The sequence below is a fragment of the Panicum virgatum genome, chromosome 1N, assembly GCF_016808335.1.
Source record: "Panicum virgatum strain AP13 chromosome 1N, P.virgatum_v5, whole genome shotgun sequence".
NCBI classification, from domain to species: domain Eukaryota; kingdom Viridiplantae; phylum Streptophyta; class Magnoliopsida; order Poales; family Poaceae; genus Panicum; species Panicum virgatum.
In genome coordinates, this window is record NC_053145.1 from 25,729,924 (window position 1) to 25,802,012 (window position 72,089).

Below are 72,089 nucleotides of genomic sequence, written 5' to 3' on the forward strand. Positions count from 1 at the left end.
CCCGATCGATGGCCCCGTCGTTGCGCCTCATGTCGGCGCGGATCTCGTTGCGGCGGAGTCGTTGGGCCTTCTCCTCGTCGGTCTCATTTTCACGAGTGTCGGAGTCGTCGGAGATGATGAAGATCCGGCGATATTCTGTCGCCGAGGAGCGGCTGGGCGGGAGGGTGAACAAGGTGTTTTGGAAGCCAACTTCCTCTTCCGAGGTTGGGTTAGATCGGATCTGACCGAGGGTAGTCGGGTCGGGTAGTCGCACTCGGATCTGATCCGAGTACGCTGCAGTGGCGTTGCGGGGTCCGAGGGGGATCCGATCCGGGTCGTCGCGGTGTCGAAGCGTGTCCTCGCCGAGCCTGATTCACTCGGCAATGGATCTGCCGACTCGATCTATCTGAGAGATAAGATCGTCAGCAGACCTAGGTGGGCGACGAGTCATCCTGGAAGGAGTGACCGTTGCGTAGTCCGCCTTGGGTTCGGGAACCCTAGGCGAAGCAGATCTCGGAGTGACTAGATCGGATCTGGTCCTGGTAGGAGCGCTACCGAGTTCATGGAGAACACGGTCAGGGTCGTCTCGATGGTGAAGCGCGAATTCGCCAAGTTGAATGCACTCGGCGATGGATCTACTAACGCGATCTATCTGGAAGATCAGATCGTCAGCAGACTCATCAGGGCGACGGGTCACCCTGGTTGGCGTGGTCGCCACGTCGAAGCTCTCGGATTCGGGAATCCGAGAGGTGACAGGTGCTTGGGGGGTTAGATCGGATCTAACCCCAGCGAAGACGTTGCCTCCGGCGGCGGGGTAGCCGGAAGCGGGGTTCCTGGGAACCGTGACCTCCGGGAAGCTTCCGAAGGTGAAGGAGAAGCCGACTGTCGCCTCCATCTGGGCGGTGACGCTGGCGGAGAAGACGACGCCAGTGTTGGCTGCCATTTAACTCGACATATGAGCCCTGAGTCCCCTACCTGACGCGCCAACTGTCGGATTGTTATTCCTGCCAGTCTACCAGGTGTGTACCCGACGGTAGAATTTCAAGATGGGGATCTCAGGACCAAGAGCTCGATGGTAACACAAAGACGCATGGACTTAAACAGATTCGGGCGGCAATGAGCGTAATACCCTACGTTCTGTGTTCGGAGTTGTATTAGGGTTTGTGGAATACTGCAAAAAGTGGAGTGTCTATGGGTCAGCCTACGTCTCCTTTATATAGACCAGGAGGCGTAGGAGTACGACGGATGATATACTCAAGTTGTTTTACAAAGAAGTAGGCCGGTTAAGATCCCTAGATATCCGAGCCTCTAGTTGGAGCCTCTCGTCCTAATCATCTAGAGATCCTCTCTGCGCACAGCCGAGTCCTGCGCGCCGAGTAGTTGTAGCCGAGTCACCGAGCAGGGTAGTCTCCCGAGTTCGGAGACCCCACTCGGCAGGGAGGTATATATATCTACCTCCGTCAGTTACTCTCCATATTGCACCCTCAACACACTCTCATCTTGGCAGCACCGAAAAACATACACTGGAGCTGTTCTTAGAGACTAGTGACTAGGAGCACGGGTACTAAATACAAAGCGCTCGACTAAATACGAAGACGAGCGCTTTGTATTTAGTCCCAGTGCTCCCGTGGCATTCACCCCTAGCAGACTAAACTTGTGGCAGTTGCAATACTATGTATCGCAATTAAAGCAGCGAAAACAAACATGGTTCCCGATTTAAAAGGAACAGTTTACATGTTCATTACAGACAAATCTAATAAACACCACAAACCGGATACGATAAACAAACTGCGTCTTGCATACAGAACGATTGTCAAATTCGTAACAGGTCATGTCTACTCGCTGACAGATCCTGTATATGTAGAGCAAAGTTCTACATTAAGCTCTAATTCAACATGATGTACATCATCATCTTCACTCTTATGTTTCTTTCATTCACTCAAATCATTAGCGCCCGGGCTAGGTTGTGCTGCTGGTCTCTGGACTGGCTCGTCATCTTCAGATTCTGACCATGCTCGTCTCTTACGTTCTATTGCAGATTGAGGATGTCCCTGCAGCAGAAAACAGTGCGTAAGGCAATTGGCAGCTGATTATGAACCTAAACAGCAAAAGCTAAATCTAACAGATAACTTTAAATAAGCAGAAATGGAAATGTAAATTTTCCAATGGAATGCTTATCAATATTAGATGTATCAGCCGACAAAAAACACATGAACAGGGAAAAAAGTAAATAGAAAAATAATGAACACAAATTGTTTACAAGAAACAACACAACCCTAACCATGTCATCTTCAGCATCAGAATCTTCAAGACCAGCAGCAGCAAGAAGGTGATCTGGGGCTCTCTCTGAATTGTCACCATCATTATCCCTCGACAGGTTCGCATAGTCATCTTCTGCTTCTGGCTCATCTCTGTATTCATCTTCTTCATCTTCCCCATACTGCGTCTTTGTCTTCTGATCCTTTCTCCTCTTGTTACCCTTCCTCCTCTTTTCACTTCCCCCCTCTTCGTCTTCATTCTTTGATCTATCTTTTCTCTTGCCTGGGGTGTGGCTGGATGTTTTCCATTGTTCCTGACAAAACAAATATATGTATATATATAATATCAGAACATACCTTCACATAGCAAATATTTTTGCAGCATTCCACCATATGGGAAAGAATCCTGACGAAGTGCATGAAAAATAAACAATGCCTAGTTGGCAACCAACAAATCATTATAGATAATTTTAGTAGTGTGCAATCCCAAACATCATGATTCACAAAATGTCACCTTAAGGGCATCAGTAGTGTGGGAAATAGAGGGGGTCTTAAGCCCTTAGAGGCGACCTCATACATAACAGCACCAGGTCTTAAGGAGGCCCTAGGTCAAAAAGGTTAGAACCTGACCATAAGCTTGAGGCCCGATCTCAAGAAATAAAAAAGTCACAGAAAGCAGAGGACGACCAATTCGGAGCGGTGGCGGCGGAGACTCTCGGAGAAAGGACGAGCGGATGGAGTTGAGAGGATTTTTTTTAATTAAACATGAGTCCCACCTTAGAGGTAACGTGAGATCTTAAACATAAGGCAGGGAGACCTTATCACCAGTGGGTTCCACCTTAAGGTCCACCCCACCCTTATACACTATGGATGCCCTAAACCATGAGCTAGGCTTTAGATTCCCTAGTAATATTTATAATATGAATGCCTTCTTATATTTCATTAATGGCTTTAGACCAGCAGCATCAAGAAAGTGACATTCTACACCAACAGCAACAAAACCTGTAGTACCAAGCAGGGTGAATATATAATTTCAATGTGGTTCGTGAAACCACTATAACAAAAGGTGACATAATTCATACTTCAATGTTCCATATAATGATTTTTTTCATATATGTGTGCCACTATGAAGTAGTTTATTTCTTATATGGTTTCCAGTGGCCTATATTAAATAGAATTGTAAATGCATGATAAGGTGCAAGAATTAATGAGATAGAGTATTGATTTTTGACATAAGCATTTTTATCAGCTCCCTCTATTTTATGCATAACTGTAAAATACCTTCACACGCTCGAAGTATTCCTCCTGTTCCTTTATTTGCTTTAGCTCGTCCTCTTCCCTCCTCCTTTCTAACTGTTAAAAAGAGATCTAAATACTTCAATAAAAAATAATAACATTGAAGAAAAAACAGCTAGAATTCAAGAAAGAGAGACCTGGAATTTCCTCTGTTCTTCTGCCATTCGGCAAGCTTCCTCTGCCAAAGCAATCTGACGGGCAACTTCCATTTTTTGTTTATTTTGCTGCTCGGCTTGCTCAGCTGCATCACGGTGAACCTTAGCAGCATCAAGCAAATGTTTGCAGTACTCAACATGAGTTTCTATTTTCCTCTCATCAAAACCATGGGAATGGTATGTGGATGCAACAGACAACAGACTGAACACTCTAATGGCATTCTGAAGTTCAGTGACTGTGGCACGAACCTAAAAATAAAAAAATGTATAAAGAGAATTATTGAATACCTCTGATGAATGGACATTTAATATATAATATGAAGTTCACAAAATAAATTATATGTCAAGAGCTGTCATCAAAAGAAATGACAAATTTGATGAAAAAATTACATTATCAGGGTTTTTTATTTCATACGTTAGAGCTGTATATAGAATACCCATATCTATGCTAATCCAATCTATGTTTACATATAAATAAGGCTGAAAGCATGGATACTGATTTTCGATGCCCTGTGCCAATATTATAGCATATAAAACTAATGCCTGGAAAGATAACTTCATCACAGTAAGGCCCTGTTTGAATGCAAGATTCTATTGGAGTTTTGCAAGAGGAAAAAATACTATTGTTTATAAAATACTTTGGTTTTGGAAAATTATGGTGTTTGGAAGCAACAAATCTTATACTTCTAAAAACTATGGCATTGCTAAACTGTAGTCTGTTTAGACTTTTAGAAACTCCAGCACACGGCTCTTTTTTCTAAACATGGTTTTGCTTGTTTTTGGTTTCTAAAACTACCGTTTGTTAATACCTTGCTTCTAGGAACTACAAGATCCAAACAGGCCCTAACAGTTTTAGGCTTTATTGCCAGTATTCTATATATAATAATCAGATACAAGGTAAAAAGAGAATCGTACTGACCTCCTCAACTGTTCGTTTTGTCTTTTGCAGAGTAGATGCTGAGAATTTCTGCATTGACACTCCTACATTAAACCGTAACAAATAATTTGATGGAGCCAAATGTATAGCTCTCAGCAAAGTTTTCCTGCAGTCTTGCCATTGCTCAGCCTCGTAGTGTGTCCGGGCAAGGTATAAAAGGATAGTTGCATCTGTGTTGTAAAAGAACTTCCGCAGGCAATTTTGGTACTACAAGGAAGAATTGGCAACATGGCCTCAGAATTTGTATGTGCATGCATGAATTAGTAACTTTGTCAGCTCATGTATGTGGGTGGGAGGGAGGGAGCTTAACCATTTTAACTGCTTGTTGAAAATGGCCTTGAGCAAAATATACATGAGCCAGATTGATCCATACATCAGGCATGTGTACAAATATACTTCCAGATGCGGTTTCATGTACCTAACTCACTTCAAATTGCTGAATTAATTACTTAAAGTTTGTATACAGAAACAACATAGAACCATGATGAACTTTATATCCTTCCTGACCTGTGTAAACAACTCCTTGGCAACATCCCATTTGGCTTTTTCAGCATATAAGATTCCAATACCATTAGCAGCAAACATATTACTACAGTGCTGCTTTAGTACTTGCTGGCAAACGTACAACTTAATTAGAACGGATCCATTAAGGGCAAGATAAACTAGGGGAACTTTGCACAAAGCACCCTATTCAAAGTATGAAATAAAATGTACAGTACACTACATATGTATACAGCTAGAAGATAGATTTAGATCCCCAAAGTGAGCAAAATTAGCACTTAAGTGACCTCTGCTATAAAGAGTATTATGGTGTAGTTCTAAGCAATCCGCATCAAGACAGCCAAATGCTGAGCAAATTCGGCTTCTTGTTCTTATTATTTAAGTAGTGCGCTGGATGTAAAAAAGCTTTTTAAGGGACCGGTGTTGTACAGTTTTCTTTCTTCTACTTTGACGAAATGATCGCAGGAGAAAAAAATAAAGATAGCCAAATTGCACCATTCTATTTGATATAACAGGCTCTTTTTATCCTTCTTCAAAGAACAGTAAAATGTGCAGACATAATGTTGTGCCCAGTATCAGTGCAGCACCTAAACTAAACTTCCTGTCTTTCGACATGATAAATTCCGATAAGAAATTAAACAGTGATCCAAAGCAATATTATGCAATGTAGAAGGTGTCTCATTCCAAGTAAGAGAGTTAATTCTCTCTCTTTACAAAATGAAAAATAACAAAGGGAGCTATTGATGCAACTTTGAATAAGGATAAAAAAAAAAGAACACCAAAAGGTAGTACCTAATTGCTACTTTGACCAGTTGAAGCAAAGGAAGTTACAAAAGTTTAATTTCGATTAATCCAACAATTTCCCAAAAGAAATATGTAAATTTCCAGCAAGCAACAAAGTCTGAGGACAGTTTCCACTATTTGAGATAAGAAATTCCTTTTCTCAAGTTCAAATTGAGTTGCAGGCTAGAAATATCAAATACCATATGTGGTGACTGGAGTTGCAAATAGATGCTAACACAAGAAAATTTGGCAGAAAAATACGGCACACTTCTAAACAAATTAGGTATAAGCTGTAGACGTACAAGCTGTATTACAGCAAGCCCCAGATTATTCAATGGAATATTGAATAGTTACAAAAGCAGATGAACTTATTGCTTCTTCTGTTGGGTTCTGTTTTTCCATAGAACACCAAGTGCACTGATGAAAGTAAGTGCTAGCTCCAAATAAAAGTCAAAGTTAAATGACCACCCAACACATACCCATATTAAATCAACTTCTCATTTTTTTTAAAAAGCATTTAATAAGGGGTAGTGAGTGGAAATATTGCAATAACTACACTGTTGATATCCTCAATGTACAAACATTTGAAATGTTTTCTCCCGAGGTCATGGACAAATATAGAACAGTTGAAATATATTTCTAGTAGTCCCAACAAAGTTTTTTTGCAACCTTATTTCATCTAGTATACGCAAGAACAAAATAGATGTGGCACATGAATCAAGCATTTAAATGCAAGAAAAATCTGAGAGGCTATAATGTAAGTTTCATAATAGGGAAGGTGAGTCATCCATTTTAACTGGTACAAATAACACATTGCTAAGGAAAGTGAAAATAGCATACACTCTGATAGAGTTCCATGGCTTTCTCCCTATGAGTAGCCTCAAATTTTGGAGCCTTTTTCTCAGGGCGATTAGCAGCAAAGTAATTCCAGTTCCCCTTCAATAAAATTAGAAACTATTCATCAAAAGAAGAATACATATGTAGAATTGATAAGTTGAAATAGAAAAAGTATGCATGATAAACAATATGGATATGAACTGTCAAAAAGAAACATGCAAATGGTACGTGAAATTGTCTGTTGTTGTAAGCACAGCAGCTAATTCATGAGCCATTAAGGGAGTTCACATTTTCAGTTCCACCTCAAATTATTTTGAAGTGAGCAGAAGCACCACCGAAATGACAGATGCGGATTGGTGCCAGCTGATTAGTTTTGGCGAAAGAGGCAAAAATAGCCTTCAGCTATTGTCTGTGAAGCTCGGTTGAAACTACAGTCACTAAAACTAGCACCGATTCTGATGCACCAGTTTTATTTAGATATAGTTTGAAAAACCCTGACAGAAATGAACAATCTTCGCAAAGTTCAAAGCCCACTGCTGTAACCTGTTTTATAGTGTCAACAAATTTCCTTCAAGTGAAATCAGCTCACATACCAATTGAAGCAAAGAGTAGGCATCTCCCTTGGTTGCCTCCTTAGCATTACGGAAATGCTCCTTTGCAGTAAGCCAGGTTTCATCACTCTGGAGCTCAAGACTTCCAAGCATAGACAACGCATTCGGGTTCTTCTCATCTATCTTTAAAGCATCACCAATCTAAAAAAAATATTAATAGTTTTCACAACTGAACAAAAAAAAAGGAAAAACAGAAGCATTTATCATACCAGTTCAATGCTCAGTTGGACATTGCTTCTTTGTTTCGCAATGGCCGCTAGCCTCAGATAGGCATCTATGTAGTCAGGGTACTGTTATTGAAAAAAAAAAGGAAATTATAGCATAACACAGAAGATGCAAGAGATAATTTTCATTTCTGCACAGGAACTCCAGCAAATATAAAGATAATGCACAAGAAATATATTTTAGTACTTAATTAGGAAGCCAGTGCAATTACAACTTCCATTCACAAGTAGACAACACCTTGTGAAGAAACACAGTAACAAATGTTGTTAGTTTCACATTTTTTTTCTCGGATATGGAGGAGAGCTGCGTATCTTTGTATTAAGAAGAAGAATAATGGTCCAATTACAATAAACCACACCTCACCTTGGACCAAAATGAGGGTGGAGTCGGCAAAACACTAAAGGAACTGTTACAGAAAAATAAGAACCGAGGGATAAGACCACCACCAAAACACTAAGGACACTACTGTCCTACACTGCCTAGACCCCAGGGCTGCAAGCCCTTTTGCCCCTGCAAACTGCCAAAGTTGTGCTTCGTCCTGAAAAGCCTGCAGAGCGCCTTGGACGATAGGAGCAGATCCATAAAAAATGCATCCATTTTGGTGCTTCCATAAGATCCATGCTCCATGTATAACTAGGAAGTTGAAACCCTGTTTATGTTGTTTTGGTACCCTCTTCCAGGATCTCTTCCACCAATCAGCGAAAGAAGTCCATCTCCGGTTAGGGACCAGAAAGCCGAGGTTCAAAGGCTGCAGAATTTGAAACCAAAATTGCCGAGCAAAGACACATGTGGTGAGGATGTGCTGTATTGTCTCATCCTCCTGGTCACAGAGGGTACACTGATCAGGATGAGGAGGACCCCCTCTTCTCCAGGCGGTCGGCCGTCCAACAGCAATTCTTCCCCGGAGCCCAAGGCTTCCAGAGACGTTTCCAAGGTTCAAAAGTGAAGGAACCAATGAAGAAGGCATGATAGTCAGACTTTGTGTAGAACATGCCTGACGGATCAAGTTTCCAATGGTGCAGGTCCTCCGCTGGGTACTCAATAACACCATGCCAGCCCAGAGTTCCTTGTATATCGGAAACCGGAGAGCTGCAGTCACTGTTCTTGTCTTACGGAGTCTGTTGGTGACACATTTAAGAACATTTTTGGTCACAGCTTAGTTTCACATTTCAGCGGTAAACTTTTTTCCACACTACCTTTTTTACTTATGCAATCTCGTGTTTTAACTTCGATGCCTAAACATTTGTCCTTCTGATATTAGCTGTCAGTGAACATATTGTATCCAAGCACCATGCTTTTGTGAACGGGAGAGGTGCTAATATTTGAAAACAGAAACATCTATGTAAGCTCATGGCAGGGGCGGAGCTGCCCTTTAGCATTGGTGTTAAGAGTATATTAGGGATATCTCTATATTAGGTAGATTAGAATTGTATCCATATCCTACCATATCTGTAGGAGAGCCTCCTTGCCCTCCAAGTCATGTACCCCTATATATTCAGCCCCAAGACTCAGGCTAATACAATCATCCATTATACACCAATTCTATTATTCTACATGGTATCACAAGTTTAGGGTTTTTCTGCTCCTAGGCTAAACCTTCCGCAGCCCCTCGCCGCGCCTCTATTCCAAGCGCGCCGCCGGTTGTCCTCCATGCCACGCTTCCTGCGCACCCGGGGCAGCGCCCTCCTCGATCTCCGCGGCAGATCTCTCTGACCCGTCGTCGTCCAGCGTCAAGCAGCAATAGATCGGGTCGTACCTCATCACCCGCCATGGAAGCCATCGACGGCAACTTTGTTCCGCGCTGTCGTGGTGGCAGCCACGGCGCCCGTTCCCTACCCCGTGCTGTCGTGGTGGCACAGCAGGGGCCTCTGTGCGGTGCGTCCACCTCATTGTCAGTGGGTTGCATGGCGGCGCCCCCGCTCCACCCTCCCCTCCATCGCCTCCTTGGCTGGATCCGCCGCCGGCTTAGGTCCATCCGATGGGCTCATCTTCCCCGGCGGTGCGGCTATGTCCCGCCCCTTTGCGTGGCTCCTTCCCGGGGGGATCTGCCGCCCCACGCCACCAGCTGGGCCACGCCCCTCTTCTCCGGCTCCTGTCACAGGTGAATCGGGTTTGGCCTTGTGCGCTGCACTGGGCGGCCCCGCCCTCCCTCCGCGCGGCTCCTTCCTGTCTGGATCCAGGAGCCGCTACCACTACGCTCTGCGCCTCTGAATCGACCACCCGACGCCTCTATAAAGTCTCTCTCTGTCGCACAATGCTAGCGTGACGTGCAGAGAGGAAACAAGATAAGATGGGTGTGGTGTCTTCGCTACGCACACTCAGGGTTCTACACGAGATGCTGCTGCCTATCTTCTCTTTTGCCCGATAAAAGATCGGGATTGCGTCGCCCACCGCCCATCGACCTCACGCCTCTACCTTGACGTCGGCGTCGACTTCACCGGCTTCTTCCACGTCTATGATTGTGCGGCATGGCAACATGGACGGCGCCCTAGGGGACACTGTCTGAATCGCCATCCTCGCCGTTTCGTCCGCACATCGACCCTTGCCGGCTCGTCTTCGTCTTCACCGATTGGGACGCCTTCACTGACTTCGCCCACCATCGTCTCGCCTCACGCTACTCGATCTAATCAACCGACGTGCGTGATCCACCCAGCTCCCGTGACATCCGTCTTTGTCGAGCACGCCCGTTCACCTAGTACAGAGGGCAGCCGCTGCGTCGCCTCCTTGGGCAGCAGTGCCGCCACCTGTGGTCTACTTCGTCGTTGCATCCTCACCGCCGCCGACCACGTACACGACCTCGTTGCCAACTACGTGTCGCTGACTTCATCAAGCTGATCGAGTTCTTCGCCGACTTCTACGACTGCCGCCGCCGCGACCACTATGGCAAGTTAGCTGGCCTTTGGGCTAGTGCTCGGCTGCTCTATCACTACGCTTCGTCTAGCATGACCTCATCACCACCACCATTGTCTCTACTTTGCCTACTTCGTCTATTCCGACAAACGCGGGCTGCTTCGGCTTCTTCTCCCTCACCGTTTTGTGCCGCAACTGTCGTCGAGACCTCTACTGGTCCCCTACATTCTGCGACTTGGTTGTGCGCTCTCCCTTGTACGTCCGGTATTGGCAACACCGACGCGTGCCTTCATCCCCGACGCGCTACTGGTCTGGCAAACCCGGTACTCGCCTCGACCTTGGCGGTTTGACGGTGTCACCCTCTTCGTCCTCGACGCATCACCGTCTTCGTCTACGGCACCTTCGCACCGCCACTGTTTGGCGCCCCCTTGCGCGCCAGCGGCTTTATGTGCGGCTACCTCTGCATAGGCTACCTCGACAGCTACGTCGACCACGGCTACCCTACACACAGCATCATCGACCATGGCTACACGTCCTCAACTTAGCTACCTCGACATCGGCACAAAGGGCTATCATCTGCTTGAGCAACCTTGTGGATTTCCATTCCAGCCACAGCATCTACGGCGCACTGACTGTTTTGATTGCGGGGGATGTCATTTACCGACTTCTCTCCAGTCTCACCATCTGCGACGCTCATGCTGTGACTGCAGGGGGATGTTAGAGTATATTAGTTATATCTGAATATTAGGTAGATTAGGATTGTATCCGTATCCTACCATATCTGTAGGAGAGGCTCCTTGCCCTCCAAGTCATGTACCCCTATATATTCAGCCCCAAGGCTCAAGCTGATGCAATCATCCATTATACACCAATTCTATTATTCTACAATTGGGGTCGTCATACCCCGACGAATTTCAGCAAATCCTATAGAAAACTACTGTACACTGTGGTAGCTGACCCGTTGTCCAAGAGTGCAAACCCTGGTGAAATTTTCAGCTGGCTTCACCCCTGGCTCATGGGCATCAACAGACTAGTTTTGACATGAAAGTATTCTTTTATCCTTCATATGGAAAATTATTAATGCTGGTATATCATGCATAAAATGTTGAATGAGTCGAAACTGCACTGCAAAGTTTTTATTGACTGATAATACTACCCATCATGAACATTCAGAAGGGACAGGAGCAGGAGTACCTTGAAAATAATCAAATGGTAAAAGAGGCTTGCTCTGACAGAATCATGAAGTTCTTCCAGTAATATTGCATAATTAAACAGTGTGGTGACCTTATTAGGATGTAATTCAAGAGGCACACCTTCCTTTTCAAGTTGGTGAAAGAAGCTCTGATCCTTATACTGAATGCTCCCGTTGACCATAGAGCTACTTACTTTCCCATCGATAATTGAAACCCAAAGACCATTACCTAGTGCTTCCATAAAACTTTGTTCAGCCATCTGAAAGTGCAATTAAGAAGGGTAGTGACAAGTACCAATGATAGTTAATAATATTCGAATGTGCAGTATAAGCAAACCTCAAACTCTCCCTTCTCCAGATGAAGAAGTCCAATTCCATTGAGCAACTCAACGGGTACATCCTCCCCTGCCTTCTTGAGGAGATTACGGGCCTGTGAACTACTAAGTAAGATTTCATATACCAAGAATGAAGCAGAACAGGGTGCGCAGTGGACCCAAAAACAAGGTCAAGCAGGGGGCACAATTCATCAGCGCTAAGAACATATAAAGTAAAAAAGATGCGACAAATTATTAGCCATGACTAGAAGCAGAGTATAACCTGGTAAACTTAGATAAACACCAGCCCATGTAACTACTATGCCCATGGCACATCATGCTGAATTGCTGACGCACCTCAAACATTGTGGATAATCATGATGATGGAGAGAATAATTATGTGTATTCCTCCAAACCCTAGAGGGTGGGTAATATAGGTCCTATACATGGGCCTCTAGATGGGCCACTATACATGGGCTCACAATATACACTGACACCCCCTCGCAGTCTGAACTACCGGCGCAGCGGTGTTCAAGACTAGAGAATAAGAAAGCCAACAACACCCCCTCGCAGTCTGAACTTCCGGCGCAGCGGTGTTCAAGACTGTAGAACAAGAAAGAACAGGGCAAATACCCCCTCGCAGCCACAACTAGCCACCGGCTACGTTGAGGCTGAAGCGAAACTCCATAAAGATCGAGGAGGGAAGGCCCTTGGTGAAAATGTCGGCAAACTGGGAGGTGGTCGGTACATGAAAAACCTGAACATCGCCGACGGCGACCCTGTCGCGCACGAAGTGCAAGTCGATCTCCACATGCTTCGTCCGCTGATACTGGACGGGGTTAGTGGAGAGATACACGGCGCTGACGTTGTCGCAGTAGACGAGCGTGCTCTTGGCGAGCAGGGCGAGCGGGCTGTAGAGCTCCGCCAAGAGCTGTCGAAGCCAGGACGCCTCCGCCACGCCGTTAGCGACAGCCTGGTACTCCACTTCAGCACTGGAGCGGGAGACAACCGGCTGCCACTTGGACGACCAGAAGACAAGGTTGCCGCCCAGGAAGACAGCGTAGCCGGAGATGGAGCGGCGAGTGTCCGGGCAGCCAGCCCAGTCGGCGTCGGTGTAGACGACCAGCTCCGAGGTGGGAGAGCGGTGAAGATCCAAGCCGAAGCCAACCGTGCCACAGACGTAGCGGAGGAGGCGCTTTAGCGCCGCAAGGTGAGCCTCCCGGGGATCATGCATATGAAGACAGACCTGCTGAACGGCATATGTGAGATCCGACCGGGTGAAGGTGAGGTACTGCAGTGCACCGGCAAGGCTCCGGTAGGCAGTAGGATCAGCCACGGGAGCACCCCCAGATCAGCAGACAGCTTCGCCTGAGTGTCGACAGGTGTGGAGCAAGGCTTGCAGTCAATCATCCCAGTCCACTCCAGAATGTCGAGAGCATACTGTCGCTGGTGAAGGAACAGGCCAGACGGGCGAGTCTCAACAGTAACGCCCAGGAAGTGGTGGAGCTGACCAAGATCCTTCATAGCAAACTCCTGCTGCAGAGAGGAGATGATGCACTCGAGCAACTGCTAACTGGAGGCGGTGAGCACAATATCATCAACATAGAGCAGCAGGTAGGCAGTCTCATCCCCACGGCGGTAGATGAACAGAGAGGTGTCGGCCTTGGCCTCGGTGAGGCCCAAAGTCAGCAAGAACGTGGTGAACCGAGAGTACCAAGCCCGAGGAGCCTGCTTCAGACCATAGAGAGACTTGTTGAGCCGGCAGACCATATCCAGACGACTCGAGTCCACAAATCCCGCTGGCTGACTGCAGTACACCGTCTCTGACAGAGTGCCATAGAGAAAGGCATTCTTCACATCCAGCTGGTGCACCAGCCAAGAGCGAGAGAGTGCGAGCGAGAGGACAGTGCGCACCGTAGCCGGCTTCACCACCGGACTGAAGGTCTCATCATAATCAACACCAGGCCGCTGGGTGAAACCCCGGAGAACCCAGCGAGCCTTGTAGCGATCCAGGGTGCCATCAGCCCGACGCTTATGCGTCCAGATTCACTTCCCGATCACCACGTTGCAACCAAGGGGACGCGGCACGAGGTCCCACGTCTGGTTAGCAAGGAGAGCCGCGTACTCCTCTTCCATCGCGCGACGCCAGTGAGGATCCGCTAGGGCGTCGAGGATAGAGGAGGGTACCGGAGAGATCCGCGGCCCGCCCTCGGTGGCCGAGAGTCGCGGGCTGAGAAGCCATCCGCCGAGTCACCATGGGATGGATATGACGAGGATCCCGATGGATGACCGGCGGGTGGTACACAGCCGGCTCGACTCGAGAGCGAGTCGGCGGAGGCGGCTGCGGCGACGGCTCCGGTGTACTGGGCGTCGGAGGCGCCGGTGCCGGAGTCAGGTCCGGCGCCGTTGTGGGCACCGAATGGCGCCGGTACACCTGCACCGGCTGGGCGTAGCGTGCCGGGGCCGCGCGTGGCGCGGCAGCAGGAGCCGGAGCCGCACGTGGCACGGTAGCAGGCGCCGGGGCCGCGCGTGGCGCAGCGTAGGGCTCCGGGGCCGCGCGAGGCGCGACAAGTATCACCGGAGGCGGCGCCGGTGTCCCAGGAGAACCTGCAGGGTAGACAGATAGTGGTGGCTGAACCACCGGGTCAGACGAAAACAAGGACTCCAGCTTGGGGTCAGGAGAAGGTGTGGAGGAGGTGGAGAAGGAGAAATCCGACTCGTCAAAGACAACGTGTCGGGAGATGAGGACCCTGCGAGAAGTGAGGTCGAAACAGCAGTACCCCTTATGGTCAGGGGAGTAACCGAGAAACACACCGTGTCGAGCGGGGCGCCAGCTCGTGAGGAGCAGTGGCGGCGGTGTTAGGATAACATGCACACCCGAAGACACGGAGGTGGTCGTAGTGAGGAGGGGTACCGAACAGGGCGTGGTGGGGAGTGGGAGCGGGGCTAGCAGTGGACGGGAGGCGGTTGAGGAGGTAGGTGGCGGTGAGGAGACTCGGCCCAGAAGCGGGGAGGCAGAGAGGCCTGGATCAGAAGGGTCCGCATGACATCGTTTGTCGTGCGAATCATCCTCTTAGCCTTGCCGTTCTGGGAAGAGGTATACGGACAAGACATCTGCAGCTGAACACCCTGAGAAAGAAAGAAAGAACGGGAGGTGGAGTTATCGAACTCCCGCCCGTTGTCACACTGGACGGCCTTAATGGTGAGACCGAACTGAGTGGACACCCAGGCAAAGAAGTGGAGGAGGGTGGGAAACGTCTCAGACTTGGCGCGCAAAGGAAAAGTCTAAGAGTAATGGGAAAAATCATCAACAACCATCAAATAGTACTTATATCCAGAGATGCTAAGTACAGGTGATGTCCACAGATCACAGTGAATCAGCTCAAAAGCATGCGTCGCATGCGAAGAAGAAAAAGGAAGTCTAACATGACGACCTAGCTAGCACGCATAACAGAGGTGCTCAGCAGAAACCCTAGTACATGAGACATCAGTACTACGACTAAGCCGAGCCAAAATGTCGCGCTCGAGGTGACTAAGGCGGCGGTGCCAGGTAGTGTAAGACGGCGTCGCGGCAAAAGTAAAGGACGACGAAGAGGAAAAAGTCGAGGAAGGTGAAGCGGAAGGTAGGAGACGAAGGGTGTAGAGCGGCCCGCCGCTGTCACATCGGAGCAGTGTACGCCAGTTAGCCAAATCCTTCACAGTCAAACCAGAAGAGTCAAATTCAATCGAACAAGAATTGTCAGAAGTGAACTGACGAATGGAAAGAAGGTTATGAATCATCTGTGGAGAAACGAGAACATCGGGAAGACAGAAAGAACCAGGAGCAGAACCCACAGCGGTAATAGGAAGGCAAGACCCATTACCGACCATGATAAAAGGACAAGAGGGGTGTGGGGGTCGAACAGAGGAAAGGATACCCGCATCAGGGGTGGTGTGAAAGGAGGCACCCGAGTCGGCGATCCACTCGGTGCTGACCGGCGGCGTCAGCCTCATGGTGTTGAAGGACTGCGCCAGCGCAGCCTAATCCCACCCCCCAGGCCAAGTCGGAGGCTGGCTGGGCTGAGCGGGCGGCGGCCAGGACGGCGCGAGGAGTGGTGCAGCACCGGCGTACATGGCCGCCAGCTGGGGACGGGGTCCCCCCCCCCCCCCCCCCCCGACCCTGGAACGGCCACATCGAGATGCGCCCTGACCATGGGTTGGTGAAGGATGGCCAGGGCACGCCTCTGGGGGCAGGGGCAGGAGCAGGGGGCGGAGTCGGCACGCCCCGACGGCCCCCAGCAGCAGCACCACCGGTGCCAGCACCACCACCACCGTGGCCTCCCCGCCGACGACGCCCACGCCACCCCCCCCCCCCCCAGGAGCAGAACCCACAGCGGTAACAGGAAGGCAAGACCCATTATCGACCATGATAAAAGAAGGACAAGAGGGGTGTGGGGGTCGAACAGAGAAAAGGATACCCGCATCAGGGGTGGTGTGGAAGGAGGCACCCGAGTCGGCGATCCACTCAGTGCTGACCGGCGGCGTCAGCCCCATGGTGCTGAAGGACTGCGCCAGCGCAGCCTAGTCCCACCCCCCAGGCCAGGTCGGAGGCTGGCTGGGCTGAGCGGGCGGCGGCCAGGACGGCGCGAGGAGTGGAGCAGCACCGGCGTACATGGCCGCCAGCTGGGGACGGGGTCCCCCCCCGACCCTGGAACGGCCACATCGAGATGCGCCTTGACCATGGGTTGGTGAAGGATGGCCAGGGCACGCCTCCGGGGGCGGGGGCAGGGGCAGGAGCAGCGGGCGGAGTCGGCGCGCCCCGACGGCCCCCAGCAGCACCACCACCACCGCGGCCTCCCCGCCGATGACGCCCACGCCCCCCCCCCCCCCACCACCACACCGCCGGTCTGGCCGGTAGGAGGAGCCCCGAGGAGGGAGGTGGCAGGCGGGGCGGAGGAAGCAGGTGGAGCGGCCACGAGCGCCGAGGAGGTCGGGGAAGTCGCGGGACCCCAGGTGATCTCCTCGAGGCAGAGGTCGTCGCGGACCTGCAGGAACGTGGGGAAGGGCTGCTGACGGGTGATCCAAGTCCTCAGGTGGTCGTAGATGGAGTTGAGACCCCGGAGGACGTTGAGGACCAAGAGGTCGTGAAGGGCGTCGGCCATGCCCTTCATCCTCCTGCAGTACTCCCCGACCGAGAGGTCGCCCTGCTCGAAAGCACGGAACGAGGCGTCGAGCCGGAGAGTGCGGGCCTCGGCGTTGCCGAGGAACTGCGCCTCGAGCGCCAACCAGGCCTCGCGGGCAGTGCCGCCGCGAGTCCTGACGATGTCCTGAAGATCTAGGGAGATGGTCCCAAAGATCCAGGACAGGACGACGCTGTCGATGTGCAACCACCCCAGGTCTCTCGCCTCGACCGGAGTGTCGAGGAGGACGTGGTCGTCCAGGGCGTAGAGGCAGAGAGCGAGGAGGACCTAGTCGCGCCAGCGTCCGTAGGTGGACATCGAGTCAAGGACGACGGTGACCAGCGCCCGGATGTTTCTGTCGATGCGTAGCCACCCCAGGTCTCTCGCCTCGACCGGAGTGTCGAGGAGGACGTGGTCGTCCAGGGCGTAGCGGCGGAGAGCGAGGAGGACCTAGTCGCGCCAGCGCCCGTAGGTGGACATCAGGTCAAGGACGACGGTGACCAGCGCCCGGATGTTCTGGACGCCGGCGGCCTGGAGGTGGAGCTGGGCGACCATGGGGTCGGCCGGGGCGAGCCGGGCTCCAGAGACGGCAGGCGGAGCTTGGGTCCAGATCCAGAGGGGCCAGGTGAGAGGACAAGGCGCCGTTGTCAGTGACGACGGGCTGCTTCCCGGAGGAGACGAAGAGGTAGCGCACCGCCTTGGCGACCCGACGAGCAAGGTCGTCGGCCGCGGACCGCTCACGCTCCCAGCGAGGGCAGCAGCGCGGACCCGCTCCTGGGCCGCCGCAGCCTCGGCCTTGGCGGCGAGGAGGGCCGCGGCGAGGGCTGCGTCGGCCGTAGGGGCTCCGGCGACGGGGTGTCCCACCTGGAACGCGGCGGCGGAGAGAGGCGCGTCCGCGGGGGACATCCCGAACCCCTGCCACGGAGCAGGATGGGCCCCGGTGACGTCAGTCGCGGCCGCAGGCTGGCCGGACGGTCGCTGCGGCGGCTTCAGAGGCCCCGGCAGCTGGGGAATCATCGGATCGGGCCCGGGCGGCGGTGGGTGCACCGGATGGGCCCCACCCCCCGTGTCCTCCACGTCTCCTGTGCCCGCAGCAGCCGAATCGGCGCTCGCGGGCGCCAGGACGACGAGCGCGGCGGCGGGAGGCGCCTGGAGCAGAGGAAGAGCGGCCCAGGCGGCGTCCAGAGCAGCGCCGGGAGGCGGCGGCCGAGCGCCAACCCCCGCGGCGCGCGGAACCGGGCGTGCGGGCCAGCCGACGGCCCCCAGCGCGACGCGCGCAGCCCAAGCGCTGGCGGTGTCCGAAATCAGAGCGAGGAGGAGGTAGTGCCGAGCACAGAGGAGAGGGGAGGAAAGGAGGAGAGGGGAGGCGGCGCCGGCGGCCGGCGGCCGGCCATCTCACCGGCGGCGGCAGCTGCGGCGGCGGGTGGGAGGAGAGGAGAGAGAGGTCTAGGCTAGTGATACCATGATGGAGAGAATAATTATGTGTATTCCTCCAAACCCTAGAGGATGGGTAATATAGGTCTTATACATGGGCCTCTAGATGGGCCACTATACATGGGCTCACAATATACACTGACACATGACAAGCATATGATGCAGCAGAATGGAAAAACTCAGATTCTGGGAGAGCAAAGCTGTTTTACCCCACAGTTGAGAGAACAAAATGCACAAAGAAAGAAGGCAGTAAAAAAACCCATGCACAAGGCCATAGAAATTAAATAAATCTGCAGCACTAGCAGTTCTTTGTCTTTAGTCATACAGTTGAGGGCAACAGAGCTCCCAAAGCTAACTTCTCATGATTAATTATGTTGAATCATGTCCATCTTTTGATTAGAAAGAATGGGAAGGGGTCATAGTAATTTATACAGAACTACACAAGAATATGGTATCAGCCAAACGAATAAAAATCAAACCCAAAACTAAACGACCAATTGAAAAGCTTACCGTCTTCAAGTATTCCATAGCAGCAGCCCAGTCAGATTGTACCAACAATTCACCAAGTTCCACAAATGCCTGCAAGGTGATTTCATCGACTTTTGGTTATATGCAAAACATTAGAACCAGGCATGCCCACACAACGATTGCAAGAATCCAACTAGGACTGAATAATAGCACAAAGTAATTGAATAAACTCCAAACTCGTAAAATCTGATACTGAAATTAAAAAATATCACAGCTTCCATCTACTTAGCTTTATTAAGTTTTGATTTATCACTCTGACACACTCATTATTCAGTAATACACTAATACTTCATACTATAGCACAGTGGCGCACATAGTCATGAGGTAAAATCAGCCAAACAACAAAGTAATGCCAATTGCCCAATTTACGTATTTAAAGCCTGGTATGGATGTTTATGTAACTGGAGTTGACACAACCACAAAAGCAAAAAAAAAAGGATACATCACTATCGCGAGTAAAATATGTTTGTCATTATATACAAATAAGTAATAGCAACAGAACACATTTAGAGAAATTAAAAATCACATTAGGGCCAATGTAGTGTGCGTCTTTTGTGGACCAGATCGAATGGACCGTAACATACTAATTGTAAGAAGCTAGCATTCCAAATTTTCATTCCACTTCCTTAGGTCCACACATGCACCCTAGATCAGCATCATTTCTTGTCATCAGCATTCCAAGATCCATAGAAAGACATCGATTCAGTATGCGAAAGATGCCTCACAAACTGGGCCTAGTTCCTGAAGCTCTACATGATACACATTTCAAAATGATTATACACAATGCTCTTTCCAGTCACAACATTGTCTTTCATATTCAGATTGAACATTTGAAAATTACATCAGTATCATCTATGGAAGCAGTTACAGCATTATAATTTTTCAGTGCTGAGAGAACTATTGCAGCAGAAGTTAGTGTCCAAGTCATGTTTTTGGACTATTGTTATCCAAATCATACTTTCTTGTGACCTGCACATGCGCGCGCACGGAGGGAGAGAGAGAGAGAGAGAGAGAGAGAGAGAGAGAGAGAGAGAGAGAGAGAGAGAGTGAGGGAGGGAGGGGAGAGGGGGAGCGAGGGAGGGAGGGAGGGAGGAGGAGAGAGAGAGAGAGAGAGAGAGAGAGAGAGAGAGAGAGTACCTGATGATCTTTGGGGTCAATCCTGGTAACTTTCTTGAAGGTTTCTATAGCTTTTTCAGTTTCACCAGATTTTGCATGTATGTGCGCAATAGCCTAAAGAATAAACATAAATTTGTTACATGAAATACAACAATACGCTATGAATAGATGAACAGAAAATAACTGTCCAATTAAACAAATATACCTTACCTTCAAACTTTCACAATTTTCCGGGTGTACCTCCAACACCTTCTCAAAGCTAGTTAGTGAACTTTTGAAGTCTCCAAATTTTAATTGTATTTGACCCAGTCCTGGTACAGGCCATATTGTGTTATAAACAGCAACTAAATAAAGAGTTCCAAGTCCAAAACATGCAAGTCTAGGATGAATGTGTCGTGTGGACCTAGGGATAAGATTGAAAAATTAGAAATGATAGTTTTGGATGCCACATAGGGATATTATACTGTGCTTAGTAGTTTGTTGGCTCAGTGCTCCGAGGAACAGCATAGATAGACACGATATATGTGCGCCCGGCTCATGAGTATTAGATGTATATAGCTGTATTTGACTTGTAACCGTCTTACTTGTACTCCAAGCCTATACAACCTATATATACAAAAGGTCACCGCACCCCTCTCCTAGAGTGTGTGGCGTTTGCCCAACTCTCTACATGGTATCACGAGACCGGGCCCTATCGTAGCCCTTGCCGTGCGCCCCCCCCCCCCCCCCCCCCTCCTCCCTCCCTTCTGCTGCCCTAGGGCGCACCGGCTTCCTACTGTGTGCCCAACCCTCCCTCCATAGCAAATTCAATCTGCTCCGATGTGCGCATCCCCGCACGCCGTCCACCACACCACCAGCGCCTCCTCCCTGTAGGACACGCCACCGCCCTCCTCTAGGGCTTCCTCTGGTTGATGTCCTCCGTCACCGGCAGTGCATCTTCTCCTAGCACCGCTGACATGGGAGACGCCATCAGCCCCTTCGCCACCATCCCCATCAAGTCCCACGTCCCTGTGACGCTGGAGCTAAGCTCGTGTAACTACACCAAGTGGAGCACCTACTTCAAGGCCATGTGTGCCAAATTCGGCCTCCTAAAGCACATCAACGGGACAGTGCCTCCTGCTGCCCCCGATGCCGCCTGGAACCGAACAGACTGCTACGATGGCTATACAGATCCATCTCCGAATCTGTGCTCGACCTTGCCATGGCGCCGAATCAGACGGCACGCCAGCTTTGGGTCGCCATCGAGAACCACTTCAATACCAACAAAGCTCCGCACTCCATCTACTTCAGCCATGAGTTCCACAACATCAACCAAGGCGACCTCTTTGTTGAAGAGTACGGCCAGAAGATCAAGCAGGCTGCTGATCGTCTTCGTGAAGAACGTCGCGGAGAGCACCCTCGTCCTCAACCTTCTACGTGGCGCCAACCCCAAGTTCAGCACCACCTGCAACTTCATCGCCGGCACGCCCGGTATGACCATGGCCACGGCCCTCGACCAGCTCGCCCTGAAGGAACTCCGTCTAGTGAACGAGGCCTCGATCACCGCCAACACTGCCCTCATCACCTCGCCTTCCTCTACTGGTTGCGGCTCTGCTTGCCACCTCTCCTCGGCACTCTCTGGTGCGCCCCAGCTGCAGCAGCGGAGCCCCAGGAAAAAGCGCAATGGCGGTGGCGGCGGACAGCAAGGCAGTAGCGGCCAGCAGGCGCGCCCTCCCTACCTAGTAGGCCCGTGGATCTGTTTCAATCTATGGGCCGCCCAGGTGGGAGGCCAGGTAGGTGGCTGGACCAGTTAGGGGTCTGGCTACCGCTGCGGCCCTTCCACTGCGGGCGGGTGGAGCGGACAGGGCTTTCTGGGCCCTGTGCCTCAGCAGGCTCACACCGCTTTCGCCCCGTCCCCAGTTCTCTCAGGCCCTTGTGCCTTCCTGGGATCAGGCAGGCCTCACCGCAGCACTTCAGCAGATGTCTGTCCAAGGCTCGTACCCCTTCACTGCATTCTTCTATTGTTGTAGGCAATGGCACTCATATTCCTGTCATTTCTCGTGGTCAGTCTTTTCTTCCAACCACAGCGTCTAACTTCATATTGAACAATGTCCTTGTCGTCCCATCCATAGGTCGCAATCTTCTTTCAGTTCGTCAATTCACTCGCGACAATAGTTGTTCCATTGAATTTGATGCCTTTGGTTTTTCTGTGAAGGACCTCAAGACGCGACGCGTGATTCTTCAATGCGGCTACTGTTGAATGTTAATTATGGACTTCTAATACGAACATGAACCACCCTGACATACACCTCGAGGATATATTACTGATCCTACAAATTGCTGTAAATAATTATCTAGCATACACTTTTTGAATGAAAAGGCTTCATCTTTCACCCTTCTATATCCAGAACTACTTGTAGAAACAACATATTATCTTTCATTGAGCTGTGGTTTGAAAACAAAATCATTGAAATTATAGTAATATAGTTAAAAGAAAATATATATATTTCTGCATAAAATATAAGTGTTTCTCAGATCTAGTAGTAGATATTGGTACACTTTGATCACTATAGGGTCAAAACAAAGAAGAATCAAGGTAGCTGATGTTAGGGAACAATTTAATCAAAGAGATCCTTAAAAATTGAACAATTTAATCAAGTTAGTTAGCACGTAGGTCTCATTACAAGTCCACTAAGAAATTCAATGCATCTAAAGCATCAGCATATCACAACTCACAAGTAGGAATACGTTCAATCAGGTAAAATTGCATTGTCTTGTGAATAGTAAGGGCAAAATTACAATTGCAGTGCAAAGTAGGGGAAATGCACCAATTTCTCTAAAATGTATCTTCTGATGAGCATGGGCATGTATGCTGAGAAGTTATGAAGCAACATCATAAAAATGTAAAGGATAAAAACAAGCGCACAAGAAACTGACCAATATATGGTAACACAAAGTCTTGTGGTTTACTGATTTCTTTAACAGATGCCAGGTAATATCGTCCAGCAGTCTCAATGTCCCCCTGCATTTTACTAAATATCAAATATATGCATGGCTAGTTGTGGGGAATTATTCTTGATAAAGGAATCCAGAATGTGAACAAAGAAACAAGTAAAAGAACACCATGTACCTTACTGTGGTATGATCTGGCTAAGTTATAGTAAGCATGTGATTTCAGTAGTCCATGATTGCTTGAAGAGAGAGCAGTCTCAGTCAATTGTTCAACCACAAAATGTTGGCCAGTGAAGAAATAATGGTTCGCAAGGTGGTTGAGTGCCAATGTACAATAAGGATAAATTTCAAATGCTCTTTTCATTTTCTCCATTCCTCTGCGAATCCCACCAGCTATGGGCAAGTTGCAAAACTTGAATTAGAAACAAGGGGGGAACACAACACTCCAATTGTAACATCTTGTGCAGAGCATGTACCTTCATTTGTTTGCAAGTCCATGATTGCTAGTGCTACTAAAGCATCAACATTTTGAGGGTCCAGCTGTAAAGTTAGGTTCAATTGGTGAAGGCTGTATTCACCTTAGATCCAAAATTTCTGCCCAATGAAAGAGATAGGGCTTACATGTAAAACACGCTGAAAAGCTTGCCGAGCTTTTTCTACTTGTCCAAGTTTGTATCGGGAAAAGGCTATACCAAGCCTTACAGCAGCAGGACAATTGGAATAGGCCCTCAAAGCTCTCTAAGTGTACAAAAGTCAAGAGGGAATGCCAGTATGTCATAAACATGCAGCACTGTTAAAGGTCAATGAATTAATTTATCCAACCTTGTAGAGATCTAGTGCGTTCCTGTAATGCTCCAGCGATTTTTTGTGCTGTTGCTCTGCTTCACCCATTAAAAAGTAAACAGAAGCCTGTGACAACAAATTTGAACATTAAAATAGGATATGAATAAATATCAAATACATCAATAATGATGATATATTTATTATGGTGCCTAGAAAACAAAAAACATCAAAGCTTGTTTATCAGCATCTATTATGGTGCCCAGAGCCCCAGAATACAAGTTGGCCTGTCACTGTAACAGCAGCACACAGCATACAGTGAAAAAAAATAGGCTTGGTTATCACATCAGATGTTAGGTTAGGAATCTAATCATCTGTTCTTATGAAGCCTTGTTCATTGGAGCCATCCAATTCAGACCTTGGGAAAGGATATGGAAAAGTTGGGCACCAGGAAAATGTAAATTTTTCATGTGGTTAGTGGCACATGATAGATGTTGGACGGCTGATCGACTTGCTAGGAAAGGGCTCCCTCACCATGAGCACTGTCTTCTCTGTGACCAGGAGGAGGAGACAATCAACCATTTGCTGCTGCACTGTGTTTTCTCGCGAGAGGTCTGGTTCAGGGTGTTACAGGGGCTTGGTTTGCAGGCTGTAGCCCCACAGCTGACTGAAACCTCCCTGGAAGATTGGTGGAACACAGCATGCAGTAGGGTTGAGGGGCCGGTCAAAAAGGGGCTCAACTCAGTTATAATACTAGTGGCTTGGTCGCTGTGGATTCATCGCAACCGTTGTGTGTTCGATGGTCTGCAGCCCAATCTGTCTAGAGTCCTTTCTTCCATCAGGGAGGAGCTGCACTTTTGGGGTATCGCTGGAGCTCGAGGAGTTTCCCACCTCCTCGCCCAGCTGCCAGCCGGTTAGCTGTTTAGTCCTGGTCTTTGGTCTTGTTTTTTAGTGTTTAAGCTTTAGTAAGTCCTCTTGTATGTTAGGGGGTTTGTTTCTACAGGTTTGTTTTTCCCCTAGGCGAAAAACCTAAACCTGTGCTGTTCTTTGGGTGTTCTCACCCATCTTCTTCTTAATATATTGATACGCAGATCTCCTGCGTGTTCGAGAAAAAAAAATCTAATCATCTGTTAATCAGTTCCAATAATTTAGTCTCTATTCTTACAAACTCCATATTTGTAAGGGGAAATGTAGTCTACTGGGATCAAACAAGAAATAAAAGGGGGCAAAAAAGGCCTCCCTTCTTATTTTCTTCTCCAGAACTGGCTCAGAGCCTTGCATCATTTCTCATATGCTAAAGAGTTATAGGACCCTTGGAGAAGCACAAAGTCCCAACTAAGTACATTACCCTCATTAAGGATATGTACAAGGATGCGACGACGTTTGTCCGGACATGTGATGGCAACACCACTGACTTTCCTATTAACATAGGCCTACACCAGGGGTCAGCATTGAGCCCTTATTTATTTGCTTTAGTGATGGATGAGGTCACAAGGGATATACAAGGTGAGATCCCTTGGTGTATGCTCTTTGCTGATGACGTGGTGCTAGTTGACGAGAGTAGGGCAGGGGTTAATAGAAAGTTAGAGCTGTGGAGACGCACGTTAGAGTCGAAAGGGTTCAGACTTAGTAGGACCAAGACCGAGTACATGATGTGCGATTTCAGCGCGACTAGGCATGAGGGGGGAGACGTTAGTCTAGATGGACAAGTGGTGGTTCATAAGGATACTTTTCGGTGTTTAGGATCGATGCTACAAAAGGATGGCGACATTGATGAAGATGTTAGGCATAGAATTTCAGCTGGCTGGTTGAAATGGCGGCAAGCTTCTGGCATCCCCTTTGTGACTAGAAGGTGCCACAAAAGCTAAAAGGCAAATTCTATAGGACAGCAATTCGTCCGGCGATGCTATACGGTGCTGAATGTTGGCCTACAAAAAGGCGACATGTCCAGCAACTGAGTGTAGCAGAGATGCGGATGTTGCGGTGGTTTTGCGGGCACACAAGGAGGGATAGAGTCCGGAACGAAGTTATTCGGGATAGGGTCGGAGTAGCACCAATTGAGGAGAAACTTACCCAGCATCGGCTGAGATGGTTTGGACATGTCCAACGAAGGCCTCCTGAAGCGCCGGTGCGTAATGGGGTTCTTGAGCGGGTCGATTATGTAAAGAGGGGTAGAGGTAGACCTAAACTGACGTGGGATGAGTCGGTTAAGAGAGACCTTAAGGACTGGAATATCTCTAAAGAGATAGCTTTGGATAGGAGCGCTTGGAGAATAGCTATCAATGTGCCTGAACCTTGAACTAATTTCTTTCGGGTTTCATCTCTAGCCTACCCCAACTTGCTTGGGAAAAAAGGCTATGTTGATGTTGATGTTGATGTTGATGTAAAGAGTTATAGGACAAGGAACAGCTAGTTTGAATGAAACTGTAAGAATTTAACAAATAATGAGAAGGCATGGAATTAAAATAAAATGTTTAATAGTTCTTAAATCTTTAAAATGTGATTAAACTTTTGTAGAAACACATATCATGATGACATTTCCATTGGCTGAAATTATAACAAACCAAGTCCAAACTATATGTATCAGCATTTACCTCCACATGAGAAACAATTTGAAAGTATCCATATTTCACTACGATGAGGACCATTTCAACAACCTAAAGAAAATCACCTGACCAAGTAGAGCTGGAAAATTGTTTCCATCTTCATCCAACACAATCTTGAATGAGTCGGACGCCATTTGCAACTCACCCTTGGCCACACAGAGTTGACCTGCAGAGTAACATCAATAAATCAGCATACTGAAAACACCAATCTTGGTAAAAACATCAATAGACTATGGAATAATCTGTAATCATCCAAAATAAAGTAGTATGCTGAAGAAGGCTTTGAAGGTACTTCTAATCATGGTGCTGGGCATACATACTCAAAGGTAAATACAGTTAACCAAACTAATTACACTCTCCGATCCAAAATAAAATACATGGAATTTTAGAGTTGTGCACAAGAATTATTAGAGTGAATCAAATGGCCATGTTGACTCATTTATACTACATTGGAAAGTGATGCACCATTTGATTGTGATGATAGTGAGCGGACTTCTAGGTGGCATGACTTTTAAGAGAATGTCATCTATTTCGAATCAAAGAAAGTACCACATATAGTTTATCACAAAATCAATATCAATATATCAGGCAACATAAAACAATAATAGCTGTTCAAAATGTTCAAAAAAGTGGAACCTTTTCCAATCCACGTAGAAGGTTCAGTTTCATCTATCCTTGATGCTCTATTGTAGTATTGAGTGGCATCTTTAAAATGTGCTTCCTTCTGAGGTGCTCTCTCAACCTTCCCCAAGAAAGTATGGAAAGCACCCAAAGCATTAAGGATTGCTATTCGCTTATACTTCACATCGGAATAATACTCATCAATTTCTGCAAAGAAAAATGGTGATTCAACAAGATACAGATAAAAAGGTTGGGGGTTTCAAGCAACAGTCAGGAAAAGAACTAGCAAGGCATAATCAAATATTCTTTGGTGAAATAATAAAAAAAAACAAAAGCATTAAAGAAAAACTGACCAGGGCCAGATCCTTCCTCTAGAATCTGACGGAACTGTTCTATCTTTCCTTGCTTGAAGTATTCTCTCTGTGTGAAAAGAAGATTAACAGGAAATAAAAAAATTCAGCTAATAGGCATATTAAATTTACAAAAGATTGATTAATTAAAAGAACAACAAACAAAATTGAAAAAAAAAACAGTATGTCTGTAGGCACAAGATTCACCTCATTTTTTTTCTCAAACGCGCAGGAGAGCTGCGTATTAATATATTAAGAAAAAAAAGGAGGGGTACAAACCCCGGGTGATACAATTAGGGGCTTGTGTCACGCCCTTACATTGAACACCTAAAAACTGTTACAAACAGAGTAGAAAGGGGTTAGACCTGACCAGCTATACCCATAGGACCTAAACAACATGAGCACCCAAGGCGAGGAGGTATGACACTCCTCGAGCCCCAGCAATAGTCCACTGGTGTAACTCCTCTTTGATGGCAGAAACCACACAAGAAACCTCAGGAGGAGCCCCATCGAAGACACATCTATTACGGTATTTCCAGATGGACCAAGCTCCCAATATGATGATGGAGTTCATACCTTTTTGGACCTGGCCATCAACTCTTGCACTTGCAGCTGCCCACCAATAAAAAAAAGATAGGTCGGTCTGTGGACCAACCATGGGACACCACGAAAATGCCCACCAAGTATCAACAAGATTCACCTCATGACCAGTCATGCAATCTTTAAAGGCAGGACATAGAAATAAACAACCATGAGACACCACGAAAGTGCTACTATAGGGTACAACATTACTTATAAATTGCTTTTCTTGTCGTTACTGTGGTGGCTGTTGTTTTTTTTTTAATGTTTTGCCTGAGAGGTGAAGCCATAATGCAATTTTTGTAGTAGGCCAATGAAACACTAGAATAAGTATCTTCCACACTGCACAACCCCTACATTTTTTTTCTCTATTTCCACTACAGAAATTATATGTCCAAACAAGACTAAGGTGCTATTTCACTGGTGCCATTGGGTTGTGATTTCTAGGACATCGCCGGCAATAGCATCTGCCCTTACTGCGAATGTTCACCATGCAGAACCAGATCAAAGCTAATCAGACCAACGACTTCAACGTACTTTAACAATTCAGAAGCAATCATCAAGATCGGCTGAATCCTCTCACACAGCCCTATGGAAGCACAAACTAAAACGAGACCCTAGCCTTAAAAATTCCAGTCCAATCGTAGGAAGCAGAAGGCAAGGGTGGGAGACTGTGACAGTGCCGCATAGAAGCAATTCCCGCAGCAAGAAGGCCAAGCCATTCAAACAATCCCAAGGAGCCTTGCGAAATTCTTGGGACTGCGAGCATTAGAGATATGGGAAGGGGAAGCGTACCGCGATTATGAGCCAGAGGTGAAGCGGGGCCTGCTCCGCCTTGAGAATGTCGAGGATGTCGGAGGCGTCGTGGGGGAGCTGGTCCAGCGCTACCCGGACCTCCTCCTCTGTCCCCTGCACCGGGATGTACACGCTCGCCATCCTCCCGGTGCTTCTCACTCCCCTTCGCCGTCGAGGTGGGGAGAAACCCTTGGCAGCTGGGTGTCGGCGGTCGGCCTCCGCGGTAGGGGCAGCGGCCGAGACCAAAAGGCCTGGTGGGGATGCATAGGACCAACAGGGAAAATCAATCTCTTCGTCGCGTAAACCGTGCAAATTCTAACCGTGCAAATTCTAATCTAGATGATTGAATCAACCTCCAAGGAACATAAGAATTGGATAATTTTTCAATTAACCATCCGCCCTTGAGTTAGATAATTATATTTTTGCAAATCCCCCTCCCACTCTCTCTGTGTCCGCTCTTAGATGTTCAACCGGTGATCTAGATTAGAGTTTGCACGGTTTGCAAGGAAACATTAATTTGCGCTTGATATTTTCCGGACCAACAGAGGACCAACAGAGCACGGATATTTGAAATACTCCTTATTTCGCTAGTTTTCCCATGTAAAACTAATTATTTGCTATTTCCGCTTACATGACATGCTATAGCTAGCATGCCTGGAGGAGGCACGTGAAAGGACTCTTAGGTATTTTAGGGTCAAGTATAAATTCGGAAGCACACTGTTATCATTATATCTTTCACCATAGTGTATTTCAAGGATTATCTAATTCAAGAGAATATGTGTGTACTAACTCTCATTCTAATCGGTTCAAGGACACATCAAAATAGTTTGAAAAGGTAAAGTGGATTCCTAAATCGTACTATAGATAAGTTAAAGGTCGATTTCTTCGGCACAATATTTACTTCGGACACCGGTTTATATCTGGTCTGTCAGGCGACTCTAGGCAATAGCTCTACAACTATATCCGAACATGTAGGATTACAATGGACCAATAGAGCTGTCACTACCTACGGCCTACCTTTAACGAACTATAGATGTAAGGATAATCCCTAGCCTAGACGCCACGTCTACGTTATTGATTACTACTACAATCTAACTACGTATGTTGGATCGTAGCAAACTACAGCACTCTGTATAAATACGGAGCGATGAACCCGTGAGTAAGGGAACTGATCTCACTCAACTACAAGTAATACTAGTATTTATTTTACCAAGTAAAATATTAGGTATAGAAACCACAAATACTTACTAAAACCCAAAGAATGTATCAACATCCGTAGAGGTACAAGCTTGAAACGAATCGGGATCCGTAAGGCGATCCCGACTCCTTTTTTTATCCCCGTGATAGTCCCTAGATAGACACTATCTGTCAGACCCGGGGCAGCGGGACTGCTTATAGGCATAGAATGTTCTAGAGTAACAAATAGCTCATGGATGTAGCTTACCTCTCTTGTAACTACCCGAATAGGCGTAGAACTAACTGCAGTACAAAGGAAACTACCCGATTGTGTTGTAGTAGGACTCCAACTGTACTCGGCTAGGACTTTCTATGTAACCATGTCCCCCCGGATATATAAGGGCGGGCATTGACCCCTTCGAAACACATCAACACCTAAGGCAATACAAACCACCACACAGGACGTAGGGTATTACGCAACTCGCGGCCCGAACCTGTCTAAATCTTTGGGTTTCTTGCACCATCGAGTTCATGAGCAGTCGATCCCTACCTACAAACCTTACTGCTAAGGGTATCTCTGAGCAGACTTGGCGGTAAACACCGACAGCTGGCGCGCCAGGTAGGGGATTCGGCGAGTTCATCAGCGAATTCGATGGCCGGATCAAGTGACGTCAATAACATGCCTGAGGGCACAACCCTTGTGTTCGGTTCTTGGGCTTGCACGGCTGATGGATCGGGCGGCTTTTCCAGCCACCTTGTTACGCCCAACTCGCCTAAACCTCAAACCACTTTCCAATCCACCGACGTCTGCGAGATTGCAGAACTCGACGGAAAGCAAGCTCCACCCAAGCTTAGTTCGGATATTCCAGAAAACATGTCGACTCCAACTCGAATTCTCGAGTTAGCTAAGTCCGATACAAACTCTGACTCTGAAAATCTCCAATTTTCTGAAACCCTCGGAAAATATCTGACTTATGTCAAGTCAATCAAATGCCCCAAGATCGACAACTCAGAACTACTCGATGGAGTAAATCGAATTTCACGATCAATAGAGGGATGTATTAAACTTGCAGAATCTGCTCTTGGCTCATCAAAAACACAGCAGAACCCAGTGGCATTGAACCCACCACAGGAACGGTCGGGTGATATACTCTCAGGGATCGATCGAGTAGATTCTACGCTCGCCGATTGCATTAAGATGGCTGAAGGCACTCTACAAAACAAGAAGCATAAACCGAGAGGAGGAATCTGCGGGAGATCTGGAAGGACAAACCCCCGGCTTGCTCGGATGGGACCATCTTTCTCCAGGAAAGCTCAGAATCCTTCACGGAAACCTGCTGACACTCGGATTCCTGAACCAGCCGACTCCTTATTCGATCAGGATTTCGATCAATTTATGAACAGCTTCGACAATTTTGAACCATTCGATGATCTCGAAGACTGGTCAGATAACATCGATTTTCTCATGGATGCCATGGCCCATCCACCCCAAAGTGCCGATGCCCTCTAGGAACTGGCTAAGCTCAAAAAGGGAAAATCCAAAATTCCAGAACGATCCAGTAAGTCAATTTTCGACAAACCCTGGATTAAGGAGCCTGAAGGACTGACTTCCACACAATCATGGCTACATTGGATGAACGAGAACGCCCTCCGCGTAGAGATAGGCATTCCGCTTCTCCCTCACCCAAAACACACATACTCTAAAAATCGGTGGACTAACCGACTCCGACTCCGAGTACCTCTCCAACTCGGAGGATGAACTGGACGACCTAATCCAGTACAGCAAGCAAGTCGAATTCAACTCGACTAAGGAAACCAAGTCCGACCAGGACTCCCTTCCAAAATTGGTCATATATGTAATGCCACAAGGACGGACAGTGCGCTTGAAGGAGACACAAGATCCTAACACCTTCGGCTCTCAACTAACAGAACTTCCCTTCCAGCAGAGCACTCCACTAAATCCGTCACCAACCAAATGAGACCAAGAAATCCAAGATCTTTGCCTGGAAGTCCTCATGGTTCGCATCTCTGAAATCAATGAACCAGAGGATGACACCACAGAGCGTCTCAACCTCAACGACTACAATTCTGATGACTTCGACGAGTATCTTTCCAACAACATGGAAACCACTTCCCCCACGGTCACAAAAGCCCAAGCTACTACCAAGCAAGATCCGCCTGCACTGCCTCCAGCAGTAACAGTCACTGTGCAATTGGAAAAGCAGCACCCAGCAGAAGATCTCTACGAGCGTCGTCGCCTGCTTAATCAGAAAAGGGCGTTTAGGCGTTAGCGCCTCGCCAATCGTCAGCAAGAAAAGCAGGGCGACAACTACGACTACTCCAATTGCGACCTCCGCAATGTGATCAATGTTGGCCGTGATGCGCGCAACGTCATTATCTCAAGGAGAAAAGAGCGTGAGGAAATAGAGGCTTACAGCCCTTCTTCCAACTACCGCATCCTAGCTAATGTTTTCGCATCTTTCAAGAACCACAAGCCGGCAAGTACCCTTCCTCAGGGTAAGCCTCGCACTCAACATCGTGGAGAAACATCTCTCGGTGGAGACAGGATCAACAAAACGCTCCTACGAAAGTGCTTCGTGCACCCAAAGAGCTCTCATACGATCTTCGAGTGCAACTCACTCCGCAAAGCCCTTGGGGCACCTCTCATAAAGGAGACTTTACCCAAAATCTAGTCGACTGCCGTATCGACTAGTTTACCCCCCGAATAATTTTTCAGTTATGTAAACCATTCCTCACATCTACGGGCAAGGGGTAGGTCTTAAAAGTCAGAGTCTGTCATTTTACAATTTCTGTAATCTCGACAAATCTTCAATAAAAGTTGATTCCTTCATAAATCGACTACTTGGCTCTCGCTCATCTAGCCCATACCCCATCATGGATACCACTCTGAAAGCCATGCTTAGCACTAGAGTAGCAATCGAGTAGTTTTTATGATCTACTTCGAGTACTCTTACGACATTTTCGTCTTGGGTAACCCGACGGGATTCATCCTAACAGACCTGTCCTAAGAGTTACTCCAGTCCTTAGTTAGGACACCCTACTCGTAGGCTCGAGTAGGTTTTGGATATCCTTTCGACATTTTCGTCTTGGATAACCCGACGGGGTTCATCCTAACAGACATGTCTTAAGGATTACACCAGTTCTTGGTTAAGGACACCCTATTCACTGGCTCGAGTAGGTTTTGGATACTCTTTCGACATTTTTGTCTTGGATAAATCGACGGGGTTCATCCTAACAGACTTGTCCTAAGAGTTACTCCAGTCCTTGGTTAGGACACTCTACTCGCTGGCTCGAGTAGGTTTGGATATCCTTTCGACATTTTCGTCTTGGATAGCCCGACGGGGTTCATCCTAACAGACCTGTCTTAGGGATTACTCCAGTCCTTGGTTAAGGACACCCTACTCGCTGGCTCGAGTAGGTTTTGGATACTCTTTGGACATTTTCGTCTTGGATAACTCGACGGGGTTCATCCTAACAGACTTGTCCTAAAGAGTTACTATAGTCCTTGGTTAGGACACCCTACTCGCTGGCTCGAGTAGGTTTTGGATATTTTTAAGATGGTTTCATCTTGGATAACTCGACGGGGTTCATCCTAATAGACTTATCTTATAAATCACTCCATTCCTCAGGTAGGACACCTTACTCGCCTTGCTCGAGTAAGTTTGGGATATTTCTAAAATATTTTCGTCTTGGGTAACTCGACAAAGTTCATCCTAACAGACCTATTTCAGAAAGCGATCCAGTCCTGGAATAGGACAAGCTACTCGCTGGATCGAGTAGTTCGGGGATACTTTCACAAATAGTTTTTTCCCACTTGGGTGACCAGATAAGGTCTATCCTAACTGGTCAACTGTGAAAGCTATTCCAAGGAGCATAAAACAAGTTCCTGGTACCATAAAAAGGTCGACACAGTCTCCCGCTTGCTTGGACCACTAAGGGAGTTACACTACTTGTTGCCTCGCGTACTTGACGGGTTCTACTTGCTAGCTCGAGACACCAAACGTGTTCTGTTCTCCCTTGGTACCCTGAGTAGTTGTCAAGAGTCTCCTGTTCACCTATGTATCGAAAAAGAACATCCAAAGCTCCTAACTCTCCCAGTACTCGATAAAGAGTTTTTCCTGTTGGACAATCAACTCCATAAGAGCATCACTCTAACAAGTTATATGGTTCTGACTAGAACCATATAACTCGATCCTATTTGAGAATACTCTGCCTCCTAAGGCACCTACGGATACAAATCTTTGTATCCACTATCACAATCGAGTAGGTAAAGTACTCGATAACTACAAATCGACTACTCTTATCTGTACCTGATTCGGAGGATTTGCAGTAGAAAAAGTTTCAGGAACAACAAGAACTTTCTTTACATCCCTTAGTAGTCGCTAGACTCGACTAAATACTTCTTCATCCGAGATCTCTTCCTCCAAGTATCTTGATGAGTTAGTTGTTCCCTGATACTGGAAACCAAGTGTTTCCCGAGCCTGCCCGAGCCTGTAGCGGTTGGATTCTCCTTTTCATCCAGTCGAACATGACAGCTTCTCCAGTCACATTCTTTTGCCTAAGATCGGCAATCCGTGAGAGTAGCTCGGACACTTGACTACTATCGACTGGTTTCTTATTCCACTCTGGCCATTGTATCGGAGGGCCTAGAATAATCGCGGGGATGCTCTCCCACTGGTTTTCTACATAGAGCCACTTGGGTTCCCAGTGGATTACCTTATTACTAAGCTTATAGGGGATATAAACTTTATCCTTCCCCTGTCTAAGCTGAAGACCCGCACTTCCTATTACATCTAAAATGTAGGAATCTGGCTACGGTTTAAGATGGAATAGAAACCGGAAGAGTTCAAAATGGGGCTTGATGCCCAGAAAAGCTTCGCACAAATGCACGAATATAGAAATATAAACAAAGGAATTGGGGGTCAAATGGTGAAGCTGGATCCTGTAGTAGCGCAGGAACCCAGAGAAGAAAAATGAATAAGAAAACCCCAATCCCCGTTCTAAATAAGGAGCAAAAGTGACGATTTCACCCGTATTTTCATACGGACAATCCTTACCCAAGGCAGGACACCATTGGATGACGGATTTCACCGGCAAAAGACCAGCAGAAACTAAAGTTTCTAGGTTAGATTCAGAGCACTTACTTGTGATCCATCCTTCTTCACGGGTTGGTTTCGCAGCTACACCCTTGCCCTCACTCGATTTCTTTGGGGCCATCCGGAAATCAACAGAGCGTTTCACGTGCATACACTGACTAAAACCCTAAGTGAATTTGGGAAGCAAGGGAGAGCAAGGAGTTTTAGATCTCAGATGGCAAGAACAAATCTAAAATAGTAAAAGGAGAATGGCGGCCGGTGGGGTAAAAATCTAGTTACCGTTCTATTTTATAATAGCAGTGGCAACACGGTAAATACCTAGAAGGCTAAGAGTCAGTTACCAATTGCGGAAAAAACAGGATTTTCTGAGATATTTCTTTTTTCTAAGATTACATTCTAGAAAAAAAAAACTCACATCCCTGGACAACTACTCGACTCATCTTTCCTCAATTGGGATTACATTCCATGATAAAGGAAAAGTACTCGACACAGTACAACTACTCGATATTACAACTCGAGTACTTCTTCTTGACTAGGTTTACAATGACTCAGACTTGCATGCACACCGTCTGGATCTCCTGGAACTTCTAGTCGAGGCCTGCTGCAGCTAGATCGGCCCGAGGCCATGACCAAGTACAAACTTGTTATTCCCATCAAGGGAATAATGATACTCGTGTTCTGGGAGAAAAGTTTCAAGAGTTTGGAGGCAGATTACAGTAATCGCCTCGCAAGATCTCTTGTAGCAAATTGCAGAGAAAATTCTCCCTCTCCCTGAATACGTTGTGACAAGATTAAGTCTCCTTACCAGAGATGTCAGTTCTTGGGCACCCAGAAACAGGCAACCCCAAGGATGTGACACAACAAGACTCAACCCTTCAATAGAGAACCTGCCTCATTGGAATATGCAAGGACATGATGTCCAAAATGCATCCGATGAGAGCATTGGGGTTGTAGGATGAGGTAACAGGGACTTCTCTTGTCACTCGCAAGTTCTCTTCTAGCATCTTTTGTTGGAAACGACTACGCAAACTTCAGGAGGGCGAGAGCAAGAACACCCTTGTGCTTCTAGCATAGGCCTCCTTCCCACCTTTTATAGCCGCAAGGGACCTTTCTGGAGGACAACTCGTGATGCTACAGTGGCAGCATTCATGAGCGTAATAATGCAGATTCTCCATACAGTACAGCTCCATGTGAGCATACAGTAAAAGGATATACATCCCGAGTTTTATTTCTAAAGATATTTTGGGTGCAATCAGTGTGGCATATCCAATCGAATAATTTTTCTAGGATTTTTTATCTGAAAAAGAGGTCTTTTCGGATACCGGATCTGATTAAACCTGCAGATATTCTGAAGAATAAAATCTGATGCCACGTCTTAGATCCTTAATTCCAAATCTTTGCTCGGCGGCTACTCGCAGAATAAGGGATTTTGATTTAAGGCTCGGGGGCTGCGGGATATGTGCATCCGAGATTTATTTTTCAATTTTTTTTCAAAATAATGAAGGATAAAGACTAAAATGACCCTCAGCCTGATTCTGTGATTCAACCTAAGGCTCGGGGGCTACTCCATATGGAGCGCGAGTAGTTCGCACACCATATATGATCAAGATTTCGGGGCTTGAGCACCTCACAGCCTCGAAGCAACCGGAAGTACTTGGAGGACTACTCGATGTATCTGAAGGAATGCCCAGAAGCCACTAGGAGGATGTTCTGGCTACTTGAAATACTCGAAGACGCCCAGCCAAGTACTCGACGCCTGCAGGACTCGGCTATGAAGAGCTCGGGGGCTTGTCATACCCGGGGCAGCGGGACTGCTTATAGGCATAGAATATTCTAATGTAAGGAATAGCTCATGGATGTACCTTACCTCTCTTGTAACTACTCGAATAGGCGTAGAACTAGCTGCAGTACAAAGGAAACTACCCGATTGTGTTGTAGTAGGACTCCAACTGTACTCGGCTAGGACTTTCCATGTAACCCTGTTCCCTCGGATATATAAGGGCGGGCAGGGACCCCCTCGAAACACATCAACACCTAAGGTAATACAAACCACCACACAGGACATAGGGTATTACGCAACTCGCGGCCCGATCCTATCTAAATCTTTGTGTTCCTTGCACCATTGAGTTCCAGAGCAGTCGATCTACCTACAAACCTTACTGCTAAGGGTATCCCTGAGCAGGCTTGGCGGTAAACACCGACACTATCACATATAGATTTATCATTTCAGGCAATATCAAAGTCATACCACTTAATTAGTACAAACACGGGTTTAATTATTACATAATTCTAGAGAGTTCAATAGTTTCCACCCATTACAAGCCCGTTGGGCAGAATTCTTAGAGCAAACAGAAAGCGACAGTGGAACTAGTCTTCAGGGCCTCTGTTGGCATTCCTTGGCCTAACGAATTACTCTACAAGTACACAGAGACCGAATGTAGCTTTCACTAGGTAGTATACGTGGGATATCGAATCCAAAGAACGGTAAGGCTTCGACCAAACTTAGAGATCTTCAACTGGACACAACCAGAGAGAAGAAGAACAGGGAAGAGGGCCTAACTCCAGATAACCTACTGTTCTGACTAGTTGACAAGCTAATTAATGACTTGATCTGCTTCGGCGGCTGGAAGTGGAAGGACTTCAGAAAGGGATGAGAGGGGAGTCCAACGGAAACCTACACTACTGCTATGAAAACACCCGAACATGGTGGACTACGAGGGACAGATAGGATTGTCACCACCTACCACCTACCACAACGGTTCTATGGGGTGGAACACAACCTGAGATAACTACGAAGCCTAGGCACCACGCCCACAGCTCTCGAGCTACTTGCTCCTACCGTGTATTTAGATAGAAAGCAACCTCAAATAAGCAGAACTTACTACTTACGTAGACTCAGGATCCCATAGATCAAAGTAAGTACTTAACAAGTAACTAAGACAGTAAGTAAAGCTAGCGAGAAAATAAAGTTGAGACAAGGAACTTACTCAAGTATATTCCTCCGAAAAGGATACAAAAGTGGAGTAAGACCGAGAGAACTCCAGTCCGCTCCTTTCAGCTTGGCTTTCACCAGAGCACTCACCTCACTCTCTTCCTACTCAACACAAGAGTGTAACAAGAGACTCTCTTCTCTAATGGATGGGTGTGTGTTACAAGAGGGGGTTTGGGCTCTATTTATACTACTCTATGGTTGGTACTGAGCTGAGCGTCGGTTGCACGCAGGTAAGTTAGTTGTGCTTGTCTTTCACGCCAATGGAGAGCATCAGAGGCCACCAGGTGGGGTCGGCCGGCCTCCCCTAGGCCGGCCGGCCTGGGGATGTGGCCATCTGGCCATCGCCTTTGAGTGGACGCTTTGGATCTCCTCCTGAGGTCGGTGGCAGTTGTGTAGCTCCAACGGAGACAGTTAGAGGCCGGCCGGCCTCTCCTAGGCCGGCCGGCCTGGCTCTGGCTCGGCTCAGGCTTTCGTCGCTCTGGCATGTTGCTCTCAAGGCCAACATTGCTCCTTAAGTTGAGTTGGGTTCTGAATCTTCTGGTTGTCATTGGATTTGGGCTCAACTCCACTTGGTTCAAGCCTTTCGGCCTTGACTTGTGAATTCTGCCTGAACCACATTGGTGTGACCTTGATCTTGGGCTCAAGCCATGTTCCACAAAGTTGCACGACGAAATGTTGCAGAGGTAGGCCGGCCGGCCGGGCCTAGGCCGGCCGGCCTGGGATTCACCCCATTTCGGCTCATTTTTGTACATGTTGCTCCTGGATTTAAATACTCACAAAAACTCATGGAACTTCTTAATGTTAGTTAAAATTATAACAATATAGTTTTAAAAGCATAAAATCCGAAGAAATGTTGGCAGTAAAAATCATCGAAATCAACCGCCAACTCACCCCCACACCTAGACTTTGCTCGTCCCGAGCAAAAGGAGTCGACAAAGATCCTGAGGATCGAGTGTTGGCGGCTCTTAAGTTGAAAATCCAACCGCCAACTTCTGTAGTATTTCATAACATTTGAGCACCAAACTTAGTTATAGGGCTTATTGCTAATTGGTTCCACAAGTTTTGGTGAATTGTGATCCGCAGGCACCCACATGTTAAATACAAAAGAAAACACAAGTGAACACACAAGAAAAGCACAAAAGATCGCTGCCTGCGTTTCACCTACAAAAAGGGTCCACAAACCAGAGGAAACGGGTGTGCCATGCAAGATGCACCCAAGGGATAAGACCAGGGCCCACCTGTCAGCCAGCCAGAGGAAGATGGGCCTGGGAGGGTGCAATCGAGGGCCAGCCGAACCCAGACGGGCTCCCGTCCAGGTGCGCCTTGGCGGGAGATTCGATCTTATCCTCTAGAAGGCGGTGCCCACATGTTTCATTTTTAATTTTGGCGGGAACCGACCTCCTTGGGCTATAAAAAGGGCCTCCCTCACCCCGTCAAACACACACCACATTAGAGAGAAAGAGGAGAAGGGGAGAGTCCACCCTTAGAGTTGCTTTGTAGAGTAGGCTAGGGAATGTGTGAGGAGAAGCTCGGAGGAGTGCTGGAGTTGTCGGCTACCCTTTACTTGTACCTCGGTGGGTACGAACCTCTTTCGAGTAAGTATCCGGGTCTTTATCTACTTGGTGAGTTCTTACCTGAGTTAAGCTTTTGTTATCATTTGCTTGCGGGATCATTGTTCGTCCTCGTGACGAGTGTTCTAGTCTAAAGGCTCGAGTCGTGGATGGAGTCGGGGCTAGAGTAGTAATCGATAGCATAGACGTGGTGTCTAGGCTAGAGGTTACCTTTGTTTGCATACCTTCTCCACGGTATTGTGACACCCTAGGTGTCTGCACAGTAGAACAACATTTATTTTATGTGCTTCAAGTGCGAAATTGCTTGAGCAAGGGTCTATTTTAAAAATATCAGGGCCATTTGTGTAAATATGAATTGATGTAGGGTCATTCTTATAGTTTTATTTGAATAGGATGTGTGATTATTGTTTTGGTGGAGGGTTTATTTGCAAAAATTCATTGCAATCATTACATGGCAGAAAAGTTTACTTTTTAGTCTGAATTTGAGGTGAATTTGCAATGGAAAAGACAAAAGTCCATTAAATTCAAAATCCTTCTTTTGTTTTCAAAATAACTCTTTAACCTTTGGTCAAATCAATTTTTGCACAACATCAAATTTGTAGATATTGAAAAGTTGAACAACTTTCATGTTGGGCACTTTTTCAATTGAGCCCTAGTTTAAAAGTTATTGTTGATTTACAGTAGGGTCTCTGGAATTTTCTGAATTCACAAAGAAGTCCAAACTTCATCTTCTACCTCCCTGCTCCTCTACTTGCTCTGCCGCCGGTGCAGAGCGGCACCGTCGCCGCCGAGGGAGGGCCAGTAGGCCATCTCTTGCTTCGCCCGCCGCCTCACGTGGCACCTCCGCAGCCTCTGGACCAACCTCCCATCGCGCTGGAGCCCCCTCCCCTCGCCACGCCGCCCCAGCCGAGCTCCGCGGCCGCCACCTCGCCGCCGCCGTAGCCAGCACAGCACAGAGCCCCAGTTCTTCTCCTCTCGCGTGCACCAGCACCAGGAAGACCCCCGCATTCTATTCTGCTCGCTCGCTCTCCGGTTCCCCGCCCCTAAACCCCAGAACGCCGCCGCCGTCCACCCGAACGCCGGCGAGCTCGAAGCTCACCGTCGACCAGCCACTGCAGCCCTCCTCCGCCCACGCTGACCCTACCATCAGCTTCGCCTCGTCCTCGCGCAGCTCGCAGACCACTCCTCCTTGCCCAGAACCCACCGGAGCAACCTCGCCGCCGATGACCTACACCGAACCGCCGCCATTCACGCCGACAACCACTTTCCCGACCACCCCGGCTTCAATTCCGAGCACCAGAAGGTGCGCGTCGACGTCCTCTAGCGTTTCCCCTACCTAGCCCTCGCCGCCGGCGATCGCCGTCGCCGGAATCGACGGTCAAACCTCCCCCTCCCTTCTCTGACCACGGCCAGGGACCCCATTTGAAAAGAAAAGAAAGTTCCAGGGGCTTTTGTGCTAGATCTTGGGGCTATTCTGTAAAACTAGTTTAAGTTTTCTTTATTTCTTGCTGTGAACTTTGAAAATGCCTAGAAATTCGTAGAAAAATCAGACAAATGCAAATCCAAATGTTTTGGAATCCTTGTTACAAGAACTACAAGTTTTGTTACTTGCACGTCTTCATTTTTGGTCTGTATTTTAATCCAAAAAAGGAAAGAATAAATAGGCTTTATTTATTCCATGAGTTCTACTTAGTAACTGTATGTGTTTTTTGGCTAGGATGTGTCTTGCAGTATTTCTAGTGCCTAGTAAAAATTTGAAACCTTTTTGACATCTCTAACTAGGTCAAAGATTTAAGATTCCTAAATCTACTAGGTTTGCTAATTTATTTGTGCTGGTAGAAATAATCAAGTTCTGTGTGTGAAACTTTTTCCATGATCACATGTTACTAAATCTTTGCTTTTGCCCAAGTTTGGAAAATTTTCGATCTGTTTAACTAGTTCTTTGATTTAATGCTTATTAAGTAGACTTTAATTATGGTAAATAGTTTCTATTCATGATAAATCATGCAAATATTTTTGAGTGTTCATTTTGAATAGCTCAGCTTGTCCATGAAGTTTGAACAACAGATCATGTCTAGAACAGAAGTTAAAAATGAATCTTGATGTGTTAATGCTAGTTTTGTTCTTTTTATCAGAATTAATTCTTTGCAGATAAAATCATGAAAAATTTACAGCAGCTTAGTTAACACTGTGTTGGTTTGCTGTTAAATTTATAGCTTCTGTTTTGCTCTAGTTTAACCTGTAGAATTTGATCTTGCTTAGGTGTAGTCTGAATAACTGTTTTATTCTGATTAATTGGTGGCATGAAATGGAATGAATTTTACAGGGTAGATTGCTCTCTGTTTTTTCTATTTGAAGTAATTTTACTGAAGTTAGATACTGTTTGTATACTGAGTTACTCAATTCTTTGCAAACCATGATTTGTATGCTATATAAACTAACTAACGCTTACTTTGTAAGTTTAATCAAATTGTTTTGTGAAGTTGATCTTGTTGTTTTTGTGTAGTAATCATTGTTAAATAACTACCCTATAAATGCTTGCCCATATGAATGTTTGTTTGCTAAATGTTGGACTACAACTTTATTGTGAAGCGTGTTTTTATAATACCGTTTCTTGCATCAGATATAGATTCTGCGTCCGAAGAAGGTGATCAAGAAGCCCAGCTGAACGCCACTGTACTAACTGAAGACCCGGACCAAAATCCTGAAGAGCCCAAGGCTAATCTAGCTAGTGACTACCGAGAAGGCAAGCCCCGGACATAACCCATATTTCAAATTATTACAATTTATCGTTATTACTTACTTGTGCATTTACAGTTCTTAGGATTTGAAATGAAACCCTAGATGCATGATCCTAGGAACCTATGTACTGAACACTAGACCTGAGTTCGAATAATTGCTAAGCTTATAGGACCGGTAAAAGTCGAGTGATTGTCCTGCCACTCGCGAGCTCTATAGGAATTGCTTGTTTACTTTCTGCTATCAATATAAGGACGACGGACGGGGTCGTGTTCGATATCATGACCTTGGGTGAGACCCCGTCTGTGTTGATGAACTTGCTAAGGTTCGCGGTGTGTGGTAGCAGTGGTTAAGTTTTTGAATGTACTAGCCACATGCCGTAAATATGGTACGCGGTAAGCCGTGTAGCCGATCGGACCGGTGAGTGGATATACCTTTCACTCTCTCTTAGAGATATGTTTTTATTTATGTTTATGTTGCGCAACACCGCGGCTACAGGGAGGAAGATGGTGCCCTGTTGTCGGGGAGAGTGACCCTATCCACAGGTCGAAATGAAAGGTAAACGGTTGTTTGGGAACAACCCGACGGTGTTCCAAACGTGTGTGTTAGGTCTACCTGGCCAGATTAACAAATTCGATTCGAGTCGTCCGCTTCTCACGGTTTGGGACTGCTTGATCCCTTTGCAACACAGAGTAATAAGAGTAACATTATTATGATCAATCTTGATGTTTGCTTAAAAGTTCTACCATTGTTGAATAGGATTAGTTGCTTACATAGAATGGTTAATCAACTAGAATATGGAAAGCTAAAATGTGAAGGACCTACTCTTTATTGCTTTTCAGCAAAAGAAAAACCAGAGCCTCATAGAACCCTGCATAGTCTAGTTAGGTGGGCTATGTATACCCGTTGACGGTTAAGTCTTGCTGAGTATTAGAATACTCAGCCTTGCTGTTGAAACCTTTTTCAGGTATGAGTTTTGAGGACCAGGATCGCTAGTCTGTCTTGGCCCTGCTCCTTGCCTCCTGGCTGGTCCGTAGAATGGGATCCGTCTTCGGCCGGCAATGACCCTGACGAGTGATACCTTGCTTGGGCTAGCTTGGTATACTTTTGCGACGTGTTGTAGTCCGTCGTGTTTTCTTTCCGCTGCTTTTCAACTCTGAACTTTAAACTTATGTCTTGTATAATGTTTTACTAAGTTTGGATCTGTAATAAGTACTTTGAAACATGTTGTAATCACTACTATGCTTGTGTTGTAAAATATGTATGGTTGTAATATCTCTGGACTCGCCTTCGTGCGGGGTATGCTTGTTCGATCCGAGAACTGGTGGTTGTATCGGGACATTACCCGACAGACCAAGAATTGTTCTGTTTGAAGTGCGTTTGAGCCGGTGTTGCCTTTAGGGTGATGGCCAGCGCATTTGAGCCGGGATAATTCAGGTGGTTCTGCCACAGGTATGTCGGGGTAGGCGGCAGGTGGTGACAACCCTGTCCGTCCCTTGTAGTCCCCCACATGAGGGTTGGGTGTAGAGCTAATAGCCGGATACTCTTGGCAGACTAGGAGTAAGCCGGTGCCCGAAGCAAACGGGTGAGAGCTGAGTTTATCTCTCTTAAGCATCTCTTCTCTTAGATGACCACACTACCCAAAGGCCACCCTTCTCTCCTCCTCCGGGTAACCCAGTTAGAAGACTGTTGACGCTCCTTAGCGCCCCGATTTGTATACCGCAAGCGCACGGTTCGTGTAGCTTTTCCCTTAGAGTATTCCCCCAAGGTTTATCAATCCGTGGATCGACAAAGAACTACCTAAGGTTTTCCATCTAATCTAACGGATCTATCCTAACATGAAGCATTGATTGCATATAAAGGATAAACCTTTGACAGATATGAGTGATGTGTAAAGGTTGATCTCATCCATGAACATAGGCTTAATCGTAGCAAAACCAAAGACATGACTAGGCCTATCATCATCTAGTTGTAGTTCAAGCTAACAAGCAAATAAATCATGCATCTCAATCAAAAGCATCTTTAAACTCAAAATCTCCATTCCGATCCCTCGATACTCCAGCCTACTCTGTGGAGACGGCCTGTCACGACGCCCCCCTTTTGAACGAAATACCCTGAAGCAAGTCGAAACCCCTTTGGTAGTTCCGCCATGAACCTCTAGCCACCTTGACTACAAGATCATGCTAAGCGATCTATCTCGATAATAGATCTAAGATGAAGCAAACCCAAAGAAAAGAACTGAAATCGAAAGAGAGAACATGATCGCTAATAGATTCGGAAGACATGATTATCATTACTCACATAATAAATTCGTTTGGATCGTCACCACCGAGTACATACCATTGACGACTCCAACTAGCTCATGAACTCCACCATGGCACAACCACGCAGGGAGGCCATGGCAGCTAGGGGTGGCCTAAGCCATCTCCTAGACAACTTCGAAGACTTGCGGCAGGCCGTCGTCTCCCTCCGGTCTTGGCCCTAGGTTTTCGTCGAGTTATGGTTGGATGGACGCTCCGAGTTGAATAAGGTGCGAGCTATTTATAAGCCGAGGAAGCCACCGGTCGAAGGGGAGGCCAAACCACCTTGAAAACGGGCTGGGCCGGCTGGCCCCATGGGCCTAGGCCGGCTGGCCTACCCTGTTTCGGGCTCGCCTCGGTCTCATTTTTCGCGTGCAGACTCCTCGCATCTTCTAGAGTTTATGTCCTTCACGATTGCACCCCTTTTGACATCGTTATCTTGGAGATATCTTCGAGGAAATGATAGGATAGGGAATCCTTCCTTAAATCTTCATTTGCTTTGCTTAATCCCGAAGTATCTTGATCTCATCTTCGTGGGCTCGGTCCTTTGGGCTCTCTTGGAGGATGGATGTTCATGAATGGGCTTCGAATCAACATGGGCTTTGGTCCTTCCTTTGGGCTTTGGCCTTCGTCTTTCTCCGTGTTAGCGCTCGATCACGGGCCTCGTCATTTCATGCTCCAAAATAGACCAAAAACCTGCAAAAACGAAGTTCCTCCAAAATATATGTGCAAGTGTGAAAATGACCAATAATTAGGCTGGGGTTAGGACGGTTAGTGATTTTGATATTAAATTCATGCCATTATCAAGGATAAACAAGGGATAAAGTGGGTACTTAAGGAGCGCCAACATTCCCCCCATGCTTAAACCTTGCTCGTCCTCGAGTAAGTCCAGGAGCTTTGCTTATAAAGAAATCAGCGTTGCCCCTCAATGTCCTCTCTACACTTAGTCATACATAACAAGACATATTGCTCTCTCAAGTATTTAGTATTTAAGTTCATGTTGTGACCGGCTACTTTTTCATTATGGAAGATAGACTATCAATTAAAGAAGAAGCCACAATAATAAATAAATGCAATGCTCTCAAACTTAAGCGCACTTCAAACCTTTACCTTGTTTCATCGTGAAGAGTTTTCAAAAGAATGCATACCAAACATAAGTGAGGTTCTCTTGCAAAAGATCATGGAAATACTCATCTCATCAAGTCACTCAAGCCTACAATAGATTGTCTTCAACCTATTCTACTCATATATAAAAGTGGAAGGCTTATGTGGAGCTTAGTAGGTAAAAACAATCATAGCAAAACATTATATCTGAAATATTGTCAAACTAAGAGAGAGATCTATTGGATTTACTGAGACTAGTCAAAAAGGCCATTGGAAAATAATGTTGGAGAGGGAGAAAGATGAAACACATACATTTAGATAGGTGAACATGTGCAAGTGGCAAATGGATGATCCCGAGACACAAATGAAGTTCTCGTTATCGGATTGCACATGGTTGGAAGATTTGAGTATGGAATAGTTCTTCAAAGTAACGTGGAAAATTAATGAAGCCAAAAAGAGCTAAAAAGCATTTTATTCTTCTCTTTTTTTTCTTTTCTTTTCTCCATTTTTTTCATTTTTTCTATTTTTCTCTTTCTTTCTTTTTTTTCTTTCTTTTTGCTCCTTAGAACTTTTGATAGCATAGAATACTTACCCAGCCATCCCCCCATGCTTGAACAAATGCTCGTCCTCGAGTATGAATAGTGGGAGAACCAACTAGCTAGGGTAAGTATCTCAAATTCACCTTCTTCTTCGTAGAACCGCTTGAATCTCCGGGGAGCCTTGTCTCCCAAAATTTTTCTTTATATGGTGCCCTTGATTCTTTTGATTCTGTCGAAATGATAATCCATACTCAAATTGGGTTGTGGTCAAGGAGGTAATCACAAAAGGATATTTTTGGTTTAGGGTGGATATCCAGCGAGGTTTGCAAAATTCCCGAAGTAGAAACTCACAATGCATGGATAAATAGGCTAGCAAAAAGAAGGTTACACACAAAAAAAACGGAATGACCAGCTTCTTAGTCTCATACCAAAGAAATCAATCTTAATCCAACTCATCAAAATATAAGTTTGCAATCTAAAGGTTTCATCATGAAAGAATATGTATGTATAGGCTTTGGTAGGTAGAACTTTGCAAGAGATTCACAAATGTAGATAGCATAGGAATTAAGTTTTCAAATTAAACAATCACAAGGTGTAAGGTCATCGGTAGACTTAAATCAAAGAGCAACATAGAATATGTGGGTTTAGAATTTAGTCATTTAACCTCCACAAATAAAAGAGCCGGTATTTAATCATTTTAATTCCATTTAATTGAGAGCAAATGGTCAAGTCATATACAACATAGCATAGGTAAAACAAAGCAGCAACTTTCATCATTTTTCCATAAGCATAAGGCATTGCCAAAATGTATCAATGTGGTGAGCACAAAGTGATGGTGATCCTACACTTATTGAAAACAAAAACAAAACTAGGTTGTCCTCCTAGAAGCCATGTGATAGGTTGAGAGGTATATACAAAGGTTGCATCTATGGTTGAAGGCATATATGTACAAGCATTTAGAAAAAGAGAGAGTTGAGGGAGAATTAACATCCTTCTCGATGCTCGTAATGAAGTGTAGCGCGGCCTCCCCCATACTTAAGCATTGTGCTAAGCATGGAAAAAGAATCATGAGCATCTTGTGGCAACCGTGATTATCTTACTCCATGAGATCTTTCTTCCTTGTCCATGAAATCCTCCCCCATGCTTAGCATGATGCTAGGCGTAGAAGGAGAAGATGGACCATCTTACAATTCTTGAAGTCCTTCCCTCATGTGTATGAATATCATCTTCAATGTGTCTTCACCTTTGTTGCCTCAATTTCCTTCAACTTCTTCTTGTACTAAGTCATGGTCCCAATCTTTGCTTCTCATCGTCGTCGCCTCCTTCAATTCCTCGTTGTCCCATTGCTGCCTCATCTTCATGAATTTTTCTTTCAATTTCCAGAATAGAACCTGTACTGAAACATTGCTCCATTGCGAAGTGCACAAATTTTCCTTTCCAATGAGTCCTTATTCTCCCAAAATTGATTCCGAACAAGAGAGTTGTGTCCATTTTATCCCAGCGCTGCAATCTGTTCCGAATTTCAGAACGCGCAGCGTCCAAAGTTTTTGCCATATCTCCTTGTACGGGTCTTCAAATTCATTGATATTGGATGCGCTGGAACGGGAATTTCATGGAGCTTCTGAATATCAACTTTTTCTTCCTTGTACATCTCTGTCCATGTGCAAAATTTGATGAAAACAGCGGGGCTTGTTCTCGAACTTTGGAGATGTTGATGAATTTGATTTCTTCTTTGATCACGAATTTATGGGAACTCTTTGTCATGCTTGCAAAATAATTCAAGTGCACAATCTACCTCCAAGGTGACAGTTGGGAGTAGAAATAATTGCCAACAAACCAAAAACATCCCCTAAGATACTTAACTTGTGGCATAATTAGTCTAGTGAAAATTAAACCTAATGGGTGTATGAGAATGCAAGTGGGAGGTGTGTGTATGCAAATGAGAGGAAAATGGATTGCTACCTTGGTCAAAAGAGCTTAGAGATGGAGGTCCACAAACAAGTTTAAACACCACGTTTACACAAGATTGCAAAAGGTAAATGCTATCATGATAAGCATTACATGGATAGGAAAGCATACATCAATAAGATTGAGACCAAGCTAGCAAAATGAGGGCATGAACAATGGAATGGATGCAAAGTGCAAATGCAAAGTTAGCAAAAACAAGTGTTAGCAAGGTTGAAAGGACTTTTCGATGTTGTTCTGTAACTAGTTTATTCAAAAAAACAATTGCTAAGAGTGACAAAAAGCCTTCGTGACACTTCATAAGAAGTGAGGCTTTTGTCAATGAAAAGGTTATTTATCGAAAAAGTATCAAGCAACTGAGCTGACAAGGTTTTAGAAGTAGGTTTGTGGGGTTCCTATATTTTTGGCTTAAAACAAAATTTTGAAGAGAGAGAGTGTTGGGTATAGAAATTCTATCTAAGGTGGTTTCAAAAAAAACTAGAGAGAAACAAAAGTTAGATTTTTTTGAATGAAAAACATACCCTATGGTTTTGGGATTGCTCTATGAGTGGTTTTCCTAAGGGTTTTAGGATCTCAAAAGCGAGGCTAGTCAATGTTTTTAGAAATTTTTTTTTAATGCAACATACAATGCAATGCAAGGGTGAGACGAACAACATGGTATGAAATGCAACACGGGGTGGATGAACAAAATGATATGACATGATGAGGTGGTCTAAAACAAAACAAAAAGTTAGCCTAAGTTAACTAGCCATAAGTTTAGAATCAAAGGGTGGTGCAATGCTTCATAAATCTCTCAAAAAGACACAAAGAAAAAGACTCAAAACGCTAATAGGCACACAAAAAGGTCTACAAGTTTCCCAAGATCAAATAACAAAGTGCTCCCTCAATAACATTTAGAATGAACAATACGAAGTTGTGGTTTTTGTTAGAGCAATGGTACAATGTTACTTGATGTTCCGATTAAAGAGTGCAATGTAGACGGTCATATTAATATATATAAAATAAAAGATCGGGTTGCCTCCCACAAAGCGCTTCATTTAGGGTCATAGAGCTCGACTTTCTTACATACCTTCTCATTGATGCGAAGCCATGGTCCTTCAAGCAAGAGGTGAAGGTGTTCCATGCAGCTCTTATTCCACTTCCCATGTTGGACATGATCAATCACGCTTAATGGAAAACTTGCCCAATCGTCTCTCACATCATGGTCACCTCTTTCTTTGTTGTCCTTCGTTGCTACCTTTCTTTTCATGGATTTTCCTCTCTGTCCAGATTGGGAATTGCGCCAAACAATTGATCCAATGCAAGGTACACGAAATCTTCTTTCCAACAAGTCTTCATTTGCCCAAAATGCATTCCAATTGAGGGAGTTATGCCCCTTTTTCCCTGTCACAACAATCTGCCCCGTGCTGATTTCAGCACGTGCATCTCCGATGTTTGAGACATAGCTCCTCCCGTGGGTCTTCAATTGTTTCGATCATAGATGCGTTGAACCGAGGACTTGATGGAGATCTTGAATATTCAACTTTCTTGCATTATAATTTCTGGACTTGTGCACAAAATTGATGAGGCTTAGCGACGTCCGTTCTTGAAACTTGAAGATGTTGATGATGGTGTTCAAAATTTTGTTCACAGTTTCCCTCCTCATCATTTGAGTTTCATGTCCTGCATGGTTAGTGAAATTCGGGGCTTCTCTCGACATGTGCTCTTTTAGGGTCATGAGCTTGACCAAGCGCAAAGCAAGATCAAAATTTGCAATTATTTGTAAACATATGCAACATAATCACATCCTCAATTAAATTTCATTAACAAGGCATGGTGTAATTAAATGCAGCATGTGTTTCTTGCATAGCGCGGAGCTCATTATTAGGCAGAGGTTCTTTAAGCATGAAATCAACCTTCTCAAGAAACTCTAGCCTATCATCATGAAAAGAACAAGGCATAGAATTTAAACTTTCCTTCCGACTATTGGTTCGAGCATGAGATTTTTAACGATTATCAACAAAACCAATAGAAGTTTGAGAATTCACTATATACCTTAGCCTCGGAGCTTTTTCATACTCATTGGAGTCGTGGTGCTTTGTGCGAGATGTCATCTTGATGCACTCCTCGTGGTTCGTCGTGATTTGCTTCTCACGTCTCTATGTGTTGAATGTTGCGCTCTTGTAATCCGTCGTGGTTTGTTTGCAACATCTTCGTTTGTCGAAGGTTGACCGCTTGTGCCTTCATTTGCCAATGTCATTGGGGTTCTTCCTCTGCTCCAAGCCTCTGAATTTTATCATATACGCTTGATGAAAACATCACCCAAGCTCGCCTTCATTGTTATCATCGTCATCTTCTCTATCTTGTTCTCATCGCGTTGCTCCTGCCTCTTCTTTGTAGAATCTCTCCTATATACTCAATAGAACATATACCAAAATATAGATCTATTGAAATGTTTATGAAATTACTTTTCCAACGAGTGGTCATTCGCTTTAAATGGAGTCCAAACGAGGGAGTTATGCCCGTTTCACTTTTGGCGCTGCGTGCTGTCCAGAAATTTTCAGAGTGCACAACCTTCAATGTTTTGGCCATACCCGCTTGTAGGAATCTCCGATTGACTTGGGTCTTGATTCGTTGGGAAGGGAACTTCATGGAGCTTTTGAATATCCAAAAATTTGCTGCTATTTGCTTCTGAGGTTGAGTAGAATATTGATGATAACAATGACTTCTTACGAATCAATCCGAAGATGTCGATGATCTTGATCTTGTGATCTTCGGAGCGTCCTGTTGTGCATCCTTGGCTTCAAGGTCATCACCATTGATTCACCAACGAGTAGCGTGGCTCCAATGGTCTGTCTCCATGGTTCTTTCTTTGCCTAAGGTGTTGGGATCGAAGGAGGCTCCCGTGCTTTGTGTCGATGATCAGAGCGGTCTCTTTCTTTGATTGCACTCGACTAGAAGCTTCTTGAGCTTCCCATGGAGAAGATGGGTGGCATCATGGTTCCTCTAATATTATTGCCTCTAGCGTTGGTCAACTTCAAATCATCAACTTTTGTGCACAAGGTTCTCCAAACATGTTGCGACATCATCATCACTTTCTCCATTGTTTGTTGCTGCCTCTTCTTCGTTGAATTCCTTAATCATCCTGCACAGAACATGTACCAAAATTCAACTCCATGGAAAGACTTTTGAAATTACCTTTTTAATGAGTGGTCATTGATCCCAAACGGACTCCGGATGAAGAAGTTATGGTCGTTTTACTCTGGCACTACGCTCTATCCCGAGACATTTCAGAACGTGCAGCATTGAAAGATTTTACCATAACTCTTCGCACCGATCTCCAAAATTCATGATTCTTGATGCGTTGGAAAGTAGACTTGATGGAGCTTAAAAATAATCTATTATTTGCTCATGGTACTTCTCTGATCTTGGACGAAAAACTCATTACAACAGTAACACTTTGGAGATGATGATGATCCGATCGCACGATTTTCTTCGCGGGCATGCTTCATACCTATTGCTTGAACAAACAATTTTTCCCAAAAACATTAGTCTTTAAAATCAATTGACATGGTGGCATACCTTATTTATCATCTTTTGCTTTGGGGAGTGGGGACTCGATAGCGGATGCTGGGCCACTAACGAAAGTTAGCACCTACCACTAAAGAGCGGGTCTTCACGTAGCCATCAACTTGCTTGAGTGAGATTGGACTTGTCAAAGTACGGACGTTGAGAACTTCTCAATTGCTTTGTGTCTAGGGTTTTACCTGTATTCATGGACACAAACAAGAAACGCAGGATATATGCAATAATAAAATTAGGGTTAGTCCAAAAACTAGATAGATCGCCCTAGGGTTCGTGTTGCCGATCCCCGGCAACGGCGCCAGAAAAGCTTGTTGACGCTCCTTAGCACCCCGATTTGTATACCGCAAGCGCACGGTTCGTGTAGCTTTTCCCTCAGAGTATTCCCCCAAGGTTTATCAATCCGTGGATCGACAAAGAACTACCTAAGGTTTTCCATCTAATCTAACGGATCTATCCTAACATGAAGCATTGATTGCATATAAAGGATTAACCTTTGACAGATATGAGTGATGTGTAAAGGTTGATCTCATCCGTGAACATAGGCTTAATCGTAGCAAAACCAAAGACATGACTAGGCCTATTGTCATCTAGTTGTAGTTCAAGCTAACGAGCAAATAAATCATGCATCTCAACCAAAAGCATCTTTAAACTCAAAATCTCCAATCCGATCCCTCCATACTCCGCCTACTCTGTGGAGACGGCCTGTCACGACACCCCCCTTTTGAACGAAATACCGTGAAGCAAGTCGAACCCCCTTTGGTAGTTCCGCCATGAACCTCTAGCCACCATGACTACAAGATCGTGCTAAGCGATCTATCTCGATAATAGATCTAAGATGAAGCAAACCCAAAAAAAGAACGAAATCGAAAGAGAGAACATGATCGCTAATAGATTCGGAAGACATGATTATCATTACTCACATAATAGATTCGTTTGGATCGTCACCACCGAGTATATACCATTGACGACTCCAACTAGCTCATGAACTCCACCATGGCACAACCACGCAGGGAGGCCATGGCAGCTAGGGTTGGCCTAAGCCATCTCCTAGACAACTTCGAAGACTTGCGGTGGCCGTTGTCTCCCTCCGGTCTTGGCCCTAGGTTTTCGTCGAGTTCTGGTTGGATGGACGCTCCGAGTTGAATAAGGTGCGAGCTATTTATAAGCCGAGGAAGCCACCGGTCGAAGGGGAGGCCAAACCGCCTTGAAAACGGGCTGGGCCGGCCAGCCCCATGGGCCTAGGCCGGTCGGCCTACCCTGTTTCAGGCTCGCCTCGGTCTCATTTTTCGCGTGCAGACTCCTCGCATCTTCTAGAGTTTATGTCCTTCACGATTGCACCCCTTTTGACATCGTTATCTTGGAGATATCTTCGAGGAAATGATAGGATAGGGAATCCTTCCTTAAATCTTCATTTGCTTTGCTTAATCCCGAAGTATCTTGATCTCATCTTTGTGGGCTCGGTCCTTTGGGCTCTCTTGGAGGATGGATGTGCATGAATGGGCTTCGAATCAACATGGGCTTTGGTCCTTCCTTTGGGCTTTGGCCTTCATCTTTCTCCGTGTTAGCGCTCGATCACGGGCCTCGTCATTTCATGCTCCAAAATAGACCAAAAACCTGCAAAAACGAAGTTCCTCCAAAATATATGTGCAAGTGTGAAAATGACCAATAATTAGGCCGGGGTTAGGACGGTTAGTGATTTTGATATTAAATTCATGCCATTATCAAGGATAAACAAGGGATAAAGTGGGTACTTAAGGAGCGCCAACAAAGACCGGTATACCTCCGTTCCCCGTGGAAAATACGATACCCTGAATACTCTCGGGTGAAGTGCTACAACGGTATTTCCGTGCGCTTGCGTATTTCTCTGTGAGAGTTAAGAAATACCAACAAGCATTTCTAGCGCCGTTACCGGGGAACGGTTGCTGTAGTTGTCTTCGAGCCTAGTTGCCCGTGTATCCTTTCTTTTTACCTTTCTCTTTCTTTATTCCTTTTTTCCATGGATCACCTTTCTATCCACCAATTCTCTGCTCCCAAGGGCGAGTTCTTAAAGCCACCAAAATCCTCCAAGCCAATCACAACCTCAGGCTTTGAACTCCACCCTGGCTTCATAGCCATGGTTCGGGAACAATCCTTCTCTGGTTATGACCATGAAAATCCCTACAACCACCTACGAGAGTTCGAGCAGCTATGCTCATGCTTGTCAATCGCAGACATGTCACAAGAAACACTTCGGTGGAAGTTGTTTCCTTTCTCTCTTACTGAGAGAGCGAAACAATGGTACGCCCATAACGTAGGGAAGGTAAATGGAGAGTGGGTTGAGCTAAGAGACAGATTCTGTCTTGCGTTCTTCCCTATGTCTCACATTGCTTCCCTACGAAAAGAGATCCCCGACTTTCGTCAGGATGAGAACGAGTCCATAGGTGGGTTGAGCAAGGAGTCTGCCCTACAACTTGATGTCACTGCTGGAGGGTTGTTCATGCACAAAACCACTTCCGAAGCCGAGGCTCTTCTAGACCGTATTCTAGAAAACACCTCATTCACCAAAGCCCTCCCGTTAGAAGAACCTTCAAGCCATGAGGAAGCCCCGCTGATTGAGTCAGCAATCTTAACTCTTAACCACCTGGACTCAACCACCGAGCCTTCACCCGAATAAAAAACAATGGAGGAAGAAGAAATTCAACCTCCAAAGTTCCCTTTTGAATTCGAGGATGATTTATTCGAAGATTTTGGAAACACCTCAAATTACCTCTACCAGAAAAGACCCCCAGTTCCAATTGGTCCTGCTGAACCTCTCGATAAGGCTTTCCTTAAAGAGATGGTTAGAGACCTAACCGCTGTCATGAGCAGCGAATGGGTACAGGAGGGTGAGTTATCGTCTGAACCACTTCAGATTACCGCTCCCTCTTTGACAATTCACTGTTTTATCCAAGGAACCTTGGGGGAGGTCTTATACAATCCCACTGTTGGAGCAAACGTCATGTCGGCCTCCTATGCGTTTATGCATTTGGAGAACTCTTTGGTTCCAACCAAGAAAACCCTCAGGATTTCACCAAGATCCGTCCTAGAGGGAGTTGGGATAGTCCATGACGTACTTGTACATCATACTGATTTTGAGGTTGCCCTTGATTTTCATATCTTCGATGTCTATGACTTTGATGTTTTAATCGGGCACCCCTTTGAGAAGTTGTTCCTAGAAGCCCCTCTTTTAGGAACCCTTGATGTTAAGCTAGGGAGAGAAACATTCTCAATCCCGATTTCTCGGGCGAAGAATTCCCCCGCTGAACTTCTCCCCGAACCAGAGCCGGTTGAAGAAGTGATGGCCATTTCTCCCTTTGAGCCTTCTGAGTCGTCTTTAGAAAAAGATGCTGAACTCTTCATTCAAGAAGAAGACTCTTGACCTTCCCACCGACGAACGTCCATCACGACCACCAATCGAGCTAAAACCTCTTCCTTCTGGCCTTCGCTATGCTTTCTTAAACGGCGACACCGAATCTCCCGTCATCATAAGCAATAAACTTTCTGACGGTCATCATAAGCAATAAACTTTCTGACGTGGAGACAACCAAACTCCTAGCCGTACTAGAAAAGCATAGGCCTGTTTTCGGTTACTCACTCCAGGACCTTAAGGGAATCAGCTCTACGCTCTGCACTCATCGCATTCTTGTAGACCCATCTTTCACACCTTCTAGGGACCCTTAGCGTAGGCTAAATAATGCGATGAGAGAGGTTGTCAAGACAGAGGTCCTAAAGCTTCCGCACGCCGGGATAATTTATCCTGTGCCTCACAGTGAGTGGGTGAGTCCCGTCCAGGTTGTGCCAAAGAAAGGAGGAATGACGGTCGTTCGGAACAGCAAGAATGAGCTAATCCCACAACGACCCGTCACGGGGTGGAGGATGTGCATTTACTACCAAAAACTCAACTCGGCAACAAAGAAAGATCACTTCCCACTGCCTTTCATTGATGAAATGTTAGAGCAGCTGGCGAAGCATTCTTTCTTCTGTTTCCTTGATGGGTACTCGGGTTATCACCAAATCCCTATCCACCCTGACGATCAGAGCAAGACCACATTCACATGTCCTTATGGAACGTATGCATACCGAAGGATGTCATTCGGGCTTTGCAATGCCCCTGCATCGTTCCAAAGGTGCATGATGTCTATTTTCTCAGACATGATTGAAGAAATCTTGGAAGTTTTCATGGACGACTTTTCCGTCTATGGAAAAACCTTTGATCATTGTCTTGAGAATTTAGATAGGGTCTTGCAGCGGTGCCTAGAGAAGGACCTGATGCTAAATTGGGAAAAGTGCCATTTCAGGGTCTGTGAAGGCATCGTTCTTGGACATCTTGTGTCCGAGAGGGGGATCGAGGTGGACATAGCTAAAATTGAGGTCATAGAAAAGGTTCCACCTCCGGTGAATGTAAAAGGGATCCGTAGCTTCCTAGGTCACGCAGGGTTCTACAGGCGGTTCATTAAGGACTTTTCTCAGATTGCTAGGCCCCTCACGAACCTCTTAGCTAAGGATGTGCCTTTTGAGTTCACTGACGAGTGCCTTAGAGCTTTCGAAATCCTTAAGAAAGCACTCGTCTCGGCCCCAATCATTCAACCCGCAGATTGGAGCCTTCCGTTTGAAATAATGTGTGATGCTAGTGACTATGCTGTTGGAGCGGTCCTTGGCCAAACCAAAGATAAAAAGCATCATGCAATCGCCTATGCAAGCAAAACCCTGTCAGGAGCTCAATTAAATTATGCCACAACTGAAAAGAGCTCCTGGCTATTGTCTTTGCAATTGACAAGTTTAGATCTTACTTGGTTGGAGCAAAAGTAATTGTTTTCACCAATCATGCTGCTTTGAAATACTTGTTAACCAAGAAAGATGCTAAACCACACTTTCTAAGATGGATCTTGCTACTCCAAGAATTTGATCTGGAGATAAAAGATAAAAAGGGAGTAGAAAATTCTGTTGCCGATCACTTGTCGTGTATCCCTATCACTAACATGCAGGATCTTCCCATCAACGATTTTCTATGCGATTACATGCTGCTAAAGGTGACAGATTCCTACTCATGGTACACAAATATTGTGAATTTCATGGTTTCAGGATATGTGCCACTGGGGGAAAATAAGAAGAAACTATTGTATGAGAGTAGACACCACCTATGGGATGATCCAAACCTGTACAAGGTGTGCTCAGACGGCCTGTTCAGAAGATGTGTACTAACAGCTGAAGGGATCCAAATCATTGATAAGTGCCACTCTGCACCCTATGGAGGCCACTATGGCATATTTCGCACCCAGGCGAAAATATGGCAAAGTGGTTTCTACTGGCCATCAATGTATGAGGACACCCGAGACTTCATCAAGAGGTGCAGAAAGTGCCAAATGCAAGGTGGCATCACTTCTCGTGATGCGATGGCCCTCGACTTCGATCTTCAAGTCGAACTGTTTGATGTTTGGGGCATTGACTTCATGGGACCATTCCCAAAATCAAAGGATTGTGAGTACATCTTGGTCGCTGTCGACTACGTGTCAAAGTGGGTTGAAGCATTACCATGCAGATCTGCCGATGCCAAGCATGCCCGCAAGATGTTTCATGAGATCATCTTCCCACGTTTCGGGACTCCAAGAATGGTGATAAGTGATGGAGGGTCCCATTTCATTGATCGGACCTTCCGGAAATTCTTGGAGGAGCTTGGGGCGCAGCATAACGTTGCAACTCCATACCACCCACAGACCAATGGGCAAGCAGAAACCTCCAACAAGCAGATCATGAACATTTTGCAAAAGACGGTCAACAAAATGGGGAAAGGATGGAAGAATAAGCTACCTGATGCACTCTGGCAATACAGGACAGCTTACAAAACCCCCATAGGAATGTCGCCATACCAGCTGGTATATGGAAAAAACCTGCCATCTACCAGTTGAGCTAGAACACAGGGCTCACTGGGCTATCCGAACATGGAACATGGATAGTAAGATGTTAGGAAGAAACAGGAAGATCCAACTATCCCAGCTGGAAGAATGGAGGGAAAAAGCCTACCACAGTGCCAAGATCTATAAAGACAGAACCAAGAGAAGGCACGACAAGAGAATCAGGCCCAAGGAATTCAAAACTAGAGACAAGGTACTACTTTTTAATTCCAGGGTCAAGCTCTTTGGGCAAGGAAAACTTCGAAGCAAATGGAAGGGGCCATACACCGTCATTCATGCATCTCCACATGGGGCAATCACAGTTCAAGATGATGAAGGTAAGATCTTCAAGGTAAATGGCCAATGTTTAAAAGTTTTTCTTGAGCCCTTTAATTCAAAGGAAGAGGTAGATGTAATTAATTTAATTGATTTCCGATTTCTACCTTAAAACTTCCTACCCACATAACACCTTGATAAAAAAATAATAATAATAAAAAGTTTTAATAAATAAATAAATCAAATAAAAATTTAGACTCCCCGGTATTTCAAAACCGGCATAGTCCTTTCTTGTTTCCACCTTTGTTTTTCTTTGAATAAAAGCAGGTACAAGAATAAGTGTGGGGGAGGTCTCTCAAGGATTATGAGAAGCAAACCCATTCAAGATCTCCCCACCACATGACAGAGCAGCACCGTGCGACACGTCCAAGGCAGGATCTCCCATGCAGCTCCTACATCATCCATTACACTGGTTTGCACTTCCGAACTCACACACTTTCCTGTTCAAATTCCCAATCTAAACAAAAATTTTATGCACTCCATGCACTTCATGATAAACATGCATACTCTTTATTCCTAGACTTTTGCCTTGCTCTTGTGAACTAAAACTTGATAGGGAACCCATGCTATCTAATAATTGACTTTTGAGATATGGTTGAACGAATGGAACCTAGCTCTTCCTTGCAAAGTACTTGGAATTTCTTTTGTAAATTATCAAAAAAAAAAATTGCAGCAAGGCTCCTCACTTGTCAATAAAATTCCTATCCAAGGCCATATGTTATTCAAAATTGAAAACCTCCCACATATGCAACTTGTTTTCTCATTGAGCTTCGTCAAATTGTTGTGACCCTTTGAGAAATTTATTTCATATTCCTATGATCAAGATCACATGCACGTTCACCCACATGTTATACTTCTACACTAGAAGATAGCAAGCATTTCCATCCACCACAAAATAAAACTCCAATTCATACTATGACTCTCTCTTTCTCCAAAGTTACCATCAAGGATGTGGGCTATGCAAAAAAAAAGAAATAAAAGATGCATACCAAAGAAGGTATGCCACATGCTCAAAAGGCATGTTTAAAAAAAAAGAGAATTGGACACATGAAGGTCCAAGTATTAAAAAAAAAGAGTTGGACACATGAAGGTCCAAGTATTCAAAAAAAGAAAGAAGAAAAGAGATAGCCCATGTCCAAAGAAAAATGGAGAGAGATGGTTCATGAAAAGGAGTTCATACATCATCCACCAAAAATATTCACACACTTGCACATCTTGATCAAGGATTATGACTTGTTTCTCCTTTGGATCTGGTCTTTGACTTAGCAACATATGCGGAACAGGTATGCCTCCAATTGTTCCCCTACCCTCAGCTCCACATAAGCCTTTTTAGAGGTAGGAGAAGAAGAAGGCATCACTTTGCCTAGGTGAGGAAATACACAGAGTGATCCGAGAGGACAAGCTGAGGAGCTAAGCTATCATTTTTCTTATTAAAAAAAACCAAGTTGCTAAGCAAGGAAGGCTAAGGAACCTGAAGTTTAAACCGTTCCAAGTTTGAATTATCAAGATAAGTGTGGTAGACACTCAAAAGTTCACAAGTCCAGGAAAATGCATGGAATAACTTGTATGCAGGATACAATCAAGGAGATGCATCCACCTTAGTCCTTCAACCTTTACTCGAGGACGAGCAAAGGGCTAAGTGTAGGGGTGTTGTTGGCGGCTCTTAAGTTGAAAATCCAACCGCCAACTTCTGCAGCATTTCATAACATTTGAGCACCAAACTTAGTTATAGGGCTTATTGCTAATTGGTTCCACAAGTTTTGGTGAATTGTGATCTGTAGGCACCCACAGGTTAAATACAAAAGAAAACACAAGTGAACGCACAAGAAAAGCACAAAAGATCGCTGCCTGCGTTTCACCTACAAAAGGGCCCACAAACCAGAGGTAACAGGCGTGCCAAGCAAGATGCACCCAAGGGATAAGACCAGGGCCCACCTGTCAGCCAGCCAGAGGAAGATGGGCCTGGGAGGGCGCTATCAGGGGCCGGCCGAACCTCGGGGTTCACGAACTCAGGTATGCATAAGAATTATTTTAGAGCTTTCCTTTCATACCTCGGATTCCAGGTGGCTAACACCTTCATGTTCACCTATTGATTTCCAGAATAAATCGATGATGATAATGACTAGATCTTGTTTCGTAGTACTTGGGAGATTTTTATTTTTTAAATAAATTCAAGGCATACTCTTTTTGCTCGAGTCACTCATTCACTCGATTTTTGTTCACAACTTCACTAGCCCTCCCCGAAACTGTTCTGAAAATGAGAATGTGAAGCTAAGTGAAGGATGTCGCATACCCTTAACATTTATATTGCAAGATCAAACCTAGTGTCTCTTAGCAGTCCAGAAGCTCATCTTATGGGTCAAATGTGAGTGAGAAATGAAGATATCTTTCCAGGGTGGTTTTGTGTCTAGCACCATACACCTCCCCCTTCTTCCACTCTCTCTCTTTTTTTTTTGAGACGAGGCATGAATGTCATTCCTTTCTTTCTCTTCAGGGGGGTGTAGCGCTGTTTTGCAACCACATCTCACGGACTCGGGTTGATGGACGTGTACGTGAATGATCCCAAGAAGATGAATCAATCTAAACTCCTTCGGAGGCACTAAACTTGAGCAAGCTCACAATGCAGAGGATAGCTATGTGTTTGGAATTCGTAAGTATGGCTCTGGAATGGGTATCGGTAAAGTAGAGCATAAGAGTTTTGCATGGTTTTGTGTTTTCGAAATGAAAGCTTCCAAGACCTTGAGTTAAGAGCTAGCACATCTTCATGTCATTATATCATAGAAAGCAAAAAGCAAACGTTCAGGTGATCCTAAACTTGAGTTCCGGAGGCAATTCGGTACTTGCATAAGAAATAAAACTTAGCAAAACCATGTTTGTGAAAAGATTTCAACTCTTCCTAGTCATTTCATTCAAAAGTTTTATTTGAATTTAGTTGGCATGATTTTGAATGAAATTGCACAAAACCAGAAAGGAGCAGGGAGTAGAGATAGCAAACTGTGAGCACGCGAAGGGGGCCAGGGAATGGCCGATAGGTGGGCCGGCCGGCCTGGTCCTGTGGCCATCCTTCGTGGCCTTTTTGTACAGGTTCAGGCTTGGTCTATTCTACCCCAGTGAGGGTGTTTTGGTGATTTTCCAAAGATCTCAGGCCGGCGGCGATGGCGAGAAGGCAGCAATCTCCACCGGTTCTAGGATCCTGACGCTGCTCGATGATGCACGGGTTTGGTTGGACTTGGAGGGTGCCCTAGGAGTGGGTGTGTTCATGGCTTCGGATTTCGATGTCGTAGGGGAAGATTGCGAGGCCATGGTGGTGATCTCAGAGAAAGGGATGAAACTCGAGATGAGATCTGGTGCAAAACTGTGAAATGAGGAAGAGGAGGGAGCCTTTCAGTTTTAATCGACACGTCGTGCTCCGAACACCCAGGATCAGAACGTTTGGGCTGCGGTGAACGTTGCACGAGAGGATGAGTCCGAACGGCCCCAGAGCCAGGCTAGCCAGCCTAGGGTAGGCCGGCCAGCCCCACCTTGTCTGGTGTGGGCCCCGGTCTTCTGAAGGCTCCTCTTGATCCTTTCCTTTCTCGGGTGTTTTGGTGTTTTCGTCCAGAAAAGGAAAGAAAGAAATAGAAAGAAAGATCTAGCCTAAGGTAGGGCACGTTTTAGGTACGGTGATGACCGTAGATGATTATTCTATCTCGGAAAGCTCGTAGACATCTACTTCGTCGAGCTCGGGAATTTTGGGCTCAAGGAATATTTTCAATCTCTAGCCATTGACCTTGAAAACATTCCCGTCATCGTCCTGGAGGGTTATAGCGCCGTGGTCAGCGGCGTTAAGCACTAAGAAGGGGCCTTCCCACTTGCTTCTAAGTTTACCATGACCAAACAGACAAACACGGGAGTTGAAAAGGAGTACCTTATCTCCCTCTTTGAACTGTTTGATCTTGATACGCTTATCATGCCATATTTTTGTTCGCTCTTTGTAGAGTTTAGAGCTGTGGTAGGCCTTCTCCCTCCATTCATCCAATTCAGCCAGTTGGATTTGTCGCTTGATTCCGGCTGATTGGAGATCCATATTCCACCTCTTAATTGCCCAATGGGACTTATACTCGAGTTCAATTGGTAAATGGCAAGTCTTGCCATAGACTAGTTGATACGGTGTTATACAGATCGGTGTTTTGTAAGCCGTTCGATAAGCCCAAAGTGCCTCGGGTAATTTGCTCTTCCAACCCTTCCCTATGGCATTGACCGTCTTTTGCAAGATGTTCTTGATTTGCTTATTGGACGTCTCTGCCTGACCACTTGTTTGGGGATGGTATGGTGTTGCAACCTGGTGGTCTACTCCTAACTCGCTGAGGCACTTCCTGAAGGTTCTATCGATGAAGTGTGAGCCTCCATCACTGAACACGACTCTTAGAACTCCAAAGCGAGGAAATATGATTTCCTAGAACATTTTCTTGGAGCTCCTTGAATCGGCCGCAACACAAGGAAGTGCTTCGACCCATTTGGACACGTAGTCCTTTGCCTAATCGGGTAGTTACAAGAGAGGTAAGGTACATCCATGAACTATCCCTTACTCTAGAATATTCTATGCTTATAAGTAGTCCCGCTGCCCCGGGTCTGACAAGCCCCCGAGCTCTTCGAAGCCGAGTCCTGCAGGCGTCGAGTACTTGGCTGGGCATCTTCGAGTACTTCAAGTAGTTAGATCATCCTTCCGATTGCTTCTGGTTCTTCTTTCTGGTACGTCGAGTAGTAATCCAAGTACTCCAAGTTGCTTCGATGTTGTGAGATGCTCAAGCCCCGAAATCTTGATCATATATGGTACGCGAAGTACTCGCGCTCCATATGGAGTAGCCCCCGAGCCTTAGGTTGAATCGCAGAATCAGCCCGAGAGTCACTTTAGTCTTTTCCTTCATTATTTTTCAAAACATTTGAAAAATAAATCTCTGATGCACATATCCGCAGGCCCCGAACCTTAAATCAAAATCCCTTTTGCTACGAGTAGCCCCCGAGCATAGATTTGGAATTAAGGATTCAGGACATGGCATCAAATTTTATCCTTCAAATTATTTGCAGGATTTATCAGATCCGGAATCCGAAAAGACCTCTTTTTCAGGTAAAATCCCAGAAATATGGTACAACTGGATACGCCACACTGATTGCACCCAAAATAACTTCAGGAATAAAACCTGGGATGTACGGCTCTTTATTCAGTGCTCACGTGGGACGTTACTATTTTGAGAATCTGCATTATTGCGTCTTTGACTGCATCCGTGAATGCCGCCATGAATGCCTCCGTGAATGCTGCCATGAATTCTTTCACTTGTAGAGTCACGGGTTCTCCTTCAGTAAGCCCCCTTGTGGCTATAAAAGGTGGGGGAGAGGCCTTTGCCAAAAGCACCAAAGTGTAGCAGCCATGGCTTATCCTTGGTGTTCTTGCTCTCGCCCTCCTGAAGTTTGTGTAGTCCTTTCCAGCAAAAGATGCTAGAAGAGAACTTGCGAGTGACAAGAGAAGTCCCTGCTACCTCATCCTGTATCCCCAATGCTCTCATCAGATCCATTTTGGACATCATGTCCTTGCATCTTCCAATGAGGCAGATTTGGGGTCGCTGGGTTGAGTCTTGTTGTGTCACATCCTTGGGGTTGCCTGTTTCTGGGTGCCCAAGAACTGACATCTCTGGTAAGGAGACTTAATCTTGTCACAACGTGTAACACCCTGATTTAAATTTCAGCTTTTATTAATAAATTTAATTGGCTTTATTAAATTTTCTAAGGTTTATTGTGTTTAGTATGGCATTTAATTAAATTTTGTTTCACAAGTAATTAAAATTTGACTAAGTTTAAAATTTTGTTGCTGCATACATGCTGGAGCATTTATTTTATTTGCTCGTGTGCATTGGGTGGTTGAATTCAAATTTTGTTTGAATTCAAATAGCTTTGTTTGAGTTAGAATTAGATAGGAGAAAGAAAACCAGAAAATAGAAACCCGAAACCAGCCCGAACCCAACAGCAGCCCAACCCGCGGCCTGGGCCCAGCCTCGGTCCATCCCGTGCGTGGCCCAAACTGCCCGCGCGGCCCAGCCCGCCTCCGATCCACTCCCAGACCGGCCCAGCTCCTTTTTTTTTCGGCAGCCCAACCCAGCTACTTCCCCTCTCCCCGTCTCCCGCTCGCCCCGCTCAACCTTGCGCCACAGCCCGTCGCACCCCGCGCTCGCCCTCGCTGCCACCTGGACCCCGCACGCCAGTCCGATCTCCTCTCGCTGACGCCGTGGCCCCGCACGACAGTGCTTCCTTCCCCAGAGCGCGCAACGCCTCGCCGCAATCCCCGCCGAAGATCTCTCCGCGGACTTCCCTCAGCCCCGCACGCCGAGGCCCGGCGTCCCCCCTTTAAAGACGCCCCTGGCCCTCCCCCGCATCGCATCCTCCTTCTGCAGCCCACCCAAACCCTAGCGCCGCCTCCACCCCGTTCCGCCGTACTCCGCCGCGCCGTGCCTCTGCGCCGACGCAGACCCGCCGTTCCACCGCCGTGGCCTATCACGCAGCAACCCCGGTGAGCTCCTGAGCCCCACCGTTGCGAGCCTTGCGCAGCAGTGCCACCAATTGGGGCTTGGGGCCGTCTTCCCCGAGCTACGCCACCCGGGAGCCGGAGCTCCGCCACGTCACCACGGACCCGGGGCCCTGCTGCCCCTCTACGATGGCCACACGCTCACGAAGCCGCAAACCAAGGTAAGGAAGTTGTCCGTGCTTCTTTTTCCATGCGCGCCCTAGCTATCCGGTGAGAATTGCTCACCGGCGAACCTTCGCCGCCCCTCACCACGGCGAGCCCTTGCGAAACCCCAATCCCCCACCCGACGTACCCAGTGGAGTTCGCCATGTTGCGGACTACCTCCCTGACCCGAACCCGCGTTGAATCAAGCCCGCAGCGCTCTTTTGCCGAAATCCGGCGAAGTCCCCGCCGCGGAGCAGAGCTCCGGCGACGGCGCCGCCGCCCCCCACGCACCAACTGCCCTGCGCCGTCCGATCAGGAACGGGCGCTCGAGATTAGAACTCAGGCCCTTTAGATCCGAGCCGTCAGATCCAAAACCGGCGGCCCAGATTAGAAGATACCCCTTCGCGCGTTACTTTTGTTAAAGAGGCCCTCAGTTTTTCTTTATTTAACCCGCAGTCCACCACAGTTGAAAAATAATTCCAAATCTGCCCTTCCTTTTATGTTTTAGACCCTGAGCTTCTTTAAAATAGAACCCGCCGTCCATAGCTGCTGTTTTTACATGTTAGACCCTAGATTTAGTCTTTAATTACGTCTAGGCCCTCGGTTTTAGCAGAAAACCCCCTGGAACCTTAGTTTTCTTACAGATAAGCCCCTAGAACTTGTTTTTAGCCTAGAAAATGCGTTTTAGCTCCGTTTTTAGTGTTCTTTATATCCTCGCGATCGTTGTAATGCGTAGAATAGTTCTAGAGTAGTTTTGTGCGCTGTTTTTATGTATTGATGTACTGTTCTTTAGCTTTTGTTAGAGTTTGCTTGTCTGCTTATTATCATGCTTTGTTTTGGCCATGTGTTCGTGAGTAGACGCTGAGCTACCTGAGGAGCCCCAGTACCAGTACCCGGAGCAGCCGTCTTCCGAGCACTTTGAGCAGCAGCCAGAGCAGTACGAGGAAGGCAAGTATAACATGAACAACCCATCACTTTTAAATACATTTTCATACTGCATTTTAATACTGTATGCCTATAAGGATTTCCTAGCCACTTTATATCCTTTATTTATATCCTTGGGTTGCATTATGGTTAGTTGTGCTAGGTTGCTGCGCTATAACACACTTTGGTCCTTTTTAATTAAATTGATTAATGGTTTACTTGAACATAATTCTGAGAGTGGCCCTCTGTGTGGATGAGTGGCTCACGTCTCGTTAAAAGATGTTTTTGTAGAAACATGGTTTAGGGGGCCAGCACGGTGCTTAGTGCTTGGTTGGCCACTCTCCATAAGGACCGGTTCATAGAGCGACAACCTGGGACATCAGCGCTACCACAAGGCTAGAATGGGATAGACTTGGCTTACTAATTAGGTCTTTTTGGTTTGGAGTAACTTACCTGTGGGGCAAGAGTAGTAAGCTTCAATGGTCCCTGCTCCTCCGGCTGGTCTGTGCTTGGATTGCGCTCCTGTGCTTGTACCCCCGTGAGGTGGGCCCCATCGTCGCCGACCTAACTCTTAGCGGTTACGCCTTACCAACGAGATTCTTTGTAATGGCCTCGTAGTGAGTCGCTAGCCATCTCACCTAAGGAAGTGTGATGAACAACTGGCGTAGCTCACGACTTGTGGGTAAAGATGTGCAACCTCTGTAGAGTGTAAAACTGGTATACTAGCCGTGCTCACGGTCATGAGCGGCCCAGATCCTCCTTTTGATTAGTGAAGTTATCTCCTTCCGACGAGGGAGGTGCTTCTCGGGGTTTACCTTGGTGGCTTGGTTTTGGTTTGGTTTCTCAGTAGTTACATGATTAAAACTTGATTAATTACTATGTAACTGGGTTAATGGTAATTCATCAACTCGTAGTAAATAGCTTTAATAAAATTTTGCCAACACTTAAAAGCTAATGCAGTTGAGTCAGCCAGCCTAGAGCCTCATAGTTTGTGTTATACTTGTTGAGTACAAGTTGTGTACTCACTCTTGCCTCTTCTCTACTTTTTCCTCTTGGCTACGCTACTGCTGCTCAGTTCCTGCTGACACGAGGGAGTTCGTCCAGCGCTACCAGGACTACGAGGACTTCTAGGTGCTTCGTCTCCCAGTCGACGTCCCTGTGGCGCCCTCTTCAGCTTCGGAGAGCTTTTATCGTATTTTGTACTTCGTTCCCGCTGTATCAGACATTTTTGTCATTATTGTAATAAATAACATTCGTATTCGCTTTATTATGTCTTTTTACGTGATATGTGCTATGATATACTGTTCATTCTGTTGTATATACGTGTGACTTGATCCTGGCACGTATATGATTGCTCGGTTTATGCTCTTTTATAAACCGGGTGTTACACAACGTATTCTGGGAGAAGGAGAATTTTCTCCAGAAGATGCTACAAGAGGACTTGCGAGGTGATTACTGTAATCTGCCTCCATACTCTTGAAACTTTTCTCCCAAAGTACGAGTTTCATTATTCCCTTAGTGGGAATAACATATTTGTACTTTGTCATGGCCTCGGGCCGATCTAGCTGCAGCAGGCGTCGACTAGAAGCTCCAAGAGATCCAGGCGATGTGCATGCAGGTCCGAGTCATTGTAAAGCTAGTTAGGAAAAAGTACTCGAGTTGTAATATCGAGTAGTTGTACTGTGCCCAGTACTTTTCCTTGGTCTGGAATGTAATCCCAGTTGAGGAAAGAAGTATCGAATAGTTGATTAGGGATGTATTTTGTTTTTCTAGAATGTACTCTTAGAAAAACGAATGTCTCAGGAAATCTCGTTTTTTCCGCAATTTGCAATGGACTGTTGGCCTGTTGGGTGTTTTTACCATGTTGCCACCGCCATTATAAAATGATACAGTAACTAGATTTTACCCCACCGGCCGCCATTCTCCTTTTACTATTTTAGATCTGTTCTTGCCATCTGAGATCTAAAACTCCTTGCTCTCCCTTGCTTCCCAAATTCACTTAGGGTTTTAGACAGTGAATGCGCATGAAGCGCTCTGTTGATTTTCGGGTGGCCCCGAAGATGTCGAGTAAGGGCAAGGGTGTAGCTGCGAAACCAACCCGCGAAGAAGGATGGATAACAAGTAAGTGCTCTGAATCTGACCTAGAAACTTTAGTTTCTGCTGGTCTTTTGCCAGAGAAATCCGTCATCCAATGGCGTCCTACCTTGGGTGAGTATTGTCCGTATGAAAATACGGGCGAAATCGTCATTTTTGCTCCTTATTTAGAATGGAAATTGCGGTTTCCTTGTTCATTTTTCTTCTCTGGGCTCCTGCGCTACTACAGGATCCAGCTTCACCATTTGACCCCCAATTCCTTTGTTCATATTCCTATATTCGTGCATTTGTGTGAAGCTTTTCTGGGCATCGAGCCCCATTTTGAACTCTTCTGGTTTCTATTCCATCTTAAACCACAGCCAGATTCCTACGTTTTAGATGTAGTGTAACTCCCTTAGTGGTCCAAGCAAGCGGGAGACTCGTGTCGACCTTTTTACGGTACCAGGAACTTGTTTTATGCTCCTTGGAATAGCTTCCACAGTTGACCGGTTAGGATAGACCTTATCTGGTCACCCAAGTGGAATCTGGCTGCGGTTTAAGATGGAATAGAAACCGGAAGAGTTCAAAATGGGGCTCGATGCCCAGAAAAGCTTCACACAAATGCATGAATATAGAAATATGAACAAAGGAATTGGAGGTCAAATGGTGAAGCTGGATCCTGTAGTAGCGCAGGAGCCCAGAGAAGAAAAATGAACAAGGAAACCCCAATCCCGGTTCCAAATAAGGAGAAAAAGTGACAATTTTGCCCGTATTTTCATACGGACAATCCTCACCCAAGGCAGGACACCATTGGATGATGGATTTCTCCAGCAAAAGACCAGCAGAAACTAAAGTTTCTAGGTCAGATTCAGAGCACTTACTTGTGATCCATCCTTCTTCGTGGGTTGGTTTCGCAGATACACCCTTGCCCTTACTCAACTTCTTCGGGGCCATCCGGAAATCAATAGAGCGCTTCACGTGCATACACTGACTAAAACCCTAAGTGAATTTGAGAAGCAAGGGAGAGCAAGGAGTTTTAGATCTCGGATGGCAAGAATAGATCTAAAATAGTAAAAGGAGAATGGCGGCCGGTGGGGTAAAAACCTAGTTATCGTTCTATTTTATAATAGCAGTGGCAACACGGTAAATACCTAGAAGGCTAAGAGTCAGTTACCAATTGCGAAAAAACAGGATTTTCTAAGATATTTCTTTTTTCTAAGATTACATTCTGGAAAAAGAAAACACTCACATCCCTAGACAACTACTCGACTCATCTTTCCTCAACTGGGATTACATTCCATGATAAAGGAAAAGTACTCGACACAGTACAACTACTCGATATTACAACTCGAGTACTTCTTCTTGACTAGCTTTACAATGACTCAGACCTGCATGCACACCGTCTAGATCTCCTGGAACTTCTAGTCGAGGCCTGCTGCAGCTAGATCGGCCCGAGGCCATGACCAAGTACAAACTTGTTATTCCCATCAATGGAATATTGATGCTCGTATTCTGGGACAAAAGTTTCAAGAGTTTGGAGGCAGATTACAGTAATCGCCTCGCAAGATCTCTTGTAGCATCTTGCAGAGAAATTTCTCCCTCTCCCTGAATACGTTGTGACGAGATTAAGTCTCCTTACCAGAGATGTCAGTTCTTGGGCACCCAAAAACAGGCAACCCCAAGGATGTGACACAACAAGACTCAACCCATCAACAGAGAACCTACCTCATTGGAATATGCAAGGGCATGATGTCCAAAATGGATCCGATGAGAGCATTGGGGTTGTAGGATGAGATAACAGGAACTTCTCTTGTCACTCGCAAGTTCTCTTCTAGCATCTTTTGTTGGAAAGGACTACGCAAACTTTAGGAGGGCGAGAGCAAGAACACCCTGGTGCTTCTAGCAAAGGCCTCCTTCCCACCTTTTATAGCCGCAAGGGACCTTACTAGAGGACAACCCGTGATGCTACAGTGGTAGCATTCATGAGCGTAATAATGCAGATTCTCCATACAGTACAGTCCCATGTGAGCATACAGTAAAAGGATATACATCCCGGGTTTTATTTCTGAAGATATTTCAGGTGCAATCAGTGTGGCATATCCAATCGAATCATTTTTCTGGGATTTTTTACCCGAAAAAGAGGTCTTTTCGGATACCGGATCTGATTAAACCTACAGATATTCTAAAGAATAAAATCTGATGCCACGTCTTAGATCCTTAATTCCAAATCTTTGCTCGGGGGCTACCCACAGAATAAGAGATTTTGATTTAAGGCTCGGGGGCTGCGGGATATGTGCATCCGAGATTTATTTTTCAATTTTTTTGGAAAATAATGAAGGAAAAAGACTAAAATGACCCTCAGCCTGATTCTGCGATTCAACCTAAGGTTCATGGGCTACTCCATATGGAGCGTGAGTACTTCGCGCACCATATATGATTAAGATTTCGGGGCTTGAGCACCTCACAGCCACGAAGCAACTGAAAGTACTTGGAAGACTACTCGACGTATCTGAAGGAAGGCCTAGAAGCAACTAGGAGGACGTTCTAACTACTTGAAATACTCAAAGACGCCCAGCCAAGTACTCGACGCCTACAGGACTCGGCTACGAAGAGCCCGGGGGCTTGTCAGACCCGGGGCAGCGGGACTGCTTATAGGCATAGAATGTTCTAATGTAAGGAATATCTCACGGATGTACCTTTCCTCTCTTGTAACTACTCGAATAGGCGTAGAACTAGCTGCGGTACAAAGGAAACTACCCGATTGTGTTGTAGTAGGACTCCAACTGTACTCGGCTAGGATTTTTCATGTAACCCTGTTCCCCCGGATATATAAGGGAGGGCAGGGACCCCCTCGAAACACATCAACACCTAAGACAATACAAACCACCACACAAGACATAGGGTATTACGCAACTCACGGCCCGAACCTATCTAAATCTTTGTGTTCCTTGTACCATTGAGTTCCAGAGCAGTCGATCCCTACCTATAAACCTTACTGCTAAGGGTATCCCTGAGTAGGCTTGGCGGTAAACACCGACACTATCACATATAGATTTATCATTTCAGGCAATATCAAAGTCATACCACTTAATTAGTACAAACACGGGTTTAATTATTACATAATTCAAGAGAGTTCAATTGTTTCCACCCATTACAAGCCCGTTGGGCAGAATTCTTAGAGCAAACAGAAAGCGATAGTGGAACTAGTCTTCAGGTCCTCTGTTGGCACTCCTTAGCCTAACGAATTACTCCGCAAGCGCCCAGAGACCGAATGTAGCTTTCACCAGGGAGTATACCTGGGATATCGAATCCAAAGAATGGTAAGGCTTCGACCAAACTTAGAGATCTTCAACCGGACACAACCAAAGAGAAGAAGAACAGGGAAGACGGCCTAACTCCAGATAACCTACTGTTCTGACTAGTTGACAAGCTAATTACTGACTTGATCTGCTTCGGCGGCTGGAAGAGGAAGGACTTCAGAAAGGGATGAGAGGGGAGTCCAACGGCAACCGGCACTACTGCTATGAAAACACCCGAACATGGTGGACTACGAGAGATAGATAGGGTTTTCACCACCTACCGCCTACCACAATGGTTCCGTGGGGTGGAACACAACCTGAGATAACAACCAATCCTGGGCACCACGCCCACAGCTCTCGAGCTACTTGCACCTACCGTGTACTTAGATAGAAAGCAACCTCAAATAAGCAGAACTTACTTCTTACGCAGACTCAGGATCCTGCAGATCAAAGTAAGTACTTAACAAGTAACTAAGACAGAAAGTAAAGCTAGCGAGAATCTGAAGTTGAGACAAGGAACTTACTCAAGTATATTCATCCGAAAAGGATACAAAAGAGGAGTAAGACCGAGAGTACTCGAGTCCGCTCCTTCCAGCTCGGCTTTCACCAGAGCACTCACCTCACTCTCTTCCTACTCAACACAAGAGTGTAACAAGAGACTCTCTTCTCTAATGGATGGGTGTGTGTTACAAGAGGGGGTTTGGGCTCTATTTATACTACTCTATGGTTGGTACTGAGCTGAGCGTCGGTTGCACGCAGGTAAGTTAGTTGTGCTTGTCTTTCACGCTAAGGGAGAGCATCGGAGGCTGCCAGGTGGGGTCGGCCAGCCTCCCCTAGGCCGGCCGGCCTGGGGATGTGGCCATCTGGCCACCGCCTTTGAGTGGACGCTTTGGATCTCCTCCTAAGGTCGGTGGCAGTTGTGTAGCTCCAACGGAGACAGTTAG

The 72,089-nt window shown here is 46.1% G+C and overlaps 1 protein-coding gene across 4 annotated transcripts; it reads right to left on the reverse strand.

Annotated features, from left to right (window-relative positions):
• Window positions 1–1,636: 1,636 nt before the first annotated feature.
• On the reverse strand, window positions 1,637–29,098 carry LOC120655537 (protein CTR9 homolog). 4 transcript variants are annotated; one of them, XM_039933391.1, is made up of 24 exons: window positions 28,838–29,098; window positions 27,467–27,533; window positions 27,129–27,320; window positions 26,558–26,658; window positions 23,929–24,015; window positions 23,728–23,844; window positions 23,583–23,646; window positions 23,285–23,499; window positions 23,092–23,176; window positions 20,386–20,486; window positions 20,197–20,289; window positions 19,042–19,110; window positions 11,962–12,054; window positions 11,627–11,884; window positions 7,567–7,647; window positions 7,340–7,498; window positions 6,750–6,845; window positions 5,133–5,237; window positions 4,936–5,043; window positions 4,608–4,832; window positions 3,671–3,937; window positions 3,519–3,590; window positions 2,261–2,551; window positions 1,637–2,030 (listed from the first exon to the last, which is right to left on the reverse strand). In XM_039933391.1, exons 1-24 carry the CDS (start codon window positions 28,976–28,978, stop codon window positions 1,911–1,913), a joined length of 3,207 nt encoding a protein of 1,068 aa, XP_039789325.1. In that variant the 5' UTR covers window positions 28,979–29,098; the 3' UTR covers window positions 1,637–1,910. The 4 variants fall into 4 exon arrangements, with proteins under 4 accessions (XP_039789325.1, XP_039789326.1, XP_039789327.1 ...); XM_039933392.1 differs by having other exon boundaries at window positions 7,340–7,480; window positions 28,838–29,097; XM_039933393.1 differs by lacking the exons at window positions 11,627–11,884; window positions 11,962–12,054 and having other exon boundaries at window positions 28,838–29,097.
• Window positions 29,099–72,089: the final 42,991 nt, after the last annotated feature.

Bases quoted from the DNA above. Each gene is read 5' to 3' on its own strand.
- LOC120655537 (XM_039933391.1), bottom strand. From the start codon at position 28,978: ATGGCGAGCGTGTACATCCCGGTGCAGGGGACAGAGGAGGAGGTCCGG. The intron at 24,016-26,557 runs GTGATTTTCTTT...TTGTTGTCACAG, and splicing joins TTCCAGCTCTACTTGGTCAG to GCTTCTGTTTACTTTTTAAT. The intron at 12,055-19,041 runs GTAAGCTTTTCA...AGTAGTTCACAG, and splicing joins CTATGGAATACTTGAAGACG to GCCCGTAATCTCCTCAAGAA.